The sequence below is a fragment of the Ixodes scapularis genome, unplaced genomic scaffold (genome assembly GCF_016920785.2).
Source record: "Ixodes scapularis isolate PalLabHiFi unplaced genomic scaffold, ASM1692078v2 PGA_scaffold9__187_contigs__length_104089568, whole genome shotgun sequence".
Lineage (NCBI taxonomy): Eukaryota > Metazoa > Arthropoda > Arachnida > Ixodida > Ixodidae > Ixodes > Ixodes scapularis.
In genome coordinates this window covers 86,153,719-86,217,961 of record NW_024609884.1, presented here as the reverse complement: position 1 = coordinate 86,217,961, position 64,243 = coordinate 86,153,719, and the positions used below count along the sequence as shown (strand labels likewise).

The 64,243-nt window shown below is 48.1% G+C and overlaps 3 protein-coding genes across 3 annotated transcripts in view; 2 read left to right on the top strand and 1 right to left on the bottom strand.

Annotated features, from left to right (window-relative positions):
- The first annotated feature begins 7,330 nt into the window (after positions 1–7,330).
- LOC8025422 (probable RNA-dependent RNA polymerase 1) lies at positions 7,331–31,905 on the top strand. Its single transcript, XM_029970803.2, has 9 exons — positions 7,331–7,933; positions 8,599–8,850; positions 11,291–11,474; positions 15,016–15,273; positions 22,599–22,781; positions 23,220–23,366; positions 27,735–27,859; positions 28,455–29,792; positions 31,165–31,905. The coding sequence occupies exons 1-9, from the start codon at positions 7,346–7,348 to the stop codon at positions 31,414–31,416; spliced, it is 3,327 nt and encodes a 1,108-aa protein (XP_029826663.2). The 5' UTR covers positions 7,331–7,345; the 3' UTR covers positions 31,417–31,905.
- Positions 31,906–56,457: 24,552 nt separating this feature from the next.
- On the top strand, positions 56,458–57,129 carry LOC8025419. Its single transcript, XM_002409005.5, has one exon. It carries the CDS (start codon positions 56,458–56,460, stop codon positions 57,127–57,129), a length of 672 nt encoding a protein of 223 aa, XP_002409049.3.
- Positions 57,130–64,117: 6,988 nt separating this feature from the next.
- The window catches only part of LOC115328094, a 3,585-nt gene continuing 3,459 nt past the window's right edge, over positions 64,118–64,243 (bottom strand). Inside the window, exon 2 of the mRNA XM_040207958.3 lies at positions 64,118–64,243. This exon is cut by the window's right edge and continues 1,815 nt beyond it. Within this exon, the coding sequence (XP_040063892.1) occupies positions 64,166–64,243 (78 nt within the window). The 3' untranslated portion in view covers positions 64,118–64,165.

Below are 64,243 nucleotides of genomic sequence, written 5' to 3'. Positions count from 1 at the left end.
CCTGGCCGTTTCGAACTGGATGAGTATTGTTAAACAGTGCGTTCGTGTGATCACTACTGCGTGATGCACGTTACCCCCCCCCCCCCCCCCCCGGGCTGGCGGTCACAATTACTGATCTGCACATGCCACTCTGCACTGGCAAATAATCCAGCACATCCAGGACACTCGTCGTCCCATTTAATTGCCTGACCAACTTCGCACAGTCTAAATATCACACCCGAACATTTCTAAACCTGATTTCGTGAAAACCAGTGAGGCGTGAAAACGTTTAGCGCCGTTCACACTCTTGGGACCGAGTAAGACCGAGAGAGACCGGACCGTTTTTTAAGCCTTTGGCGACTTCTTATAGGATTGGGTGCGCTGCAGCGGAGCTGGTCCTAAGAGATCGCAAGAGGGTTAAAAACCGGTCTGGTCTCTCTCGGTCTTACCAGGTCGCAAGAGTGTGAACGGGCCTTTATTTGAAACTGAAACTGTGGCGGAACATGAAAACTGGACTTCGAACTTTGTTCACTTGGACTTGAAAGAAATTCGAAACCTAAGTTGTTTTTTCGTTCTTTTTTCGAATTTAGCGCTAAAAGAAAATCGAAACCTTCGAACTTTTCGAACTTTATGTAGAAAGAAATTCGAAATCTTCGAATTGATCGAACTTTATGGCTATAAAAATTCGAAACGTTCGATTTTTCGAATTTCAGATCCAAAGAAATTCGAAACATTCGATTCTCTCGAATTTCAAGTTAGGGAAAGGTCGAAATCTTCAAATTTCTCAAATCTCAAGTAAAAACATATTCGAAATAATCGAACCCGAACTTTTAGAAACCGTGAAAGCTTCGAACTTTTCGAAATCGAAACTCCACGATTTTTGAAAGTTGCGAATTTTTCGAATTCGAATCTCCGTACGGTCGAAAATATCGAAACTTTTTTAATTCGAACATCAGTTCGGTCGAAAATATCGAAACATTTCGAAATCGAACCTCGGGTGGTTCGCGGCATCCCTACTTTCTACGCTCGTTCACTAGTTTTGTTTTGGCGCACTAAAGGATGTACGATTAGTGAAATCCCAATTTAACCCGAGCGAAAATTCATTTCATGGTCCCTTTAATTGGATTGGATTCCACGTGGTGCATGAAACGCACGACGCAGGAGTTTTCTAGTGATTCTGGGCTGTCGGTTCATCGCAGTGGTCGAAACCGACGCATCAGCGTGCATTCGAAACTGCCCAGCACCCCAACCTCGTCGTGCTTGTGAACTTGCGGTTATACTTTATCTTCGAATTTGTGTGCGGGGCAGTGCAAAGCATGCAAATAATAGAAATCAAAACGGTTTCAATAAGCAGAATTTGAAACGTGATTTCAACTGCTTCTGTTTTACCGTGATGTTTAAATTATATTTTTTTTTCTAAAAATAAAATTCCAGAAATATATATTATTATTTATCATTTATGACTAAATGCTTTTCACGCGCATTTATTTTTGTATTTGCTAAAATAATAACGAAACAAGAAAAAGATGTATCAGACTGAACACAAGCAAAATACGGAATTCTTCTGAGAAAATCAGGAAGGAGCTTTGTTTGCTCAGTTCTCTGACATCCTGTGCAAGCAAATTGATATGCGAAGGAAAGATGCAAACACAGCGTACATAGAACTAAAAGTCGTTATTTTCCTTGTATGATTCGCGCACCCTGACGCATTTTTTGGAAAATAAAAAGTGTTGTCTGGTGTTTGTTGGGAGGCCATAGCGCCACCATTATGATAATGAAGGTAATCATGATCTTCGTTGGTGGGAGAAAATGTTGGAGCGACCGACACTACATCGTGGAAGGAAGCGACTTCGTCAAAGAAATAAATTCAAACAACGGAAATGATTGGCATTTTTATTTATTATTTCATAGGAGTAATTTGAAAAGGGGTTGGAATTGAATAGTGTAGGGTGTCATCCGTAGCCTCAACACGCAGCCCTCTCGATTCGATCCGAACCACAATTCGCAGATCCCAACTATTCTATGAAAAGAGAGAAGAAAAAGAAAAGAGTAACATAAAAGCACGTAAAAAATATTGTAGGCCCCAAAGAGGAGACGTAGCGGCCAATCAGGCGAGCTTTCTGACGTGCCATGACAGGGCTTTTTTGTGTGCATGGGCGTGAGTGTCTGTGCTTGTGTTAGCGTTAATCGTGACTGGGTTTGGACGATAACGAAGCGTGGAAGTATCAGCATTATCTCGACAATCATTCCTAGGCGGCCATGACGTCTGATTGGATGAGCTCTTTAGGATTATCGTTAGGTGAATGCGAGCTCCCGATGTGCGGCTCTTTCTCGCTTAGTCGCCCTGTGTCTTCAATGAACGGCGGTCGACGGAAGGATCATCGGGCAGACAGCAGCCATGCCCGGTAAGTTTTCTGTCATACGGCGCGAGCACTCGAGCTGTTGAAGCGCTGTCCTATAAAGATATGTGACCCCACGTCGTCCGATATTATTCGAGTACGAATTTGTGCAACTTTCGCGTACAACTTTCGCGTCGAAAACGCGGAATCTTCATCGACTATTTTTTCCGCATTATGGCGGTCTTCTGTTTCACATCTGTCCGATCCGAGATCGCAGCCGGAAAACAAAAAGCTCGTGTTTTCAGATCCTCACTCGACACTTTCCTGCCTCGGCCTTCCAGCCGCGAACCGGAGGAGCTGATAATGCGTTAGACTGTTCTGTGACTTGCAGCCTTTGCACGCCTCGTGTCGTTAGCTTGGCTGGAACCGCGGCCCAAACGAGGCGCTTCCTCGACGTTTTCGTTTCCCTTAGAGGAGGCATTTGAGTTACACAGAGCGCAGCGAGGCACACTCGGTGCTCCATTTTCCTGAGAATTTTGTGGCTATAAGCTGTCACCGAGTATTGGGGGCGTGCGACACCGAAAGGGGGCCCGCCACTAGCGTTTGCGTTCCGAAGCGCCGCCCGCTTCGACCACTTGGAACGCTCCTTGGCCGCGTCTGCATGCATCTCTTCTCGGCCGCTCCGGAGTAAAGGTCTGTCCCCCTTGCCTTTGTCTGTGATGCTATTCGCACGGCGTCGTGCGAATAGCATGTGAAGCAGCCACGTTACCACAAGACTACGCCACACCTTGGGCAGTCCCGTTTTTACAATCCATTTTACATTTTTTACGCAATTTTATTTCTACGTACTGTCGTGAGCAAAGGTCTGGACAACACGGGAGCGCCGACCGAATTGCATCGCCGCGCTCCCTGACGGCGCGGTGCCTGGTGCCGAGACCCGCGCAGTGCGCACGCGCGTCCTTTCTCATCTGCTGGCCCTAGGGGTGTCGCGAACTTTTGTCGAACCAGATTTTTAGGTCGAACTTTCGGGGTTCGACTGGGTCGAACCGGTCCGACGAACCTTCGAACTTTTCACCAGAATCTAACGGTTCGACTTTGTGGACAGTGTGGCCAGACCTTGATACAAGCATGTCTAGGTTTGGAGAATTCTTTTTTAAGAAAAGGGTTATTTTATTTTATAAACAGTTGCAATTTAAAGAAACTAATTCTAATCACTGAAGAAGTTAACTTTATTGTTTTGTACTGTACTAAGTGAAATAACCAATCAGCGCTGCCCTTAATTTATTTCTTAGCCATCACCATCCAATCCGAAGCCAACTGGCCAGCCTGTCGCGCATGCGCACACGAGTCAAACCTCAATACAAGGTTCGTCGAATTTTCTACTAAAAGTTCGAAAAAGTCTAACCTGGTCGAACTCGAACCTCGGCCGGTTCGCGACACCCCTAGCTGGCCCACCTGTTCGCTCGCTTGAACGCGATGCGCTCCTGAGCGATTAAATGGGCGCTAGGTGCCGCCTCGGGAACCAAGATTCCGAGAGCCTCGCTCACAGCTCTGGACGAGCTCGCGTGCTCCGCGGCACGCGCCGTTCGCGCATATCTTTCCCGCGACTCGGCGACGCGTTAAAAACCGTCGCTTATGTTGAGGCAGCCGCAATGAATTGTACAACTTGTATTCGCGTACTCGAGGCAGCCTTGGGCTTTCTTCCGAGTGATCATGCACGCGCGGTAAAGTGGTGAATGACGAGCAAAAAGAAAATGCCAAATAAGAAAGAAATATTTATTCAACCCCCTCCCAAGAAAAAAACAAGAAACCAAACGGAAGGAAAAAGAGGCGCTGGTTCAGTTTGGGTGGCTAATACTTTGTCATGTTTCCGTTAGCCTGAATCACTTCTGCTACACGGCGTGGCATAGAATCATAAAGTGAGGCCACCAACTCTGGCTGTGCACGAAGCGCCTCCCATTCCTCTTTCACAACGTTCCAGAGCGTCTCCGACGTAGCGCTTCCAAAGTTTTGTGCTGTAAGGCGGCCTTTCATCCACCTCCACACGCTCTCGATGGGGTTCAGGTCCGGCCCGACCGGTGGCCACTGCAGCGTGCGGGCTGCACGGTCCTCCATTAGGGCGCTGACAGAACGCGCTGTGTGAGCTGGGCTTCTGTCGAGCTGCAGCTGACAGCAGCCGTCTTGACTTTTTGACCCTTTACACCGCGTGCATACTAAATTGAGCAGCAGCTGTTTGCATTGTAGCCGGGGCAAATTTAGGATGGGAAGCTTAAAAATAACGAGTGGAGGGAAGGGACAGTTTTTAACGCGTCGCCGAGTCGCGGGAAAGATATGCGCCAACGGCGCGTGCCGCGCAGCACCCGAGCTCGTCCAGAGTAGAGCACTATATAGCTCCTACGGAGCAGAGTAGCTCAATCATTTGATCCGCGTGTTTCGCCGACATGGCCGACAGAGCAGCTCGGCGCGAGTCACGTGGTAGTCAGGGTTCCAGGAGGCGGCGCCTCAACACTGCTGATTAAAAAATAAACGCAAAGTTCACACTTTTCGAAGCTAGTCTGTCGTGAAGTTGGTAAAGCAATAAACACTTTATCAAAGTTTTAATAATATTGGATGCGTCTGAAAATTTTCCGAAGGAAATTTTCAAAGCAATGGCGTTTGAAGCAGACGATTGTTTTTACGCAGCGGAGATGGACTTTATGGATTGGCCGGAGCGGGTCACGTGAACGGTGTGACGTCGCCGCGTCGTCTGCTCCATGATGCTGCTCAGGCAATTTTTAAAAAAATAAGTCATTTCATGGCGCACAACTTAGCGCAAGTTATTGTAAACTATTCCCTTATTATGTGAAACTATTTTCGTTCCATATATCCCCAAAATAATAAGGAAGCAGCGATTTTCTCCCGTTCCCCATGCATTTGTGGCCGGAGTTGGAACCCCCGGGCGTTCGCCGCTAGTCGCCGAGAGACGGCGTTCTAGATTGCGGTACTCTGCTCCGAAACTAGTATAGAGCGGTGAGCGCTGCTCACGGCTCTGGAATCTTGCAGAGCCGGAATCTTGGTTCCCGGTGCGGCACCTAGCGCCCATTTAATCGCTCAGGAGCGCATCGCGTTCAAGCGAGCGAACAAGTGGGCCAGGAGGCCCAGCACATAAGAAAGGACGTGCGTGCGCATTGCGCGGGCCTCGGCACCAGGCGCCGCGCCGTTAGGGAGCGCGGCGATGCAATTCGGTCGGCGCTCCCGCGTTGTCCAGACTTTTGCTCACGACAGTATTTAGGGAGTTTTCGTAGATCATTTCCGCCGTCCCGCCACGTTCTTCCCAACCCGCTACGAGACGCGGGACTCTGTAGGCAAGGCTAGAGTCGCGACTGCGCGGTAGGGGCGGGGCGTCTTCGTTTCGGAAAGCGTAGCAGAAGTGGGAAAGGACTTTAGACCGCGTTTTGTAAGTGCGGGTGACGCTGCGATTTCGGTAGAGCTTAAAAAAAAAGCTTGGACGAAAAGAATGTGTTTTTTTTGTATTCGAAATTTCCATTTTTTTTCTCTTTCTGAATGGAAACGGAAATGTAATAGATTACAATCATTCCCTTACGTAAAACAAGTCAGGAATTTGCTTTACAATTACCTTCTAAAGTATGTAATTATTTCCTTACAAAATTACTGATAGATGCTAGAAATTACAAATTTCGTCACTTGTAACGGATTTTGCATATTTCTGAGTGAATTATTAAAAAAAGAAGCTGTACTACCTAAAATATTGTCGCGTTGTCGACAAAAGTTACTCATCCAGCGAAAAACAAATCCTTCAATAAAAGTTGATGCTGCTTGAGTTCCCAAGCGCTATTACGAGACAGGACCGTCGGCAACAGAGCGAACGAGCAAAACGTTGACAGACTATTGAACACGTCCTTATGTCGCCGCGGTGTAATGCAGCAGTGCCTGTATACTGTACGCTCTTGCCGTTTGCGTAGTTTTGACAATCATACAACGCTTTTACCCTTTTAGCATAAATCACAACTTGCATTATTCTTTTTTTAGGTAGTCCCACGGCTTCACCAGGTTCAGCGGTCTGCTCCGAGAGCTCAATCACATTCGCCGTTCATTGGACTCAAAGGCGCGACGAACTCGGCACTCTTTATACTGGAGCGTACGAACGATTTTTCAAAAGTCTAGAATGCACACTCCATGCACGAGTGCACATTTCGGATATTTCTCAAAGACCTGGCAACGGTGCTTTCGAAGACAAGGTGTTCCAGGTAGTATGCACTGTTTCCCTTGCCAACGAGGCAACCCCTTCAAAACTGGGTGTGCTGTACGCCAAAATTGCGCGTCACTGGTGCAAGGCAGGTAGAAGTGCAACCTACAGAGGGAAGTTGCAGCTGTTGGTGCCCGATCACAAGCATGGACTGCCGCGTGATTGGATGCCGTACGAGAATAGCATCCAACTTACCTCACTGTCGTTCGGGACGTTTGCAAACCTCACGGTTTTTGCAGAGAACTTTGTGGTCCATTCGCGGTCAGAAGCCTCGGGATTCGCACTAAAGTGTGTCTTCAAGCATGACGAGAAGGTCCTGCAAGTGAGCTTAGACCTCAAGCATCACGAGATTTGCCGACGAATGCCAAATACGTACAGACTCGTGATTGCCTACGATAGCATTCATCGTGTCCTCATTGACGACTGTGAAGGTAGTGAGTCCACGACAGACATCTTCCTCTATGTCCGAACGATTCCCTTGCTTTACAAAAGGAACGAACAGCGGACGGTAGTGCTGAGCAAATCCGCGCATCCAGAGCTTCATTTCTTCGACCGGGCCCTGGAGTTTGGTTGTGGCTGCCACTCGATTTGGCATGCCAAAGATTTGGGAGGCAACGCTGTGGTAAAGCTCAGCTTCCGTAACAAACTGAAGGTCAGACAGATCATTGGGCCGCTCAGCCGGCGCTGCAATGGGGGAACCAGGTTCCAGCACTCGGCGGTGACCACTCGCAGTGTCGGCTCAAGTCTGAAAGACGTCCAGCGGCTGTTGGACTCGCAGGTCATGCCGCACCTGGGCTACTCCTGCTGCTACGCTCTCAAGGCTGTCCTCCAGCAGGGCAATGACGCGGCGGCGCAGATGGCCATGTGGCCAGATAACGAGCGGGAGGAATTCGTGCACAGCATCCTGGAATTCGCGCACGAGAACGAAGAGGCGTTGGAGCAGGCTCTCTTTATCATTCGAGACGCCATTGAGAAGAGCAATGTGGTCACCTTGCACGCTGCTTTGCCGGAACTATTTCACCAATTCCGCAAGGTCCATTCCTCCGATATAGTTCCGGCTGGTTCTTACCTGATACGACGGCTCTTTGTGACACCTTCACGCGTTTTCTTCCTGCCGCCGCTGCTCTTCCGCGAGAACAGAGTGCTTCGCCGGTTCAACCCCGAGTACGCGATGCGTGTGACCTTCCGCGATGACAACCTCCAGCAGCTGTCACGCTCGCTGATGTTTCATCGGAGGAGGGATGAAATGGTGGATGCGATCGTGGGAAAGTTCCTTCGCGAAGGAGTCGTTGTGGGGAACAGGCGGTTCAAGTTCCTGGCGACATCGTGCAGTCAACTTCGCGATCACGGAGCCTGGCTTTACGCTGAGGTAATTTTGCTTTATTTTAACAGAATCGTAACTTCTCCCCGTAGGCAGCTGGGCACGCGTCTGTCGTGTCTATCTGTTGAGGGGTATGCAAACTGGCAACGCGTGGCCGTGACTTTGCTGGAGGAAGTTCACGGCAAGACCGGGAAACTTCGCTTTTTGCCACTACACGTTCCGACAAGCTACGGCGTCCCGCCCCGTGACGTGTTCCATGACAAACCCCTGGATGCTACCAATCACATTCACGAGAGGGGTGGAGAGGTCGGCAAGTCTTGCGTGGAGTCGGGCGTCTGCAGCGAAACAAGCACCGAGCATGTGGACAGACATTTCTGTTGGTGGGGGTGGGCCTGTCACATCGCTTCCCCCTCTTCGACTCACCACGGCCTTCCACGGCTCGCTGTCTTGTTCAAACTGAAAAACGGAAAGGGAGTCCAGCTTCTTTAAGCGTTGATCCTTTTCACGGGCGGCGACGCCAGTTTGCATAACCCTTTAATCGTTCTTAAACAGAAGTTGATTCGCCATCTGACGACTGCCGTGGATCCGCATCGTATCATTGAAAGCGTACATTTGTAATGCTATCCGTCTGCATTAGAAGTCCATATTTACAGCGATCAAGTTTTGTTGCTGATTATTTTTTTGCCATTAGTCGTGTCTTTTAATTCATACAGGACTCGTTGGGAAACACAGTTGACCTCATTCGCACCTGGATGGGAGACTTTAGTGGAATTCCCAACATCGCCAAGAAGATGGCCAGGATGGGCCAGTGCTTCTCTTCAACCATGGAGACCCTCAAGGTTCCGCTCAAGGGGGATATTGTCCAAATGACTCCTGACATCGTTGGAGGACGGCACCCGGTGTCGGCCAAAGAGTTTTCCTTTTCTGACGGCATCGGAATGATCTCCGCGTCGCTCATGGAGAAGGTAAGCCCTTTCCAGGTCCTTAACACAAGGGGCCATCAACAGTTTCGAGTTTTATTAAATTCTACCGAAAAATCGCAGCCAACTTTTTTTTCTCAAAGTTCCATTTTCTGCCAAAACTAATAATTCGGCCTGGGCACTTAATCGATTAACCTACCGATTAAACAATGATTGTTTTGATTGCGATTTAATTTTTTTAACGGTTAATCGCTTAAATTTTGTTTAAAAAAGCGACAATTCAACGCGTTCACCACGCAGACGTGGAGGAGTACACCTGTAGGAAGGCAGACTTTGGGTGAAAGTTTGGCCTAAAGTGAACTGTAGGGGCAAGATTTGTAACTCCAAACAAATTGAGAAGGTCATACGTGTCCCAGCTACTTCAACACCTGCGAGTGTCCGTTTAGCGCAGAAGCGACTATTCTTAAGTTAAAGGAGTCTGCTATTGCCGGAGTACATCAAGGAACCTCTTTGCTTCTGTGGCTGAAGTAATACTTTGTGAGTGTGGTGGGTGTCTTTTTTCGACTGTTCCTAACTACACGTCAAGGTTGATTTAAACTCTTAAGTTGTACATCGCGCCGTTCATCTCATATTCAGAAAAGGAGAAAAAAAGTAACTATAAAGCCGAGTCACACTGGTTATACATTATACAAAAGTCCGCATATCGCTTCGAACGCGAGTCGCCGCGAGATTCGTGGTTCGAATGCCACGTGGCAATGAGTTCAAGGAGGAAACTTGGACACGCTCCATTCGAACCACGAATATCGCGGCGACTCGTGTTTTCTGACTGTATTTCGTGTGATGTATGAGCAGTGGAACTCCGGCTTTATGCGTGGGAATGGACCGAATCGATTGCTTAATGGATTAAAGGGTGGCGATTATTCGGGTTAAAATTTTTAATCCACGCCCACCCCTAATACACATAAAAAAATATATGTTAAAGCCAGCGGGCCACGAAAGCAAAAATGCTGAACACTATATATCATTATACAATACTCTAAGAAAAAAAAAAAACTATAAAAAAATTTGGGTTTGAACGAATAATTCATCTGCCGACCTTCATTTCCTAGAGTCCACAATGAAAAGCAGGTAGTTACTTTTAACCATAAGTAATATAAATCAGTAGGTCACTGTTTCCTCCAAGTGGGAGGAAACAGTGCGTCGTCCTGGGGGGGTAAAAGATCAGAATACGTAGATGTAACTTCGGGGGTACCTCAAGGGTCAGTGCTGGGACCACTTTTATTTTTAATCTATATTAATCATATAGCGTCTTCCATCTCTTCTAATATCAGATTATTCGCGGACGATTGTGTAATTTACAGAACAATAAGGAACGTTAATGATGTCTCTTCTTTGCAACAATGATTTAACTGGAATAGACAAGTTTAATTATCTAGAAATGCCCCACTATATATCGAGTAGGAGGGACCACGTAAAAAAAATACGCGAAATAAAATGTCGAACTAACTATATGACGTTTTCTTCTTTTCCGAGAACTATATCGGAATGGAATGAACTGCCGTCTGATATTGTATCAGCTAACAGTGACTCTTTTATTAGCCTTATTAATGCAATGTAAGTTTCTGTGTTAAGTACATCATTGGTTTTTTCGTAATATTGCTATTGTGTGCTGGTGTGAATCATGTTTATTGATGTTGTTGGAAATTGCTGATGTGTGCTGTTATGTGACTTTCCAATTTATAATGATATTATGTGAATCATGTAACCCACTCCTCTGCTGTAATGCTCCGGCGCTGCAGAGAATAAATAAAAAAAAAATGGCGTTTTTTCGCTAGAAAAAAAAAAAAAAAGAATGAGTCGTTGAGTCACCTTCGTTCCGGTTTTATCAGTGTCCAGCGCCGTAACCTATCATCCGGAATGCGTATTGTTCGATGCGGCCGAGAAAAGTAAAAACGAAGATACTGGTTCTGTATAAGCCAAGGAAAATTCTCCAAATGAATGAATTGGGTGAGAGGCTAAAAACCGTGTAAACAAACATGATCTACGTCGAAAGTAAATGGCTGAATTTCGCTATAGAATACTGGCGTTGATGTTGAAACTTCTCTCATGCAACTCTAATACTATTTTACTGATTTTAACTCAAAGAAAAAAAAATTAATTTTTTTTTGGCGTAGAGTTTTTTTTTTTTTTTTTTTTTTTTGTAAATATGAACCTGCAGTTTGTGCACGCTCTGCGAGGTAGTCTTTTCAACACGAGCATTACTTATCGCGTCAAAAAAGTGAAGCTGATTTGCCCCTCTGGTGGTATTTAAATTATGTCTGCTACTGGGCAACTTGATACGCTAACAAGAGCCTGAGAGCGGATCGGTGCCGCTCGAGTGGCGGTTGCGTCAATGTGGCCACCATTGCAAGTTATCGAGACTCGTTCCTTAAAATATATCACTTAATAGAAAAAAAAACTATTAAATGCATACCGTTTCGAACAGGTCTGCAAGAAAGTGGGCCTTTCCTACGTGCCCTGCGCCATTCAGATCCGCTACGCGGGATACAAGGGCATGCTCTGCTTGAACCCGTGTCTGCAAGGCGACAAGCTGGTGCTTCGCCCGAGCATGCGGAAGTTTGACTGCTCAAGTTCCGACAACCTGGAACTGGTCAAGGTGTCTGCACCACGTAAGATGTTGGCTGGTCTCTACACATACGCGCGCACGCCTCACCGCCCCCCTGCCCCCCCTTAAAAAAATGCAAATACAATATTTGGTTGTATTATTTCCTAATATTCTCTTATTTCCGGGGGCTTGCGAGTTTAGCTATCAAGGTGCATTTCAATTTCAAAATAGAGGTGAGTACAAAGGCCTGATTAGATCTCGTACAAGATTGAGAAATATTGACGCCCCGGGTCGGGTATCGCGCTATTTGTCCTGACCTTACCTCGCCTCGGTGGTTTATAAATAGGATTCCGTGTTTGGGCAATTCTTTTTTTCGAATTTGTTTGTTTTTGCTGCGTTTATTTTTTTTACAAGTTCAGTGTTTTTTGGGCAAATTTTGGCGAATTCACACACAAACACCGAATGTGTGAGAAAAAATACCCCTCTAAAAAAGAAAGCATACTGCGGATTTCGAAAAAAAAAAAAAAAAAAAGCACCAATAACTCGGAACCTTGTTTATGAATGGGTTACTTGTTATACCCTGCGTAAGACAATTGCGCTGTGTATTTGTTGAGGTATTTAGGAAGTAATAGCCCAACGCTCCTACCAAGGTAACATAGCCGCTTCGGTGGCTCCGAGGCAAAGCGCCGGCCTACGCTTCTTCAGGAGCTCGGTTCGAATCCCGCCGAGGTGCCCGCAATCTGACCGTTGCAGAAAACCCGGCAACAGTGTCTCGGCATAGTAACCATGGCAACAGCGAGGCGGTCAGCAGCTGCGTGACATGGTGAAGGAAAGCAGGTCGCAACCTCTCTGTGCGCCAACCGAGCTTTAGGTGCTTCATACGTTTAAAGGACACTGTACGCGTTCCAGAGTACCAGTGAAGATGCAAACACAGTGCTGTGTCCCGGTCTGCACGCAATACGGATACACTGACGTATTCGGACGGAAGGGAGTACTTATATATGCCTATTGGACAGTCCGCTGCCGCGACCGTTTGGCTAACCTCACGAATTCGCATGCATTTGCTTAATGAAGATAATATATTGGTACTGCATTATACTGGCTTTGCGCTTTCTTCATTATTGCTGTTAGCCAGGTATACGTTTAACGGGGATAACCGAGCGTCGGTTTTTTACCCGACGAATCCGTTGCCTTTCGGCCGGCCTAACTATTAATTTGTTAAGTCGGAGTAAACCTTTTCAATCATGAAATCACCCGGCTTTTGGAACATTTTTGCATTTTTCATGCATTTGCTTCATACATTACGTTGTTATTTCACCACACATTTGTTTAGTGTTGCTCGGTAGACAGATACCATTGGCGAGGCTAAATGAGCAGTCGAATTCCCGTATCAGTCCTGAGAACATTTTCTACACTTTAACAATTAACACACGAAAAACAAAACAAAAAAACTTAACCTTGCAGGCGCGTTTTTTTTTTAAATCTTTTATGTTATTGAGGCATCCACTAACACCATGTTACTTTATGCTTCCATGCAAAATCGGGACAGCACCGCATTAGGCTTAGGGTGACCACCTTACTGCTAGCGGAATGCGGGACACGCGGAATAGGGGGGGGGGGGGGGGGGGAGGGGGGGGAGGGGGGGGGGGAGCGCAAGAGGATATTTTTTGAACAGGCACACCATGAACCGAGGTGTCGAAATCGTCAGTTTAAAAATCAACTGCACTACAACAAGGCACCAAATAAAATTGAGACATCGATGATGTACAAACTAGCTAAATTACCACTTTTTCTGATAAGGAAGATTAAGAAACAACAAATATTTTTCGTTTTATTGTTTCCGGTCAACGCTTACTTTTATAGACATGGTCCTACAGACATTTTTAACATTATGTGCTTTTTCGAGCGTCGTGACTTCCGGTCAACGCTTACTTTTATCAACATGGTTCTACACACATTTTTAACATTATGTTCTTTTTCAACCATGTTGAGTTGCAGGCTCCTTGCCTTGCGTGGCTGTCTTCACTAAAGAGAACTTTCACAGCAACAGGTTCGAATTGACACAACGGTATGAAGATAATTACAATAATTTATATTTAAACTTTTGGCGAGAAATTTTCTCCATAGTAACCCTGAGATGTAGGAACCTTACAGTATTTTGCCACCAAGGAAAGTAACAACGGCGCTTGCGCTTGAAATCTCCTGCAAGAAGGACGGTCGCTTCCCGCAATGCCTAAATAGAAAATGAAGTACCCTTGCGATTCACGACATTACCAGCACCTTGCGCGCTTCCCCGTGCCCCGTTGTTCGGCAGAACCATGAGTTGCGGAGTAAAGATTACGACAGTGTGAAATGCGGGACATTTTGAAGATTTGGGAATTTCTCGCGGGACGCGGGACATGAGCCCTCAATGCGGGACAGTCCCGCGAGTCGCGGGACGGGTGGTCACCCTAATTAGGTTCCGCTTGAAGGCATCTTTTTATGCAAGTTTAGTGGGGACTTGCAGACACATCATGAATTGTCATGATTTGTCATCTCACCATCTTTGTTTTCAGGTTTCATACCTAGCAAGCTAGCTAGCAAGGTTATTTTCCCAGCCGGCAGCGGGAAACAGCCGCGTTTACTTCATTTGCCCTGCCCATTTTTCACGCAGGGTCAGCGGGCCGAAGAAAGAACATTCCTTCACCATGGACAGCGCGCACAGAGTTGTCACACTTTTGAAAGGGGTCTATTACGGAGAAGGCGCCGTGTAATCGAACGCATAATGTGGTTACGTTTCTCGTTACTTATCCTTCCCAGGACTTACAAGAATTAAAGCTAAATTATAATTTTTTTTTGTATTTTTTGACTCAAGTTATATAAAAATTGAGTTTTTTGCGTTTTTTCTTCTATTTAGGTGGAACCGTTAAAAAAACAAAAAAAAACTACTCATTTTCAGTTTCTGGATGGACATACTGTTTTTTAAGTAACGTCAAAGAGTAAGACGTTAATTCACAATGAAGTAACGCAAAAGTAACGTGCGGTACTTTTTGCGGTAACGTAACGGTAACGCGTTCATTTTATTTTGAGGTAACGTAAGTCGATGACGCGTTCCTTTAATTTGCAAGTAACGAGTAACGTATTTCGTTACTTTTCGGTAACGCCTACAACACTGCGTCATAGCCCTCGCTTGATCGCGCCCTTCTTTTCCGAAAGTGCGGCCATCCGTTTGAGATATAGATGTATGAGTGATGCTTTGGAGTTCGTAGCGTCCCGTTCAACGCTTCTGCAGCCTCATTTTGCGAAATCCAAATTTCGGTTCAGTATCACTCTAAGGGTGATCGGAGTATAGGCGGTGTTCTAGACGCTACGTGGTTCGCATGACGGGAATCGAATAAAGCGCCGGATATCCTGCCTTATCGAAGTACCACCATCGATTGATCGTGCCACGGCGCTTCCATTGGATGCCGGCTACGCGTCGCATTTTTGCCTCAAGTGCGTCCCAGCATGCACTAGCTTGGCGGTACTTTGAACCTTTATCGAATCCGTCCAGCGCTTTAGAATCGAGCGGAGTTGCAGCCAACGCAGCTGAATGCCCGCACGTCGTTGTCCTTGTCCACTGTCAGGTTTGGTGTGCCTGAACCGTCCCCTGATCACCATCCTGGAGCAGTTGGGCGTGCCGAGTCGGGTCTTCCTCTGCTTGCAGCAGAGCACGGTGCTCCAGTGCACCGACGCTCTGGTGTGCGAGACCACGGCGCTCCAAGTGCTCAGCGGCTTTGGGGGCACCTCGCTGCCCTTCGCCGAGCTGGTGCGGGGCGGCTTCTGCCTGACCAGGGACCCCTTCGTGCGCTCGCTACTGTACGCAGTCTACAAAAACACCATGGGCAAGTAGTTGCGTTTTGATGAAAGCCGCTGTCGCACTGCTCGTACACCGCCGGCCTATACGGATCCCCAGGTGGAGGGTTCAAATCTCGACCGAGGTGCCCGCAATATGACGGAGGCTTATTGCGGAGAAGGCGTCGTGTAACCAAGCTTTCGGTTGCACGTCAAAAGATCCCCAGGTGGTCGAAATTAATCCTCAGTCCTCCGCTGGGGCGTGCCAGATGAACGTCGTAGGTTTGGCACGTAAAACCCCCAAATTTGATTTGGCAATGCTCGTACAGCCTCGAAAGTGCATAGTGTTCGCCGCAGGCATGGCACCAGAGACGACTCGAGCGAACCATGATGGCTTCATTCATGCTTCGTCTGCAGACAGTATTTGTACGACCAATGTGGCGGGGTTGTCATATATACACCCCAGGCAGTGTCTGCACACTTGTCTTTTGCATGAGCAGTGCGGCTTGAGGGTACCATTCCACCTGTCCTGAAACACGCGATAGAAGGTTCTTGTCCTTTCCCTCTTCTGCTCCTAAAGGAGCAAAAGCTGGAGCAGCGAGGACGAGCAAGACCAAAATTCAGCGCCATCTTGCGGCTCAATAGCGGTTGACTTGTTGCCAAGAACGTGTACTTTTCTGTGAAGTTTTCTCAATCCCTCAGTTTGGATGGTGACAAAGATGCGACCTGTAAGGACGAAACACCGACCCGCACAAACCCCTTGATACAACTCTAGGCTATGCGGAGAGCAAGTCGTCTGCTTCTTGCACAGGTATTGCGGTGACGTCAGAACGACGCCGAGCTCTGTTGGCTTTGATTGAAAGGATAGTGGGTAGACCTCAATCCTATATGCCTTGAGGTCTACCCACTATTTTTTCAATCTGCCAATAAGAGGTCAGCGTTCTGACATCATCGCAACCCCTCGTCAAGAAGCAGACGACGTTGCGCTGCGCATAGTCGCCGAAAAAGTGGGAACCGTGGGACCCGCAGAAAGGAGCTCCACTTGTCTACAGCAAAGTGGAAGGTTGAGCCAGTTGGTTCATGTTTCTTTAAATAATTAAAAGCGCCGAAAAAGACAAGGACAAAGAAGTGGAACGACACAAGGCGCACTCGAAACTGTGGTTTATTTCGAAAAGTACATGCACTTATAGGCCCCAGAACCCTGTCAGTAATCAGCGTGTCCCTCGCAACGCTTCTTTCAAATATTCAAATTCACTCTTTGACAGGGCGAGTCACGCTTCACTTACACACTCAACGCCCTTATCCCTAATTGCATACGCCTCGTGCACCTCTCTGCTTGTTCGGTCGCGATTACGAGCCAAAGGGCAAACGAGCCAGTCAAAGGGCAAGGAATATGTCTTGGTACTGCTTGAAGCTACACGTGACTTTACACTACTCGATTCGCCGATTGTGTGTCATGCTATTTATAACAGACTTGGAAATTAACGCTTGCGCGGCTTTTTTTATTCAATCCCCGAGCCATTTCGCACTACCAGTTCGAATGTATAGTGCAGGCCTCGTATTATCGCTTTGGCGCTTCTTCAACTCATTTTTTCAGTCACCAGAAGAATAGCACGGCACACATGCCGTTCCTCGCGCAGCACCCAAAAACACTGGGTTATGCCCACATCTGTTTTGATCTACAGGTGTATGAAGGGGTGGCCAGGCTCTTTAAATCGACCGCAAAATTCGATTTGTTAACCTATCGCGCTACGATTTTGTGCAGCGTTGCCCACAGATGGTGCATTTTGTAAAATTTGCAAAGAGCGAACCTACCCGAGGAAAAAGTTAAGAAAAAGGCTTAGCTCCCATGGAAACTCGAAGAAGCGGTCTTCAAACAATAGGGAGTTTTAGTAGACCGTGCTTCCCCCTCCACTAACCCTCCGCTACGACAAAAAAACGCGCCTGCGTGCCGATCCGGGTAGCGGAGGGGCTTAGCGGAGAGGGGTCTACTAAAACTACCTAATACGGCGCCGTTTCGCACGGGAGAAAAAAGATAGTGCAAGCGGTCGCGACGCCAACTGCCGCCAACGACCGAGCATACGGCGCCGAGTGCCGGCGTATTTAGCAGACTATCTTTTCGACTCATAAGCGGCGCGAGCTTTTTTGATATCGGTTGCCAATACATTATTTTAGCATCCTTACTAATAAAACTCATTAAATGGGCACAAATTGGTTAAAACAATGGTTTATCGGGTTATTTTTACTTTTCTTTTTTTTTTCGTGGTACTTGTGTTGTCTGCTTTGCAGTTCTTTGTTACCGCGCCTGTTTTTGTTTCTGAGACTCTTGCCGCCTGCGGAACGCGCGCCGCTTTCGAGTCGAGAAGATCGTCTGCTAATGACGCCGGCTCTCGGCGCCGTATGCTCGTTCGTTGGCGGCAGTTGGCGTCGCGACCGCTTGCGCCATCTGTCTCCCGTGCAAAACGGCGCCGTATTGTTTGAAGACTGGTGGCTTCGCTGCACTTCCACAGGAGCCAAGCCTTTCTCTTTCTTTACTTTTCCCTCAGGTAAATTCGCTTTTTTAAATTTTACAAAAAAACAATTGCACAGTATGTGGGCAACGCCGCACAAAATCGTTGCGCGATATGTTAAAAAACCGAATTTTGCGGTCGATTTAAAGAGCCTGACCTCTATTTGGGACACCTGGTAAAACCCCATCGTACCGGCGTGCGGTCGTGTATCCCTCTGCGTGATCCACTTTAAAGGGGTACTACAACGAAATTTCGGCGCTCATTTTTTGGTCTATATGTGTTCAAAAGAGCAGTATCACATGGAACATACCAATATCTTGTTAAAAAAGTCTCCAAAGTGAATTTTAAAACGAATGAAACGATTAGCAAAGAGCACCTGGTGGATGTCGCTAACGCCTCGTTTGTAATGCTCGTCTAGGAACCTTGACAGCTAGTGACGGAGGTTGTCTCGTCTCCGGCCACGACGAGAGAAGGGGGGAAGGAGGAACTCCCTTCTTCCTGAGAATTCCTTCTGTGTGTCGCAGAAGTCGCTATTGTCCCCATAGAAGATTATAGAAGATTAACCCGTCACTCAAAATTCGTACAAAAGCAGCCGCTTCGGTGGCTGGAACGACAAGGCCATCCTCTCGACGTCAGCCTCGCTGTAGCTTTGCTCGTCTTGAGACGACCTTCGTCACGATTGCGTTGGATGTCACGTGCTCTAAGCTGGGCCTTCTCCGAGCGCTTGCCAGAGTGAGCCGTTTATAACGAAAAATACAGCCACCAGGATCAAAATACAAACGTGCAATTGTCATTTACGGGTATTGTGGATCATATTCAACCTATTTTTGAACACGACGGGAATATTTCAAATTTCGTTGAAGTATCCCTTTAAGAGCCCCAGGCTACACTGGCTGCACTGGCATCTCTGGGACACTAACCTCATGCTGGCTAAACATTGAAGGACAAAATTTACTTGCCTTTTGTGATCTGCGAGGCGTATATTTATTTTATTTATTTATACCTCAAATGCTCCATTTTTTACATGGGGTATTGCATGAGGATAGCTCTTCAGTGGATTACGTACTCAACGGCGGTCTTGAAATTAGTGAGGATGGAGTGGTGCACGGCGTCGGCGGGCAGATTATTCAAATCCCTTGCTGTCTGAACAAAAAAAAAAAAAACGACCAGAGGTGGGCAGATGTTCGAGCACATGGAGGATAAACTGTTTTATCTTGACTAATGCGGTCTGAAACTCGGTGAGCTGGCATGATAACAGAATTGTCGACTGATGTGAAATATAATTTATGACAGGAACACAGCTTGGCAGCTTTGCGTCGTGACTCGAGGCTTGGGAGACCAGCATGAGATTTGAGTTCGGTGACACTGTTGTGCTAAGAGTAATCGTGAAAGGTAAATTTAGCTGCGCGATTTTGTACGGACTCGAGTGACTAAGGTTAGATTGACAAGGGTCCCAGACAGCGCTTGCATGCTCTAATTTTGGTCGGACGAGTGTCGGGTAAGCTAGTAATTTTACAGATGGAGGGGCTAGTCGCAAGTCTCGCCGCAAGTAACCAAGCACTCGGTTAGCTTCAATTGTCACGTTCGTTATGTGAGAAGACCAGGCAAGGTTATGTGTTAAGTTTATGCCTAGATATTTGCAAGAAGATGTAGAGACTACCGAACCACAGATGGTGTAGTTCGGGGTCGGGTAGAATTTTCTCCTGTGGAAAGAGATTACGATGTTTTTGTAACATTAAGTTAAAATAACCATTTGTTGCACCATTCGTCGACTTGGTGAAGGTCACGCTGGAGGGTATGAGTACCAGTAACGTTATGATGGGACGGTAAATGACTCAATCGTCGGCGAACAAGCGAATGTTAAAGGATATTTTTGTCGACAGGTCATTTATATAAATTTAAAAAAAAAGCAGATGGGGCCGAGGACAGTGTCCTGAGGCACACCTGAAACAACTGGGCATGGGTGAGAAGAGTGATCGTTAGCGTAAACAAAGTGATGCTTGTTGGTTAAGGAGCTGCATATCCAGTAATTCCAGTTGTATACAAGGCTGTCAAGGTTTGACGCTGTGTGTCGCGAAAGCCTCAAGAAGGGTTGGTTCTGAGAAATTTTATCAAAAGCTTTTTCGAAGTCTTAAAAAGAGCATCTACTGGGCAGCACTTGAACTCGGATCGTTAATGAACAGTGCTAATTGGGTATCCAAGAAAGCCTTTCAGAAAACCGTGCTGATTTGGGTGAAAAAAGTGAACAGTTACTAAGAAGCTTATGATTTGGGAGTAAATTACATGCTCTATTAATTTGGATGAAACGCAGGTGATAGATTGGTTCGATAGCTGTTTGTTACACGAAGACGAGGGACCTTTCGTCGGCACTGGAATGATCATGTCCACCCTCCAGTCCTGTGGCACCACTCCAGATGATAGGGATTCCTGAAAAATGTTAGACAGAATGATACTTGTATTATATTGTTTTTTTTAATACCTTTGAGTTGATGCCGTCGACGCCGGTAGATGTTAACTTTAGCGATTCAATTGCTTTGGAGATGCCATTAGGATCGAAAGTAATACTTGGCATAACTGGATGATCAAAGAAAGGGAAGTCAAGAATATCACTGTCCGATTCACTAGTGATTGAAGAAGAGAACATAGTTCATTGTTTGTGCAACTTTATGACTAGGAATGGAAGAATTGAGTTGATCGCGTAATGATATGGGTTTGGAAGGTTTGGGGTTAAATGACTTCCCAAAATTGTTTAGGATTGTTGCGCAGCATATCGGGTGAAGTAAAAGAGAAAAAAAAAAAAAAAAGAAAAAGAAAAAACACGAGCGTTTAGCTGCAGAAACAAGACTCGAATAGTTTTTCTGTGGCATAATATCCCGTGCGTCTGCGTTCGAACGTTTTGCTGAACGGAATTGTCGCTTCTTTTTGTTGAGACGTTTTAACACTGTATTGAACCATGGGGATGCTGGAGGAAGCGTCGGAATCTGCGGGACGATAGCAAAAATGATAACTGGTGGGTAGGAAACATTACAGTAGATGAATTAAATTTATATAGGAGACGGAACATTAATGGGAAAACATTGCAGGTTGTGGTGAGCTGCAATAAAAACACCACCGCCACGTTGGTTCACACATTTACGCCTAAAGCTATCGAAACCAGGAAAATAAGATAGTATCTCGGAATCGCAAATAAATGGGTTCAGTCATGTTTCGGTTAGGACAACGAAGTTGCATTCGGTGATATCAATCAGATTACGGCGTGAATCCCGTTTAAGAAAGATACTTCTAATATTGGTGTATAGAAATGACAAGAAGTTGTGCCTTGAGCAAAAACGTTGGTAGATATATCTAAGATGAGCGCGGGACAACATTTTGCTTGGAGCGGTCGTACGTTGCGTTCAATTATTAGTTCATCGCGACGAAGCTTGCAGGGTTTACGTTGGGCCCTTCCAAATTCAAGCACGTGTTAGCGGGCAAAGCGTGTATGGGGCACTTCTACATTTGGGAAAAAACGCTTGAATTGCGTTCATTTGGCCTTTAGAATGACAGATATCAAAATTATATTTCAATGCGACGCGCCGGAGAGTCATACGAGCAATTTCAAAATAGGGCTGAAGCCCCGCCTCCCTAGCCTTGGCCAGCCAAAAGATCCGTCGATGACGTCACGTACAGCGACAGTCTTTTGCGTTTTTCTCGCGTTTAACAATACTTGCGCAGAAAATGGTCGGGTATTCGGGTTCACGGGGTAAAAATACACTAGAAGTCACTTCTCATTTTGTTTTTTTTCAAGAAGCTCCGTAGCTTCTCTTTAAGAAATGCTATAGTTCGTACCCTTAAGTATTTTCGCATTTGAAAGACTCGCTCTCTATCCTTATGTTAAAACTTTACAATGATGGGTTTGTTTTTGATTGCTTGGAAAGTTCAGGGTCTGTGTGTGCTCGCTCGATATCTCGCATTTGGAGTGTGACACCAAAACTCGTGCTGCAATGCCCAACTATCAGCTCCTTGGACTGGGCCCAGGTCTCGCTTCATTATTTGTGTCTAAAAAACAAGGTTGCACCGGCGAACTGTCTTCGGTGTCATCGAATCGGACTGAGCGTTGAAACATTTGCGCAGCGCTTTCCTCGGTAATAGCCTGGACGCTTTTGACCTGAGCTTCGATAGCAACTGCAGAAGAGCACTCTTCAATTTTAGTAAGCCTTTTCATAATATCGTCAAACGTTTTGTCGTTCTGAGACAGCTTAGTACGAATAGATTTCATCTCGCTTAAAGGGATGCTGAACCGAAATCTGGATTCCCCAAAACACGCGGCAAAAGCGGGCAACGGGATGCTACAAACAGCAAAACATCACTCATACAGCGATATCTCGAACGGATAACCGTATTTAAAAAAAAAAAAAAAAAAAAAAGAGGCGCATTTGGCAGGAATGTTGACGTCATGTTTCTCCGAGAAGGAGAGGGAACGGCCTCGCGTCTTCCCCGCCTTGCGGCCTTGAGAGAGCGAAGCGAAGAGAGGAGGAAACTAGGTATCTTGACGTCACGCGCCTCGTCGGCCTGGTTCAATCTCGACTTTTTCCAAAAATACAACCGTCCATTTGAGATATCGCCTTACTAGCAGTGTTGTAAGGATTGTAGCGTCCTGCCTACATCTCCAGCATTGTTTTTTTGAAATCCAAATTACGGTTCACCATCCCTTTAAGAGACGCCTGTCCTGCTTTAATTTAATGAAGAGCTGTAATTTCTCCTCGGTGCACTTGAAACTTCAGCGCCTTCTGTAGAACCTTTATAGCCTCAGTCTCAGCCGGACTAGTAACACTGTTTTTAACGTGGCAGGAAAGAAGACTGATCTATTCTTTGTTTTTTATCAGATGGACTGCGGTCGAAGAGTCGCATCGCTGTACCACCGAACACCGGACGTAACATGCTCGGAGTGCTCGACGAAACCCAGAGCCTTGAGTACGGAGAAGTCTTCGTTCAGTTCACGGAACATCAACTGGACGATGGGAGTTGTGAGGATGACCCAAAAGTTCCTACTACAAAAATTCTTGTCGGTGAGTTTAAAGGCTCTAGGCTTATTTTCTGTATTTTTATTTCAATTTGTTGCACCACTGCAACAAAGAATGCCGATCGAGAAAACCAGTTTCACGCAAAAATAAAAATTGCCCTAAACGACAGCCATTGGAAAGAGTAAACGGAGCGCGGTTTGTTAAATCCTTCTAGGGGTCCGTCAACGTGTTTTCATGTGCTTACATACAGCTGGAGAAAACTTGTATTGACAGTTCATCTCACCAAAAATTGTTCCCCTCTCTTCGCTGTTCCTATCATGGTGACGTGCAGTGAAAATGATGGATATATTTCAAGACCACCGCAAGATCTCGAAAAACGCCAGCCCCCTACAAATAGCCCACTTCTTTTTTTTCATCAATTTCTTTTTGGCGGGTCGGCGATCATTCGGCGTTTGAAGGTAACCTGCTTCTGGCCACACCCAGGTGCTGTTTTGGTAACAAAGTGCCCCTGCCTACATCCGGGCGACGTGCGAAAGTTCGCCGCTGTGGACATCCCTGGTCTGCATCACGTCAAGGACTGCATCGTGTTCCCTGCCAAGGGTCCCAGGCCTCATCCCAACGAGATGGCTGGTGAGCGGCACCTTGTCACTCTCTGGCGTCTCTCTCACCAAGTTAGAAGTAGGCAAGACATCATTTGACTGCGATAGCCGTTATTAGTGAGCTTTCGCGGCATATCCAGTGTTTGTATCGTGCAAGTTGCGGCCAGCTATGTTTAGCGGGACGCAACTTAAAGTCCGGCGCTGCTTGAAGTCTCGTCATCTTACGAAGGTAAAAGACGGGACCTTTCGGAGGCCGGTGACCTCTTCTTCGGCTTTCTTCTTCCCAAGAGAGCTGAGGAAGATGCCACCGGCCGCGAAACGTCCCGTCTTTTTTTCTTCGTTAGAGGTCGCGACTTAAAGCAGCGGCGGCCCGAGTTCAAGAGGTTCCATTTTGAATTACGGCTTTTATAGTGAGAACATACAGGCACGGAATGGTATGTTTGAAATAAGTTTTATTATGAGTATCGCTGGCAGACGCACCTGAAGTGGAAAATGCAATTTTTTTTGTTACCACCCATAAAGCCGGGGCACAGCCGGGGTCACACAGTGCTTATACATCATGCAAAAAAGCCTGCGAACAGATTCGAATACGAGCCACTGCGAGATCCCTGCTTCGAATGCCGCATGGCAGTGAGTTCAAGCAGGAAACTTGGCACACGACATTCGAAGCACGGATATTGCGGTGACTGATATCTGCAGACTGCCTTTTGTATAATGTATAAGCAGTGTGACCCCGGCTTAGAGCGGCCATGAAACGATTTTTGCACTTTCGCTAAATACTGCTTAGTATCACTCTCTAACGTCAATAACCGAATAACCTTGCCTCAGTTTTTTTTTTTTTCATCAGTGGCAATCGCCCGAAAGATTTGAGAAATATGAGCATCGTTCACGCCCTCGCCTCGGAGCCAAAATAAGCGGTCACGCGGCCTGGTGCCTATCCTATGCTGCCAACGTTAATCATAGCCACGCGCTGGCGGTTGGCAAAGTAGAAAACGCGTGCTGAGCTCCAGGCATTGTTAGTTTGGCTATTCTCATCACCGCAGTGGCTGAAGACGAGCCACTAGCCAAGTTTCAGCCGAGGCATTCATTGTTACGAGCCGGAGTCGAGTGCTCACGAGCTTTTCGTGTCCAATCTATAAGCCGCGCTCGATTTTCGTCAGGCCGGTGAGTTCGATCCCACAATTGCGTCATGAAGCTTTGCGAAGGCAAGACTGAAAGAAATAGTCCCTCTTTCATCCTCTCAATTTAACCGCATCAAAGAAGCTTCTGAATCGGGGACGGTGTGTACGAGTATACTTGGGCCAGACTAGACCAATAGCCTCTGAAACGTCACGAACATTCCAACCCAATATCGCTTCACGGCCCCTTATCTGCACCACAAACTCACCGAGGCACTGTGGCAACATACGGGGAGGCTGTGCTGTACGATGCGACGTTGCAAAACAAAACAAAGAAGATTGTCGCTGTTACAGCAGTAGCTAGTTTTCTCCCCATTCTATGATGGCCGTCATTGTGGTGAAAGTTTACGCTTCAATATAACGCAAAGGTCGAGGCAAACAACCCTCTGGCAAAGCAGATTCTGGCAAATCTGCGTTGGGAATAGAAGCAATATTATCAAGTAACTGCGGCAATTTTTTTCTAAAATTGCTGACAATGCTGCAGCACAGCAAAGTAGGCAAATCATTTCAAGGAATTTAAAACTCTCCACCACGCTGAGAACGTCTGTGATCTTGCAGTAAGTACAGGGCAATCATCAGAAACATCTGAGTTCGAACTTTGATCTCAATGTCAACCTGAAACTTGCAGCAGTGTGCATGGTAAACTATTGCACTCGCAAAGAGCCAAATTTACCGATTGCTACTGCAGCCATGTGTATGAAAACAGTTCTAAAGCATGTCATAAATTACATTTGGGAGATCCTGCAAGCAAAGCCATTAAGGTTAGTAGTAACAATCAACCAAACACAGGCTTTCAGCCATCTGCAATGTGGCACACAACGAAACTGTAGTAGATTAAAAAAAAAACTATATGCACTATCACGGTGAAAAGAAGGCCCAAAAAATTCCGAGCTGTATGTCACAATTAAGGTAATAAAAATGCAAGGCGAGCCCAGTTAAAAATGTAAAACATACCAGCTTGCTGTAAGTTCAAATGCTTCTCCAGGACTGTTGCATGTATCTGAACTTTCAGGCATCTGAACTTTTAGAGTGCATTTTCAGCGTAGATTTTCTTCAGAGGACGTGAACAATTTAGTCTCTGGAAATCAAAACTTGTTAGTGTTGCGGCCCCATGCATGACTACTGCACATGAGCACGCTACAGGGTAGCTTCATACGTGTCTAGAAAAAAGCCAAATAAGTTACTAAAAAATTCAGTGCTGCAACTCAGACGACAGGCGTGCTGATAAACTGTCAATCTCGGTACAAAATGCCATCTTTTCGCCTATCAACCTCGCCTGGCTTTCTTCATTGAAGTTGACAACCTCTTCGAGTGATGGAAGTGCCGAAGCAGTAAGTGCCGAAACACTTCCATTACTCAACCTAAAATGAGGTAGGACAATGTGACCGTGAAGTCTCCAAGTAAAAGAGAATCGTGCTTTCCTCTAGCCATGGCTGCTTTGTCAGTTTTGGCCAGCACGCGTTACTCTACAAACGTGAATGAAAACAAGATAACGCCATCGAAGACATACCGTTTTCAGAAATAAGTCAAAGTTTAAGAGAAGCAAATAAATACACTGAGAAGCACCGTCAATTTCTTGCAAAATGTGGAAGCACCAGATCGCAGAAATTAGTCCGTGGTTCTTTCAGTTCAGTTTGCAGTCCACCTTCAGCTTTTACCATATCGTTTTTTCCATATCGTTTACTTCATGATGATGATGGTGGCACAGTGGTGGCGATTGGAAGCTATGCTTGAATTATAACATTATCGTACTAAAATGCATAAGAACGAAATTATAAAAATAAAATCGGTCCTTTTAAAAGTTTCTAATGATGTCAAACCACCGCAATCTCACGTCCAAACGTTGACCAATCCCGATGACGCTAGCGATGACGATGGCTGTGGAATGGTCAGCCTCGGGACTCTGCGGCAAACGCCAGTCAGGCCTACACTAGCAGAGTACACCACCACACTGCGGCTACATTGTACTACGACGGCGCGACCAAGGCCGCGTAACTTGTCCGCCACACTGAATAATTAAGCGGCTGTCACAACGAATATGAATATCGAATGCATATGCAGTGAGAGCGCGTGAACTGATGCACTTGTAAATCCTTCAAAACCCCCCAAAATAAACTTTTTTAATGCGCGATTGTGGATTTGTGCACGTATATTCCATGTCCCTATCACAGCCACTCTGGGACGTTTTTGATAGTCTTTCCTGAAACGTCTATGAAATGTCTGTCTGACGTCTGCTTCGGGGCGTGGGACGTTCGCGCAATTTTTAGATATCCCAGGGATGTTTGGTGTTGTCTGGGTACAAACGCGTTTGATCCATCTTCTTAAAGAAACCATAAAATGCATTTTTGGGAGGAATAAATAATTTTACTTTTTTTTATTAATCGCATATCGTTTATTGAGCTTAAATAAAACAAGTGGACGAGGATAGAAAGTCAAAAGGCAAATTGTTTGGTGGAAAAATTTGAAAATGTAACGGACTATTTCTTGCCTAATTTCCTTCGAAAGCTCTCCGCCTTTGCACTGTGGTGCATCGCGGTGCCCAAGCACGTAGCCGAACCCAGCTCACGCAATGAGTAGGAGCACTCAGTCACTCGGGCGTATGCGCTCAGGGCCGTGACGGAACTTATAACTTGCGAATGACAAGTTCCATGGTGTTCTTATAGAGCACGGTGGAAGCTTGGAGTTATCGCATCCGGTGCCCGATCACGTCACGACCAGGTGATTCTAGTTGAGGAGGAAAGCTCGGGAGGAGAGCTCGGGAGGAGAGCTCGGGAGGAGAGCTCGGGAGGAGAGCTCGGGAGGAGGGCTCGGGAGGAGGGCTCGGGAGGAGGGCTCGGGAGGAGGGCTCGGGAGGAGGGCTCGGGAGGAGGGCTCGGGAGGAGGGCTCGGGAGGAGGGCTCGGGAGGAGGGCTCGGGAGGAGGGCTCGGGAGGAGGGCTCGGGAGGAGGGCTCGGGAGGAGGGCTCGGGAGGAGGGCTCGGGAGGAGGGCTCGGGAGGAAGTTGAGAAATCATTTCATGGTCCTTTCAAGCCATCTGCGACTGAAGCAGTCTGTCATTCTCCCATCGTAACCATCGTAGATCCGACAGGGTTGATGGGGGACGTAGGACTGCAGCTGAGCGAAACCCGATATAAACTTATTCTACGATCTGTGTTTACTTTGCACAAGTGAAGGGGACATAATTAAGTCCCTTGCTCATATTAAACGTCGATCTTTGTGCAGGCTCGGATTTGGATGGAGACGAGTACATTGTCATATGGGAAAAGGACCTCTTGTTTCCCGGGAACAACCAACCTGCCATGGTATTCTGCGACCACTCCTCGGTTGTTCCTTCGGACGACTCACTGGTGCGCTTTGCCCCTTTCAAGACCCGTTGTCTTGTAGCTCTCAGCCATTCTGCGAACTACCACTGGCTAAGATTAGGTACCTTTGAGACTGGCGTGCTCGGGTCGCGCAAGAAGTATAAAACTTTGTATTTTTACGCACTCGTCAGTTTTTGGCCCAACAAGCACATTACCTAGTGAAATGTGTACACGATAGAGATACCTGTGGCCAGCGATATAGACTTTCCATTTTCCCAGGGGGAAATGGAAAGTGTAGGTCTTCGCTGAGTAATCGCCAGTCACATCTTGTGGATAAACTCCGAAGCAAAAGCCGTCAGCTTGAAATGTAATTGAGCACAAATTAGCTGCCAACACGGGCTTTTTTGCAAAATGGTCAAGAAGCCATATTATACAGGTTTTAACTAGTCTGCAGAATATATAATTACACGATGGGGTTGGGGATTGTATTGGCGCGCAGCTTTTAAGTGTTTCTCAAACTTTGTCGTATACATTCATTCACTGCTGATTTGAGTGATTGCACCGCGTCTGCGCCCTAAAAGCAAAAGTCCAGATAAAAATTTTCATTTTGTAAATTAAAAGCTTATAAATACCGCAGGAGGACGGCATGGTCAAGTTCATCTGCAACTACATCAAGAACGACAATGTGGGCATTCTTTCCAATGCACACCTGGCATGGGCGGACAAGCTCCCCGACGGCATCTTCTCCAAACGTTGCCTCAACATTGCTGCGAAGATCTCGACGTGCATCGACTTCGCAAAAACAGGGACCACGTCCCACTTGACCAGGGAGGAAAAGCCCAGTGTTTACCCAGACTTCATGGAAAAAGCGGGCTCCAAAGATACGTATCGCTCGACCCGCATTCTAGGGCACTTGTACCGTCTTCACAGATACTTGGACTCTGTCCTCAGCACCAACTTTCAGAGCCGCCTTGCCGAAGACGTGAACGGTGTGTTGTTCGAGCTTCCAGGTTGGCAGTGCTACCAGAAGACCGCTGAGGAGTCCTTGACGCTGTACTCGTCCCAGATGGAGCGAATTCTCTGCCAGTACGGAATCAAGAGTGAGGGAGAGGTGGTAGCTGGTCTCATCACCACGGTGTCCGATTATAACAGGAGTACTCTGGACAGGAACAACGTGGAGGTGGTTGTCGTTAAGCAGTATCGCGCTCTCGTCGAAAGTACACGGGTAAACTTTTTCAAGGAAGTGGACGACGCTTGCCGCGTTGGAGGCGTTAGCACGGAGGTGGGAAGAAAAGTAATCTTGTTGCAAATGGCATCTGCTTGGTACAAGGTGACGTATGCGGACACCTGGAAGGAGAGGAACTGCCGGAGCTTCCCATGGGCAATAGTGGATGTCCTCCTCCTCGTTATGAAAGAGAAGGCATTGGAATGTCATTCTTTGAGACGAGTACCACGTAACCTGCTTGTTTCAAAACTGGACGAGGAACTCTGTGAACCATCCGAAAAGACTGCGGAGGACCGTGCCCTTGATGTGATCTTCTTGTGGGCAGCCAAAGAAGAGTTGATTCAAACCACAAGGAGGATGGCTCCATATATCTGCAAGCGCTGCCTAGCACTCCTCTTTCGAAGCTTCCTTGCACAGGAACAGAGGTACTCTGAACATGGCTCTGAACAAAGCTCTGAACAACTCGCGGTTGATGGCGCAGAAATGCCTCATTCCATCGAGGGAAAGCCTGCAACTGTCGGAGGCTATGTTCTGGCCTTCCTCCGACACTTGAGCAGTGCCGAGGTGGCATTTCCATCTTGTGACTTCTGCACGTGGTCTTCGTCGCAAGCGCACGCCGTGACCTTGACTGCCCTCAGGACATACAGCCTGCTTGCGATATTCGGGGATCTGTGTTATTTGGGACTCACGTGTGATCCAGACCTTCACGAACCGATCCAGGTGGTTCAGGAAGGAAACCCTGTCCGGATCCAGGTAAGTCTACAAGGATCTCAATACTACGCATATTTCTGCCCGTTTATTTTAACATCTTCGCGTGCCGCGGGAAACGTAGCTTCGTTTCGGGCTATGTTCTAGACCCGACTAAGCGCACATTTCTCGGGAAGTTCTCAGTCGTTCTGGGATTATCCGGTGGTGTACAGTGGCGTACCATATTAAACGATTGCACAACTGTTTTAATTATTAAGATAAGACATGTTATCTAACCCGGCACGTCGTCTCAAACTAAAGTTTGTGCATGGAACGTATGCCTAGCTGCACCGGAACTGTTTTGGGTATTTAAAAGCAATGATAGTATTTGACTTTGCGCTACGCTATAGGTATCCAATCATTAGCGCATTGTTTGTTCAGATTGTTTGCATATTGCAGTATGATGCTTGCTTCACGTATCAACCTCAGATGATTGAAGTGCATAGAAATATCGTGATAAGATAAAGTGTACGCGTATATACCATATTCATGACGTCTGGTTAGGAAAAACGAGGTGTGTATTGTAGTTTTATATTCTAATTGATAGTTATTCAACCCCTTCGCAATGTATGCAAAAGGGTCTATCCTAATAGTAGCTAGGGAAGTTGCTGATATAGCTAGAAAACTGTAGTTTACTTTCAATTAATTGTATATCCTGACACCTTCAGACATTCGCGTAAATCCACCACGATTTTGACACTTCCTAAAATTGGTGGATTGCCGCTGGTTTTTTTAAAGTGCATTGCTATAACTGAACTAGCCATCTGAAACAGCTGTTGAAGATAATAACAAGAAAGCATTTAGTCGGCTTTCATTGTCAATTGCTGATCTTGATCGCTGTGCTGAAATAAGGTGTGTACTCTCACTCGGCGTGCAACTGACGTGTCAGAGTGAGCGCTGTGCAAGCTAGGGGTAACATTGTAACTCCCTCTGAAAGTAGAAAAAATTCCGTTCCCTCAAGAACAAATGGAACGCCCCGTTCAGCTGCAATCCCGGCCACATGCTTAGCGGATGACATACAATATGAATGATAAACTAACCTTCCGAACCCCGTGAATCGGTTCAATCACCACCCTCCCGTTTCGACCTGGATGAACATCGTACCGGCGTGCGGTTGTGTATTACTACTGCGTGTTGCACGTTAAAGACCACAGGCTAGCAGTAGAACTGCACTGGCCGCATTTTTCGTCAACATCGGAGACACCAGACGTCGAGTTTTTTCCCGCTGTCTAAACGAGCACAATGTGTCAGCTAACCACTGTCCTGCACTACTCGGTAAAAATGCTTTCACTTGTAAATTCTCAAGACAGGCGCTTTTTTTTTTAATAAACCTTATTAATTGCCCGTTTGTGACACACCGATGGCTTCTCTGCTCCAGGTGATCAGCCCCAGGTTTCGGGAAATGCTGAACCACAGCGAGGACGAGGTGTCCAGCCTGCTGGCCAGCTGGTCTGGCGTTCAACAAGTGCACATCAAGAAGCACTTCGACCGTTCGGGCCAGATAAACTGCATCCTGGTCTTGGCAGTCGGCCGGGACTGGCAACGTTGGTTTCTGGAAGAGCTCCTGCTTCAGCCCTGGCTCGCCAAGGCCATTGAGAAGCGGGACCTAGAGCCGTTCTTCAAAGATTAGAAGCCCCCCCCCCCCCCTATTCTAATACATTCATCGCGCATAGTGTTATGGTTTTATATTTATTGTTACACCGGATTTAAATGCATAGCAGTCGTCAGAAATCATTTTTAACGACTACTATTGCAATACGTGTGTAACAAACAGCTTGTTTCCTGTTTTTAATATTTAGATTTTAGTTTTGGGAGTATGAATATCCACGTACCTCAGTTCGACTCAAGTGTGTAGCTGGTATCGAATACCTTTACGTGCAAACTCGTTTCCACGATAACATGTTCGAACATATTCTGCCAGTGCATTTTTACAAGGCCTCGCCATATTTGTTTTTGGTAATGTAAATTCTTGTGCACTGCTTTATTTTTGCTTCTGTAATTTCTATTCCTCGGCGTGAAAGGGTTGCGCTATAACGATGTCCTAATTTGTTTAGATTCCGTAGCAAGTTGTCTTTAATATACTGAACTGGAATTAAAGTATTGCAAGTGTTTATTCTAATTTTGGCATCTGCGGTTATGCTTCTGTCTTGTTCCTTTTTAAGCCACTGAATGTTTCCAGAATATTGAGTTCCATAGCTCGGCACTCGAGGATACATGTCGTGGATTGACCGCTTGTGTTCACGGAGTCAAGTTCTCAAGTGCGTGCTGACGGGATGTTCTTTCACTTGAAAGATGGCATGCTATACTATACTTGGCAGGATGCTTTTTGTCCCGACAGACAATGGGTTATACTTACTTTAGCAGCATTTTCTTTAGCCTGTAAGACGGCAGGTTATACTCTATTTAGCAGGATGTATTTTGGACTTGGATAGCGGGTTATGATTTATTTGGCAGGATGTTCTCTTGTCTAAAAGATAACTTTAGAAAACTCCCAAAGATGCCTTATGCTGGATACAATGCCCGCCAGATTCCTACGCAACCCGCTAATTAACCGTGCCTCATTTCATGGGAGCGCTATCCTGGCGGTAGCCAAAAAACTGCTCAATGACGTCGCGTTTAATGGAACAGCCTGAGCAGGGGATGCCTCTCGCTCAAGACGGAAATCTCAGCCGAGCCGTGTACGACGCATCAATTTGAAATGCGGGAAGAAATGAGCTTTTAGCCATCCCCTCGCGCTGCGAGGCACATGCTCCGTTTTAAGCTGAGACAGCAGCCAAAGCTACAAGCGCGAGCTAGCCCACGCTCCTGGCTTTGAAACGTGCATTTCTAGCGCGAGTGCTCGTTCTGCGGAAGAGCTGCATCAGAGCAGCGACCTCGAGCTCTCGTGCTTCTGGCATTTGCTGCAGTCTCGGCGTAAGTGTGAACGGAGTATACAGTTTGAGCGAGCCAGCCTCCCTTTCTCCGGCTGTTCCATGGAGCGCTACGTGATGGAGCAGTGTTTAGAAAATTTTATTTACAACAGTGGTGTTATGCCCAGAACAAAGCCAAAACCCGAAAACGCGCGTAAAGGCCGGTTCTCACATGCAGCGAAGCGCTGATGTAGCGCTGCTCACGTGTCGTCAGCTGGTTATCGGCTGCCCTGAGAAACCGTTTCGACGGTGCGATACAAAGCTGGCTAACCCTGCAGTCAGCACGCGCTTAGCGCTAGGTCAGCGCTATGCTTGTAGCGCGAACAGGCCTTAATTTGGCTGCCGCCAGAATAGCGCTTCCAGGCTTAAAAAATACAGGGCGTGGCTGAAGTTATGCTCGCGATTCGTGATTTCATGTTTGGCGTTCTTGTCGGCTAATGTCGTATACACGAACTCAACTCTCCTACGTCACGCCGCGGTGGTGGCGCGCCGGACGCACTTCCAGTCTGGGGCGGTGGGCAGAAGTCGCCGTGCCAGACATGCATTCCTGTGTTCCTTTGGAAGAAACGAGACAAAAAACCTGCCTTTTTGTAAAAATGCTGCGATGGGGGCTGTACCAAGAGAGTCTGGAAAGGTTTGAAGATCAGTTTTCATGTGTTTTTGCCCCCTCCGTTCGTCCGAGAACGTGGATAGTAGCCGTAAATAGGGCAAACCAGACACTGTCGAACTACGATTGCTTGTGCGGGCAATACTTTGTGGTCGCCAGATGTATTTGCTTTGTTCGAACATGAGCGAGAGAAAACCTCCTAGTTGTCCGGACCACCCACGGGTTCAGTGCGTCTTCAAATTCACACGGCCGGCTGATCGTTCGAACTTTCGTCTGCTCTTTCAAACTTGTCTGCTTCTTGTCGTCTGCTCGTTCAAACAAAAGCGGCCCGTAGACCAAACTTTGACCCAGTGATTGCAATAAGAAGTAATTGCAGGCCTCAAAAGACTTTAAGTAGGCTCCGTGTAAACAGTAGATACAAGATGTTGATCATTGGTACCGGTGGCCATCACCGACTTGTTACGGTTGCTCTGTTCCCGCTTCCGATTTTCAGTATCGACGTCGATCATCGCCGCTGCCTTCTACACTTTTGCAGCACTAGCGACGTCGCGACCGAAAATAGCTAGAAGAATCTCATCATGGTTTTGGCGTCCATTCTGTGGCGTTCATGCGAATGAATCGCCGCACGTAAAATTATTTATGGAAAGTTTAGCGGCGTAACGAGCCTTGATAATTTCGCTCAGGCGATTAAAGTGGTAAGACATTGCGATGAGGACGTAGAATCGACAATTACAAAGCGAAAAAGAGTATGCAGACTCACACAGACGCCGACAACGTGACATTCGAAGGGTTTGTTGACGCGGGACGCGGTGCTTCTTGCCCGTACTCTATTGCGCATCCGTTCGAACTGTCGTCTGCTCTTTCAAATTTAGCTGCTTTTTGTCGTCAGCTCGTTCAAACGACAGCGGCCCGTAACCAAACGTTGACCCGGTAATTGCGATAAGAACTAAGTGCAGGCCTCAAAACACTTTTGAAGGTTGGTTGGGGTAAGTAGGCTAAGTGTAAACAGATACAAGAAGATGTTGATCATTGTTACCAGTGGCCATCACCGACTTGTAATGCCCGATTCTACTTGGGTTTTTCAGTATCGACGTCCACCATCTCAGCTACGGTCCACGCTTTTGCAGTCCGAGCGACGTCGCGACTGAAAATAGCGTGCAGAATCTCACCGTGGGAGTCAGGGTTTAGCGCCCATTCTGCGGCGTCCACGTGAAATGAATCGCCGCACGTCACATTATTCACACAAAGTTTTGCCTCGTTAGTTTTGTTGAAGCCGCTCAAGTAGTCTGATATTGTTACGAGGACGTAGAATCAACAATTTCAACGCGGAAAAGAGCACGGGGGCTCCCACCGACGCCGACAACAACGCAATTCAATGGTTTGTTTATGGGCGACGGCGGGCTTCTTGCCCACCATCCACCGCGCATGCGCGGCGCCGGTGGCGTCCGCTAGGGGCGCTCCGGTTTGTTTGTAAACATGAGTTGGTGTATAATCATTGGCTGGTTTCAGCGGAAGCCCACCTCTTTTCACTTCAGGAGCCTTCCCAGGGTCCGCTCTGCTGAAGTGGAAAGAGGTGGGAAGAGCTTCCCCTGACCTCTTAACCAGTCACTGACTACTGACGAGACGCGGTTCGCGTGTTGCATGTTAGGTAGGTTTGCAGTGTACGTTCTGCGACCGTCCCTGCCTTTCCTATACTTTCCTCCTCACCAAGCGGTGCGTGCGCACTCGGTGTGGGAGGCGTCCGCACTTAAATTGAAAAAAACGCTCCCCGTGGTTTGAACTAGGCACTCTACAATATAGGTTCTTTGGTGTACAGCCGCAACGGAAAAAGATTAGCGCAAGTGACCGATGACCGGAGCGGCAATAGTTTTATTAGACTGTGTTTCCCTTCGCTGAGCCCCTCCGCTACCCGAAACTATAGAGCCAAGGCCATCGGCACGCAGGAGCAGTGGCGGTTTCTTCATAGCGGAGGGTCAGCGGAGATGGAAACACGGTCTACTAAAACTCTCTAAACGGTCTGCTAAAACTAAAACGGTCTGCTAAAACTCCCTAATAGGGAGTCTATTAGGCCCGCTTCAGACGGGGCAACTTTTCCAGCAATTCCGGGGTTGCTGGCGGGTTGTTCCCTAGCTTTCCCTAGATCGACACGAATTGCTGAGATCGGGTCCGACTCGAACGAGCGAGCAACTCGCAGCAATTCGAAGACGTTTGAAACGGCTGCAGCCAATCAGGGACGCGATATTTTCACGTGACACCCCTGTGGTGGTGATGACAGCTATAAACTTCGTTCTGGTTTGAAATGGATTGTTTTTGAAAATAAACCTTTTCAGAAAGATGAGTTAGTATTCTCAACACCATTCAAAGATATAAAAACACCTTGTTGGCGCGTAGCTGTGCGTCTAAATAGTGTAAGAAAAATCAAATGTCATGATGATGATAGCAAGTCGGAGCAATTCGGTTGCTGCGTGTGAACGCGGGCGGCCCGTGTTGCTGGAGTTGCTACATCAAGTTGCTGGGCGAAATTGCCCAGTCTGAAGCGGGCCTTAGGGAGTTTTAGCAGACTGTTTTCGTGCAGCCGCTTTGCAGAGCGGAGCGCGGAATCTCTACTGCGCCTGCGCGCCCATGGGCTTGGCTGTAGAGTTTCGGGTAGCAGAGGGGCTTAGCGGAGGGGGAAACACTGCCTGCTAAAACTCGCTAATATCGCGACATGCGGCGCTACTGTTCCCGAGCGCCCCGATAGCGAGAGTGCCAGTCACGTTCCGTGTCTAACGCGAGGTTGGCAGGAAGAAAATTAAGGGATAAGAAAACTTTCGGAATGCGGGCTCTAGGATGGGCTGCTTTCTGTCGGCCACCACCGCGTCGAGATAGGGAACATGAGAGGCACTCTCGCTATCGGCGCGCTCGAGACCGCGTGTCGCTGTTTTGCCACTCCGGTCGTCGGTCACTTGGGATCTTCTTTTTCCGCTGCTGCTGTACGTCCACCTGTATGCGAGGCGTAGGTCAATCTCCATTTGCCTGTCTCGCTGGCTTTCTTCACTCGTGGTGATTTGTGTGACTTTGGTGCTCGCTAATAAAATTCTCTTTGAAGCAAAGGCTCAAACCGAAAAATACAATGGTTCGATTACGGTTACTGTTTCCTGTTATCGGGCTCATTTCGTTTTTTACGGTTTTAATTTTTACGGTGTCGGTTACCGGTTACTTTACTGAAAACCGGTTTATTTCGGTTTCTCCAGGGATTTGTATTATTGAAATGCCAGATAGCTGTTTTATATATAAACTGTTTAAAGTAGTTGAAGATATTTAATAACGGACATTCACAATAACAAAAAATCGAAAGCGTCTTAGTACTTCTAATTGGTCAAAGGTTGCACACGTTGCTACCTCCATACATCTGTTTGCATCATAGTTTGATAAACAAGCATACTTGTCACCCCCGCTACTCGGGAGTCCTCGCATTCCATATAATAAAAAAAATTAAGATACACATCGCTACTTACTTGATTCGCAGCGTTTGTACACAACCCTCCAAGTTTCCACTCGGTGCTGGAAGAGCCATTCGCCCCTGCTCGTCGCTATAGTTTGTTGCAACCTAAGATGTGCAGAAGAGGCTTCGCCCGCACTGCAGGAAGGAACAGAACTATAGCCCTCCACTAGTAAAATACTAAGTGGAATGAAATAAAATTGAGAGCTGGGCTAGTTGGTGAAAGTCGGTGTAAATGCAATAGCGCAATACAAGGATGACTAAGGAGTGGAGCGAACAACACTGAAAGCTGTAAAATATGTAGTGTTATTGATTTTTTTTTCCATAGCCGCCGGTGTGTGTGTGTGTGTGTGTGTGTGTGTGTGTGTGTGTGTGTGTGTGTGTGTGTGTGTGTGTGTGTGTGTGTGTGTGTGTGTGTGTGTGTGTGTGTGTGTGTGTGTGTGTGTGTGTGTGTGTGTGTGTGTGTGTGTGTGTGTGTGTGTGTGTGTGTGTGTGTGTGTGTGTGTGTGTGTGTGTGTGTGTGTGTGTGTGTGTGTGTGTGTGTGTGTGTGTGTGTGTGTGTGTGTGTGTGTGTGTGTGTGTGTGTGTGTGTGTGTGTGTGTGTGTGTGTGTGTGTGTGTGTGTGTGTGTGTGTGTGTGTGTGTGTCCAGTCCCCCAAGTCCCCCAAGTTCCCCCAGTTCCCCAGTTCCCCAAGTCCCCAGTTCCCCAGTTTCCCAGTTCCCCAGTTCCCCAAGTCCCCAGTTCCCCAGTTCCCCAAGTCCCCAGTTCCCCAAGTCCCCAGTTCCCCAAGTCCCCAGTTCCCCAGTTCCCCAGTTCCCCAGTTCCCCAAGTCCCCAGTTCCCCAAGTCCCCAGTTCCCCAGTTTCCCAGTTCCCCAGTTCCCCAGTTCCCCAAGTCCCCAGTTCCCCAGTTCCCCAGTTCCCCAAGTCCCCAGTTCCCCAGTTCCCCAAGTCCCCAGTTCCCCAGTTCCCCAGTTCCCCAAGTCCCCAGTTCCCCAGTTCCCCAAGTCCCCAGTTCCCCAAGTCCCCAGTTCCCCAGTTCCCCAGTTCCCCAAGTCCCCAGTTCCCCAGTTCTCCAGTTCCCCAAGTCCCCAGTTCCCCAAGTCCCCAGTTCCCCAGTTCCCCAGGTCCCCAGTTCCCCAGTTCCCCAGTTCCCCAAGTCCCCAGTTCCCCAAGTCCCCAGTTCCCCAGTTCCCCCAATTACCCAGTTCCCCAGTTCCCCAGTTCCCCAAGTCCCCAGTTCCCCAAGTCCCCAGTTCCCCAGTTCCCCAAGTCCCCAGTTCCCCAGTTCCCCAGTTCCCCAGTTCCCCAAGTCCCCAGTTCTTCAGTTCCCCAGTTCCCCAAGTCCCCAGTTCCCCAGTTCCCCAAGTCCCCAAGTCCCCAGTTCCCCAGTTCCCCAAGTCCCCAGTTCCCCAAGTCCCCAGTTCCCCAAGTCCCCAGTTCCCCAGTTCCCCAGTTCCCCAGTTCCCCAAGTCCCCAAGTCCCCAAGTCCCCAGTTCCCCAGTTCCCCAGTTCCCCAGTTCCCCAAGTCCCCAAGTCCCCAGTTCCCCAGTTCCCCAAGTCCCCAGTTCCCCAAGTTCCCAGTTCCCCAAGTCCCCAAGTCCCCAGTTCCCCAGTTCCCCAGTTCCCCAAGTCCCCAAGTCCCCAGTTCCCCAGTTCCCCAAGTCCCCAGTTCCCCAAGTTCCCAGTTCCCCAAGTCCCCAAGTCCCCAGTTCCCCAGTTCCCCAGTTCCCCAGTTCCCCAAGTCCCCAGTTCCCCAGTTCCCCAGTTCCCCAGTTCCCCAAGTTTCCAGTTCCCCAGTTCCCCAAGTCCCCAGTTCCCCAGTTCCCCAGTTCCCCAAGTCCCCAGTTCCCCAGTTCCCCAAGTCCCCCAAGTTCCCCAGTTCCCCAAGTCCCCCAAGTCCCCCAGGTCCCCCAAGTCCCCCAGTTCCCCAGGTCCCCCAGGTCCCCCAAGTCCCCCAGTTCCCCAAGTCCCCCAAGTCCCCCAAGTCCCCAAGTCCCCCAAGTCCCCAAGTCCCCCAAGTCCCCAAGTCCCCCAAGTCCCCAAGTCCCCCAAGTCCCCAAGTCCCCCAGTTCCCAAGTCCCCCAGTTCCCAAGTCCCCCAGTTCCCCCAGTCCCCAAGTCCCCAAGTCCCCCAGTTCCCCCAGTCCCCAAGTCCCCAGTTCCCCCAGTCCCCAAGTCCCCAAGTCCCCAGTTCCCCCAGTCCCCAAGTCCCCAAGTCCCCAGTTCCCCCAGTTCCCCCAGTTCCCCCAGTCCCCCCAGTCCCCCAGTTCCCCCAGTTCCCCCAGTCCCCCCAGTCCCCCAGTTCCCCAGTTCCCCCAGTCCCCCAGTCCCCAAGTCCCCCAGTTCCCCCAGTTCCCCCAGTCCCCAAGTCCCCCAGTTCCCCCAGTCCCCAAGTCCCCAAGTCCCCCAGTTCCCCCAGTTCCCCAAGTCCCCCAGTTCCCCCAGTTCCCCCAGTTCCCCAAGTTCCCCAAGTTCCCCAGTTCCCCAAGTTCGCCCAGTTCCCCAAGTTCCCCAGTTCCCCAAGTTCGCCCAGTTCCCCAAGTCCCCCAGTTCCCCAAGTTCGCCCAGTTCGCCCAGTTCCCCAAGTCCCCCAGTTTCCCAGTTCCCCAGTTCCCCAGTTCCCCAGTTCCCCAGTTCCCCAAGTCCCCAGTTCCCCAGTTCCCCAAGTCCCCAGTTCCCCAGTTCCCCAAGTCCCCAGTTCCCCAGTTCCCCAGTTCCCCAAGTCCCCAGTTCCCCAGTTCCCCAGTTCCCCAAGTCCCCAGTTCCCCAGTTCCCCAAGTCCCCAGTTCCCCAGTTCCCCAGTTCCCCAGTTCCCCAGTTCCCCAAGTCCCCAGTTCCCCAAGTCCCCAGTTCCCCAGTTCTCCAGTTCCCCAAGTCCCCAGTTCCCCAGTTCCCCAGTTCCCCAAGTCCCCAGTTCCCCAGTTCCCCAGTTCCCCAGTTCCCCAGTTCCCCAAGTCCCCAGTTCCCCAAGTCCCCAGTTCCCCAGTTCCCCAAGTACCCAGTTCCCCAGTTCCCCAGTTCCCCAAGTCCCCAGTTCCCCAAGTCCCCAGTTCCCCAGTTCCCCAAGTCCCCAGTTCCCCAGTTCCCCAGTTCCCCAAGTCCCCAGTTCTTCAGTTCCCCAGTTCCCCAAGTCCCCAGTTCCCCAGTTCCCCAGTTCCCCAAGTCCCCAGTTCCCCAGTTCCCCAAGTCCCCAGTTCCCCAAGTCCCCAGTTCCCCAAGTCCCCAAGTCCCCAGTTCCCCAGTTCCCCAGTTCCCCAGTTCCCCAAGTCCCCAAGTCCCCAGTTCCCCAGTTACCCAAGTCCCCAGTTCCCCAGTTCCCCAGTTCCCCAAGTCCCCAGTTCCCCAGTTCCCCAAGTCCCCAGTTCCCCAAGTCCCCAATTCCCCAAGTCCCCAGTTCCCCAGTTCCCCAGTTCCCCAGTTCCCCAGTTCCCCAGTTCCCCAAGTTTCCAGTTCCCCAGTTCTCCAAGTCCCCAGTTCCCCAGTTCCCCAGTTCCCCAAGTCCCCAGTTCCCCAGTTCCCCAAGTCCCCCAAGTTCCCCAGTTCCCCAGTTCCCCAAGTCCCCCAAGTCCCCCAGGTCCCCCAAGTCCCCCAGTTCCCCAGGTCCCCCAGGTCCCCCAAGTCCCCCAGTTCCCCAAGTCCCCCAAGTCCCCCAAGTCCCCAAGTCCCCCAAGTCCCCAAGTCCCCCAAGTCCCCAAGTCCCCCAAGTCCCCAAGTCCCCCAAGTCCCCAAGTCCCCCAGTTCCCAAGTCCCCCAGTTCCCAAGTCCCCCAGTTCCCCCAGTCCCCAAGTCCCTAAGTCCCCCAGTTCCCCCAGTCCCCAAGTCCCCAGTTCCCCCAGTCCCCAAGTCCCCAAGTCCCCAGTTCCCCCAGTCCCCAAGTCCCCAAGTCCCCAGTTCCCCCAGTTCCCCCAGTTCCCCCAGTCCCCCCAGTCCCCCAGTTCCCCCAGTCCCCCCAGTCCCCCAGTTCCCCAGTTCCCCCAGTCCCCCAGTCCCCAAGTCCCCCAGTTCCCCCAGTTCCCCCAGTTCCCCCAGTCCCCAAGTCCCCCAGTTCCCCCAGTCCCCAAGTCCCCAAGTCCCCCAGTTCCCCCAGTTCCCCAAGTCCCCCAGTTCCCCCAGTTCCCCCAGTTCCCCAAGTTCCCCAAGTTCCCCAGTTCCCCAAGTTCGCCCAGTTCCCCAAGTCCCCCAGTTCCCCAAGTTCCCCAGTTCCCCAAGTCCCCCAGTTCCCCAAGTCCCCCAGTTCCCCAAGTCCCCCAGTTCCCCAGGTCCCCCAGTTCCCCAAGTCCCCCAGTTCCCCAAGTCCCCCAGTTCCCCAAGTCCCCCAGTTCCCCAAGTTCCCCAGTGTCCCCAAGTTCCCCAGTGTCCCCAAGTTCCCCAGTGTCCCCAAGTTCCCCAGTGTCCCCAAGTTCCCCAGTTCCCCAAGTCCCCCAGTGTCCCCAGTTTCCCCAGTTTCCCCAGTCCCCAGTTTCCCCAGTCCCCAGTTTCCCCAGTTTCCCCAAGTCCCCCGAGTCCCCCAGTTTCCCCAAGTCCCCCAGTTTCCCCAAGTCCCCCAGTTCCCCAAGTCCCCAAGTCATTTGCTTGTTGCCCGTTTCGCGTCCAGCGTAGCAAAAAAAAAAAGTTTTTTCTTTTGCATTTTTACAGTTTCGTAATTATTTCCCGTCCGATGTGTACTTTTCATAGTTGTTCAAGTAAAAAGTGGAACGGTGTTCACAACAATCGCGATCGTGACCGTGGCCACGTCTTTCGACCAATCGCTGTCTCTTGTGATGCTTCTCGGCCCCGCAACGTCACGCGAACTCCGCTTCTCCTGGCACCTCCCGCAACACTCGGGGCGTCGCTGCAATCGATCCCAGTACAATTGTTACCGCTACTGTTTAATTGGTTTGCGCGGCACACAAGCGCCGGATTCGGCTGAAATTTGAGCAACGTAGCGTGGGATGTGCCTGGAACCCAGTTCAATCGCCAAAAAAAATATCCGAAATGGCCTTCATTGTCCCTTTAAAGGGATACGTCTACGAAATTTGAAATATATACCCGTCGTGTTGAGAAGTAGGCTGAAATGATCTACGATATCCGTAAATGACAATCGCACGTCTGTATCTTGAGCCTGGTGGCGGTATGTATTTTCCGTTATAAACGCCCACCCTGGCAAGCGCTCGGAGAGCAGCCAGCGGAGAGCACGTCATATCCGGCACAATCGTGACGTTGTTTGTCTCGGGATGAGTAAAGCTGTGGCGAGACTGCCGTAATCAGGATGCCCTGGCCGTTCCAGCCACCGAAGCGGTCGAAGCACGCCAGCGATCGGGCCACCGCAACGAACTGCAAAGCTGCTTTTCTGTGAATTTTGAGTGACTGGTTAATCTTCTATAATCTTGTAGAGGGAGAATCGCGACGTCTGAGACACACACAATAGAGTCCCGTCGGGTGGGGAGTTCCTCCCTCTTCTCTCGTGCTGGTGGTAGAGCTGTCGGGAAGGAGGTCGTTTTTGTCGTTCAGCACGCAGACCACCATAAAGTTCTTGCACTGTAAAGTAAAATCATGGTACACATGAAAGCATAACGATTTTTGGAGGGTAGCAAGCGGACGAAGCAAGCGGGCAAAAAATGTTGAGTCACTGAGCTGTGGACGCATGCGCAGCGTCCGCTATACCGCACAGCAGATCAACAGCGAATGCTTAGAAGGCGTTCCACAGCCCAGCAGACAAAGATGGCAGCGCGCGGAAGGCGATTTCTGCAAAAGGTCTATTCAGTGCGTAGGAATATGACACGGCAGGAGCATAAAACTAATTACTGGAAACGATATTTGTTTCTATTATGGTGACTGGAACGAGTCTCCGACTGGTGCGTTTACCACGTCCAAAAAAGTGGTCCCTCGATTCCAGCCTAATGATGTCATAGAAATGTCATGCTGTCGCCGGTCGCGATCCTGGCGGCGTTTCTACGGCTGTGGTGTATGCTGCAGATGCCTGTTCTGCTGCAGGTCGCTCTCCATATGGCAGCCCACGGAAGTATCAGCAGTCAGAAGTTGGGACGTAGTGACGACAGCGACACTCGCGTTCGGTTGTGCTACTAGCAGACTTCTTGTTAGCATTTCCCACCGCTAGGATCGCGACATGCAACAGCATGACACTTCAGTTTGTGTGAGGTCATTTGTTGCCACTTCGGGACCACTTTTGATATATGGACAGCATGGGACGCTAAACACACCAGTCGAAGACGCGCTCTATGCGCCATAGTTTCTATGCTGCCTACGAGAACCAAGCAGTGATAGCAGAAGGCAGAGTCGAAACGACCTCCTCTCCTGAGCTTCTCGGCGTTGCCGCTACGTGGCGTCGATTTCGCGGGAGTCGCCAATAGTTCTAGGCGAGACAGTTATCGTCACTACCTGTCAATGGTTCCTAAACGGGCATTACAAACGAGGTTTTAGCGACATTCACCATGCAGGTGCTCGTCGCTAATCGTTTAATTTGTTTTAAATTTCCTTTTTATGTCTTTTTTTAACAATATATTGGTATAACTGCTCTGATACTGCTTCTTTGAACACGTATAGACCAATAAATGAGCGCCGAAATTTCGTTCTAGTATCCCTTTAAGATTGACTGCGGTACGAGCCAGCGGGGCGATGCGCGGAGCGAGATGTCCCGTGACTAGCATCGGCTGCGGTCCATCCGCAGTAGTGATTACACGAACGCACTCCGATGCTGGTTCCCCGTGGTGCCAGTCGGTAATATGCTGCGGAAAGACATGTTGACCCTCTGTATTACTGACAAACATTACGCTGTCTAAGTCATTTACCCTCCCTGCCAGTTGAGCTCATGCTGCGTATACGCGCCTCTTAAACAAGCCACAGACTAACTGGTCGTCTAAACTCAAGAAACAACCTGCGTCCCCGCGTCCGTACAGCGCGCACAACTCTCGGGAAATTCCCCCGGTATTCATATAACGCACGAAAAGATGGCGTTGGTCACCAGCCGATTGAAATGAAAAACGCACAACGCCGTGACACAGCCGGCCATTTAGGATCCCAAAACCTATCGTACCCGAGGCCACTGTATCGTCTTCTCTCATCTCCCTTCTTTCTTGTTGCTTTGTTTTTATTTGCGGGATCCCACCCCGTTGCACTGCAGTGACCGCTCCCCCTTGCCACCCGAAAGTCGTCATTCATCGCTGTTTTGCTTTCTTTGTTCCTTTTCCTCCTCTTGTTCCGACTTTCTCCGAAGCCCCAGTCAACTTCCCTTTGCCGGGCCTGGACCTGGTGGTATGGGGGTGGGCGTGTCCTGGTCCGGATGGTGACGACTGATGACGGTGCTCGCCCGATGACAGCCCCCGGGAAGTTGATAATAAAAAAAAAAAATACTAAAAGTTGTTCGATCCCGCTGAACATATTGCGACGTTGGTTGACTTTACGGTGGCCAGTGTGGCCACGTTTATTATGAAACAAAACAAATCAACAGTGAGTTAAAATCCCAAAATTAAACCCCGTACTTCTGTTCCCAGTCTCCCAAAATCGAATCGAAGCCAATCCTCCAGAATCCCCTCGGGGATCCTTTTGTAGACTCGTAGGGGCCTCCTTTGCCCTCAGGGACCGACCAATCCCTTCAAATTTCACCCCTCCCACGTGGTACACTGTTCTCCAATGGTCGGCGAGCTCTCAGCCTGGTGCCCCAACCGCCAAATCCAAATTCTTTCTAGAGTCAACCCCTGCATTTTACGCAGACTGGCTGGCGCCAGCAGCTAAATTATTACATCGGGTAAAAAGAGACAATTTTACACTAAGCGGCAAAACCCTCTATATACAGGCACATTCGGCTAAAAGCTACACGCTTCTCCAGGCGCGGGCTCTTCCGGTCCCGGTCCGAGTGGACTCCCGAAAGGAACCGCTCCCGCATTGCGGCCGCTCTGGCCCCGCCGACACAAACATAGAAAGTTAAAAAACAAAACAATGCCGACGCAACTCTGGAAAGATAAACTTTCCTAACAAAAATCACTTTAACTAATAAGCAGGATTTCTACAAACTTAACACCTCCCCACCAAGAATGTTGCAAGTACTATCGGGGAAAAATGAAATGCGAACAGAGGAGCGCGTGGCTCGCGGTACAGGCTGCGCCGCCTGGAAGTGAACCTAGGGGCGAGGGTGCGTGGCCTACTCCGACGCGTTCACGCCCCTCCCTCTGTGCTCCCCAAGCTTCAGCAGTGCGCCTCTTAGTGCGCTGAAAGCTATCACTGCTATCTTTGCTGGCTCAGCGCGTGCGGTGCAAAGAAGCTCGCCGCACTCGCCGAGCAGGCAAAGATAGCGGTGACAGCTTTCAGCGCACTGAGAGGCGCACTGCCGAAGCTGGGGGAGCGCCAATCGAGGGGCGTGAACACATCGAAGTAGGCCACGCACCCTCGCCCCTAGGTTCACTTCCAGGCGGCGCAGCCTGTACCGCGAGCCACGCGCTCCTCTGTTCGCATTTCATTTTTCCCCGATAGTACACTTGTTGTTCGCGCAACATCAGTCCCACTGTTCGTCACTTCGGAGACGCACAGCGCAGAGCAAGACCCAGAGTCGTACATTCCAGATTCCACAATGTCCATATAGGTATATTTAAACACGTAAATCTCAAAGCTCTACAGTATGGGTGCAGACATCACTAGGCACTCTAGTTCTAATAAAGTTCGTACTAGTAAAAGTAAACATTCAAACCGTTGGACCTTTTGACCCGTTGGACCTTTTGATGCGTTGGATATTCTGACTCAGATAGATGTTTTGACTCGTTGGACGTTTTGACTCGTTGGATGTTCTGACTCGGACGGATGTTCCGACCCGTTGAACGTTTTGACACTATCTATGTTCCGATTCAGAAAAATAAAGTTTGCTTGTGAGGTGTTGCATCTATTTTACGTGAAAGGGTTGTTCTTTTGTGTAATCGACTTTTAAAAATATAGTAAGCGAATCCCATATGTTTCTCGATAAACCTATATAAATGACGAAAAGACGAACAATGTTTTCACATTTTCGGGAAATAGAAGCCAAGCGCAGGAGAATGAGTGGAATATTTCTACTTTCTGTTTTGTCATTTTTTAGTGTACAATACACCCAGCTGCTGTCGTATCTTATCATAGCTCGTGAAGGCCGCTTCTACAGGTTTTCCCGCTCATTTTAATCCAGGCGACGGCCAATTTAATCCAAGTGCCACCCAATTTAATGCAACCGCCACATAATTCAATCTTTGCGCTACCCACTTTAATCCCGGGGTCAGTCAATTTAATCCACAATATGTATATGCACTTATTGTCTTCTGGAACGACCTCAAGGATGACGCCTGGAGGACGACATCTAGGACGACGTCAAGGGTGACGTCTAGGACGACCTTAGGGACAACCTCGAGGACGATGTTTAGGACGATTTCAAAAACGACGTCTAGGACGACCTTAAGAACAACCTTGAGAACGACGTTTAGGACAACCTCAGGAACGACGTCTAGGACGACCTCAAGAACAACCTCGAGGACGATGTCTAGGACGACGTCTAAGACGACGTCTAGGACAATTTTAAGGACGATCTGAAAGACGACGTCTAGGACAACTTCAGGCAAGACATCTAGATCGATCTCAAGGGCAACGTGTAGGAGGACCTCTAGAGCGACGTCTAGGACGATCTTAAACACGACCTTGAAGACAACGCCTAAGAAGACCTCAGGGACGATGTCTAGGACGACCTCAAGAACGTCTAGGACAACTTCTATAACAACCTTGAGGACAACACCTGGATGACGTCGTCCTCTAGGTGTCGTCCTCGAGGTTGTTTTAGAAGTTGCCCTGGAGGTCGTCCCAGACGTCGTCCTTGAGGTCGTCCTTGAGGTCTTCCTATATGTCGTTCTTGAGGTCGTCCGAGAGGTTGTCCTCGAGGTCGTCCTAAACGCAGCTTTGAGGTCTTCTCACACGCCGTCCTCAAGGTCGTCCTAGAAGTTGTCCTTGAGGTCGTCCCAGCCATTCTCCATGAGGTCGTCCTAGACGTCGTCCCTGAGGTCGTCCTAAAAGTCATCCTCTAGACGTCGTCTTCGAGGTCTTCCTTGAAGTCGTCCTTCAGGTAGTCCTAGACGTCGTCCTCTAGGCGTCATCCTTGAGTTCGTTCCAGAAGACAATAAGTGCATATATACATATTGTGGATTAAATTGACTGACCCCGGGATTAAAATGGGTAGCGCAAGGATTAAATAATATGGCGCTTGGATTAAATTGGGTGGCACTTAGATTAAATTTTCCGTCGCTTGGATTAAAATGAGCGGAAAAACCTGTAGCGCTCCGCTCTGTATTCAACCCAGGAGGAACATGCATGCGCAGCGGGGACGGCACCATTGTGCGGTGAGCGGATTGTATGCTTGAAAACGATGAAATGAAGCTTACTGCGTATCAAATATTCTTTAGCAGTCAGGGGCCCTAAACTCGTCAAACACAAAGTCTGAGCCGAAAGTTCGCGGAGTACGCCGATTGGACGCTGGCGACAAAAGCGCGAAGTCATCGTCGTGGTTGTCCAATCGGTGCGTTCCTTCAACTTCGGCCCCAACTTTGTGTTTGACGAGTTTAGAGCCCCTGGTGTGCCAATGGTATGTTCCAAGAAGGTTTAAAAATAACATAGGGTTTTGCAAATATGGAGAAGGAATTTCATCAATTTATTTGAACTGAACGCCCCATTAAGAATAAACAAAAATGAAATTACCAAAATAGTTTCTGGAGGGGGGAATAAGGGGGACAAAGGACAAACTCAAATCTGAGTTGAGTTGAGAAAACGTATTTATTTAATGCCATGCATGCATGGCTGCTCTTGCTTTAAAACGTCCGCAGCGAAACATGCAAAGCGCACGCGGACACGCACACGCGTACGCACGCACACACACACAGCCGCGCTTGAGAGCGACCCACGGCCGTTTCACAAAGCAACGCTGCCAAACGTCGTGAAACGCTCCAAACCGCGACGTTGCGTTGGGACTTTTAGGAGGAGTTTGCAGTCACCGACGGGCCATCGGGGCAAGAGCCCCGCTGCAGAGCTGGTTCCACAGGAACCGCACTGTAGGCGGCGGCTTGTCCTGTGGGATCACCCAGTACCACTTCAGGTGAGGACAGCGCGCTCCTCACGATGTGCCCGATAAAGTTCGCTCTTCACTCTCTCTCACTATGGTTTCAAGCGGCGCCGGCAGATGACTCGTCGACCCGTGGGCACGAACAAGACGGCTCGTGCCGCCTCATGTACCACACACGCAGAGCTCCAACGAGGTTGTCGCACGTGCAGAACGGTGTACCGGGGTGTCATGGCAACGAGATAATTTTTTTCGCTCTCACAGAGTTTCGCCGTTTGGCCGCCGGCGACGCTGTCAGCCGCAGGAACGGTGGCAGCGGAATGATGCAGCCTTTCGGATTCCCGTCGAACGAATACTATCTGATTCCTCGCGCCGCACGTTCAGCCCCGCCGTGTCCTCCCCTAAAGAGTGTATCTTACACCGTGACCAGTACTCAAAGGTGTTAGGTTCGTCTGATACCAGGATGTCAGCCAAGGCCTCGAAGCGAGCCGCAGAGTGCTCGGGGCACTCCCAGATATCGTGTTGCGTTGTCGCAAGGGTATTCAATCCAATCTTGTCTAGCTCACTTGCACCTTTGCATTAAATGCCCATTATCATTTCTCATCAAAAATAAAATCTGCATACTTTTTAACGAGGTAGAGGGGCTTAGAGCGATAGACCGGTATCCCGTTCACCAGGCAAAAGTGACCCCCACTTGGCTGCCGTCATCTTGTAAATTTCTTACCACTACACTTTATAAGAAAAAAAATATGGTGTCAAAGGACTAACGGCACCGTTTGGTCCTCTGAACTCCCATTTGCTTCCCGAAGAGGTCATCTGGTTCGAGCCCGTCCGCGAGTGCAGAGGACTAACTGCACTCGATCGGGACCACCGGGACCACCGGGACCGGGACTAAATGAGAGGCGCGCGGGAGCAAAATACGCGTGAAGATGGCGGCGTCTGCTGCATGGAACGCAGGGGAGGCATCCACAGACAATCTTAGCATAAAAAATTGCACAAGGGGTAATGTTTAAGGGTTGGAGCTGACTTTATAACGATAGGAGCCTCTGTGCCAGCACGTCGTAGAAGCCAGTGCTGACTCGAGCGCCGCCATTGTTGATGCACTGGCCATGCGGCTTTTGACCGTTGTCCTGGCGTCCTTCCCCTTCGCATTTTTTTTTTTTTTGGAACGCTCTTCGAAAGCGTTTATATTTTCTTTTTCGTTTAACTGAGATGAAAATAGCCACGTGTCACGCAGTAAGAACGTTTCCAAAAACAAAAAAGGGCATTCTGTTTTATTTTTGTATTCTTTAAAATCTATGCGTATTTTTTTTTTTTGCTTTTTTGCGCAAGAGACGATGCGGTTGCCACGGAGATGCGCATGCGCAAAGTGGGGCAGTCTATGCGGGGAAGCGAGAACATGGCTGCTGTGAGCCTTGTTTTAATAGACTGTCAGAAAGAATTACTGTGTGTACCGTTACTTCTTAGTAAAAGACACGCTCCTAGCAACAACATTGGCGAAGAATATTGGTGCGAAAGCAGCACTATTTTTGTAACATCGTTCATGGTTGAGATGGTCACTGACCAAACGACTCCTTTCATATGATCAATATAGACGCTTTCAGCGCGCACCAGATTAAGCCGCCATAGCCGACCTTCTCTCGTCTTACCGAGATGCCGAGCTAGTGAAGCGGGCGTTCACGAGCCTCCACAAGGACTGCTGGGGAGAAGACACAGTAACACTTAAAATGGCAATAACCTGTCCTGCTGTGGTAATGATGAAGTGGAGCGAACGGAATAAGAGGGAACAAAAACTAAAGGTCGGTTATGGCGGCGCCCTTGCACAGCTGCCTGAAAGCGTCTATAAAAGGCGCATGGGTAGCCTTTGTAGGTGGCGACTGAATTAGTGTGCCGTCGCGTGTGTGTCGTCTGTGCTCCAATTCCTTGTCTATGTTAAAATGTGTAATACATGTGCCATTGTGAAATAAACGTTGTTCATATGTGAATGTAATAAGCATTGATCTCAATGACTATTGCTGGATCGCGCATCCCCGCTTGTTCTCTGCAGCGCGAGTGCGGCCACCGGACGGCCATCTTGCATGCAGAATTGTTTTTGTTTTGCTAGCGCTGCAGACGCCGGCGGCAGCGTGATAAAGACACGTTTTCTACTCATTTGTCGTCATTCGCCAAAAAAAGTTTTTTTTTTTCTTTTTTTTATTTAAACCCTGTGTTAGCTGTGAGACTTGCCGTTGAGAACACGTGGAAATTTTTTCGAAAGCGCAGTGGCGCAGGAAAAACGTACAAATCGTCGAAAGCAAGTTATGCTGGTCTCGCGGCGTGTTCAAAGCTTCATTGGAACGTCGAAATGCTGTGCGTCTGTGGCTTCGCACGCTTGGATACCGATTAAGAATCGACGCCGTTTGGATGTGTTTTGCGAGGGACTAACTGTAGGGGAGAAAACGTTGCTCCCGTTACCGTTGCTCCCCTGGGGGGCTAATGGTTGTGGAAGCGTATTTGCTCCCTTGAGGGAGAAAGTCACGCTCGCATTTTTCTAAGAGTGTAGACACGTGACCGTACCAAATCCTGAGGCTTTTATGCAAAACTGAGCCGAGATTTGTATTGCGATCACTATAAAAAAACACAATAAACTATTTTTCTCTATACTGTTGGCCCCAGAGATCAGTGTCTAGCTCTTATAAAAACCCAAAATACAGCACCGCGGCTGACGGCATCTAGTGGAAGCATTGCGAAGCTGCCCTAGTTTTTGTCGTAAAAGCACATTTTGGACTTATAACAAACGAAACATAACTTATCTTGTCGTATGCTTTTATTAAAGATCAATAAGCAATTATTTGTGCGCGATATTTCGTTAAAATCTAGACGTAAAATTATAAGGTCACGTGTCTAGTGGTCAAAAATGTGCAACATGGCGGTGGTCAACTGGGGCTCACTTTCAGCTGCCAGTTTATTGCTCTAAGGTCCTCTACCTTGTTGATATTTTCCTTCACCGGTTCGAACATAGTACATGTCATATGCGGAGGACCAGCAAAGCAGGCGATGGGCTCTGAGTAGTGTCCGTGATAGCACGAGATAAGACGCCATAAGCGGAGCAAACATGGGGAACGGTGAAAATCATCAAGCTCAGGAGTGGGCTCCACGTGCCATTAATAATGTCGCAGCTAAAGCCAAGCAACTGGTCAGAAAACGTGCAGCACTAGCGTGAGCTCGGGAAGCCAAAGTAATAATGGCTCAACGAGAGGCAGACGCGGGAGAAGCATGCGAACGGAAGGCCGAATACATTTTATGCTCCATGGCCATATTTGGGGACCGATGAAGGGCTGCTATTACATGTTTTGGTGCATATATCGCGGTTCATCATACTGCACTCTCTTCGCCCCGAGGCTGACAGTGTAGAATAAACTGCACGCTCATTGGACCTGTCGGCGTCACACCACGTGATCGCCCCTATCTCCGTATATGCACTCTAAGAAAAAAGGGAGCGCGACTTAGTCCCCGAAGGGAGCAAGTGCGTTGCCACAACCATTAGTCCCCTCGGGGACTAACGGTAAGGGGAGTAACAGTTGCGCCCCCCTTATTAGTCTTTCGCACTAGCACCGTTAGGACTAACTGTTACACCGTTTCAATTGTACCTCGAAGACCAACTGTTAGGCCCTTGCACTAGGTCTCCTGGGACCAATTGTTACACCGTTTTAATTGAACCCCGAGGACGAACTGTTAGGCCCTTGCACTTCGACCCCAAGGACTAACTGTTACACCGTTTCAAATGAACCCCGAGGACCAACCGTTAGGCCCTTGCACTTGAACCCCTGGGTCTAAACGTTGCGCCGTTGGATTTAGACCCCTGGGACTAAAGGTTCAACCTTTGCATTTGGTCCCCAGCCACAAATCACCAAAACGAAATCGTCCAGTTCAGGTTAAACGTAGCTTTATTGCCTCGTAAATACACATCGCATTCAAGGATGACTAAAGTCAAAATTCCTGAGCGGTAGACTCCACGATAAGGCCAGATTCCGAAGAGTGCACTTGCGTCGACGATGGCTTGAACACTGGGACGGCTGTTCAAACCGGTCGTGGTCCAAGCACCGTTTATTGGGGCACCTGCAGCTTCTTGCCTGTTTGCGAGGAATTTGGATTATTAGCAACAGGGGCAGCATGAAATACCCGATCGCTCAGCAAAAGTATGAGATATAACACACACATATTAAAATAACAAATAGGCTACAAAAGTGCTACAATGGTTCACATCTAACATGCGATCTGTTGACAGCAGACCAGCGCAATATTATATTTTTAGTAGACCGTTCGCTGCGAATTACAGACCCAGCGTGTGCGTGCCCAAACTATGCTTCAAAGTGACGGAACGAGCTCCCGCCATCAACGGGAAGTCTGTACAACCGAATGAATGTCTCCATTAAGGCCGGTTCTCACACGCAGCGAAGCGCTGAAGTAGAGCTGCTCACGTGTCGTGAGCTGCTTTTCGTCTGCCATGAGCAACAGTTTTGACGGTGTGATACACAGCTGGTGAAAGCTCCCGTCAGCACGCGTTTAGCGCTAGGTCAGCGCTATGCTTGTAGCTCTCAGCTGCATATGTAAAGAGGCCTTTATGGTAAAACGATCCTGCCAGGGTCTGCAAAACACAAAAAATAAGCGATCGGTAGAACTGGAGTTTTGCTCGATACGATTGAATATCAGGTCTCTGTGCTGCGTAACAAAATAAGCAACCATAGTGCCAAAAAGAATAGAGCATGGCGCGTGCTTTGGAAGCTAGAGACCGCGCTCAAACTAAAACACTTTCTGACGCCGCAGTTAGTGAATATACCATAAACAGAAGTACTTTGACATACCTTAATCGAGTTCCCTTGTCTTGGGACTTCAGAACAGATCAAGTGCAGCGTTGCAGCACCGCGATTCCAAACCGGATTTCACAATGATCGGAGACGACCAGCTTCTAAGTCCTGACGAAGGCTATACTAAAACAGGTTCTTTTCAAACAAAGACCCCTTCCCATTTGCCCGACGGACCCTCTCTGGCCCATCTGCCCTGCCCCCTGCGGGAGCGAGGAATGCGGGGGAGGGGGTTGATGGGAAGGGGAAGGGAAATCTCTTTTCCCCGAAAATCTCTCTTCCCCCTTTCACTACACACGACACACATGACACGACACCAATGCCCGAAGGACGGGAGAAGGTCGAAGGTTCGCCTTCTCCAGGGATTATGTTCGCCATTTTCAACACGCCGGTCAAGTGACGTACAAGCAAGCACGCTTTTCTTTTTTTTTGTTTTCTCTCCCTCTCTCTCTCTCTTCAATTTTCTCGGGGGCCTTTTTTTTCGCATTTGTTTTGTATTAGCAGGGTGTTGTCATGAATGACGTCCGGGCGCGGTTCGTTCTCCGTTGTTCATCTGGAATGTTATGTGAAACATCGACGACGATGGCATGAAGGCGTCTGGATACTGCCCCTGAATGTGCTGTTTAAGTGGAACGTGCCGTGCATCAAGTGTGTCAGTGCGGATTTTGAGTTCAACATTGGACTACCAAGAAAGGTTAGTTACGGAGAGACGCAGAGACGAGGCCCGACCTGTTCTTAGTAACTCAGTTTTAGCGAGTGAAGTGACCATTTATTCTGACTGCGAGACTCTGGTGTTGAAAGCGCGTCTTCTACGAACTCTTAAGTTTCATTTAAGAAAAAAAAAAAGTGCTAGTATTCGGAGGTGTTGCGTTTGGATTAATGCTCATTTTTTTTTGCGCGAAGGCAAGTTAAGTGAATGGGACTTGTGAAATGTCAAGAGATTATTTTTGACGAGATGGTTGGGTGAAGTAGAGTCAACACTTTCGTTAACTCGCATTCGAACTACGCGCGAAGCTCTACCATGTAATGTCTGAACGTTCGTGGCACATTAAACAAATTCGCTAGTTTCGTCCGAGTTTTGTCATCACTTTCAGCCGTGCTGGGCAGAGTCTCGCCGATCCCCAAGACGAGCGAAATATGATCCGTCCTCCTGGCGAACATTCCGTTTGCCTTCGGGGACTAAATCCTACAGATGCACCCTGTCTGAGGGGGACTAATGGATGCTTTTGCTCGCGCAGGCCTATCGGTTAGTTCCAGTCGAGCGCTGTTAGTCCCCAGCTTTTGCGCGCGGTACCTAGCTTGAACCAGATGGTCCTTACGGGGAGCAACTGGAAGTTCAGAGGACCAAATGCTGCCGTTAGTCCCTTGAGGCCAACTTTTTTCTTAGAGTGATGCTCACGCGCAGAGAACAGTGTCAAGCTAGAAGAAGCATGCCATTGGTTGCACTTGAGAAGAGATGGCTTCCACAGCGCTTGCGCCGCACTCTAGGCCAAGGTGTTAACGGAGTATACTTTGTGCCCCGACTTTCACTCCGAGATGCGACGCTATGATATTTTGTGAAAGGTCGTTGAGTAAAACGCCAGTATTGGCCGAGGCATTTAAAACTGTTTATTGTGGGCACAAGCATATACATCAATAAAACTTACTCATTTTCAGGCAAGCCGGCTCACGTACTAGTCGGTTCGTTCTATGGAAGAACTCCAATCTTTGAAATCCTGTCGAAGTAGTTGAGCACGTCTTCAAAGGTCGGAACTGCAGTCGCCAATGTGGCACGATGACATAGCCATCTCATCCTGCAGCCGCTTTTTACGTTTGGTCACTTGAACCGCCGGTGCAGACGCCGCCGCGAGGGGATCCAAGAGCTGTGCCTGGATCCTATTTTGCGAGGAATGCTGGATAACTTGCAGGAACTGTATGAATTCAGTGAAGTCTGGTTGACGACTCGTCAGCCGGTTGTGCAGTCCGTTATGCAACCCTTCCACCATGTTGGTGGTGCGTTGTCCGTCGTTCTCAAACTAGCCCCAGATGTCTTTGACGAATGTTTTCAATTTCAGAGGTTGTTAAGATGCTGGGCAGATTACTCAAAGTACGAGCATTATCTTATCATTTATTTATTTAATTATTTATTTAGTTCTTTGTGCCTCAAAACGACCGAAGTCTTTGTATTAGGCCACTTAAGTACAAAACAAAAATCATGCGCACAATTCATTACATTATGCATACATCCACGCATACAGACTTAAAAAGGAAGGTTAAAAACGATATGATAGCCATCTATACAATTAGTGACTCAACTCAACAAAAATAGTATATATATCTTCCAAATATTCAAAATCCCCGTCTCTCAAGCCTCCGGATGGATGTTCTGACTCGATAGAAGTTTTGACTCTATAGATGTTTCGACTCCGATTCATGTCTTGACGCGTTGGATGTTTTGACTCTTGTGTCACGTGACCTAATGAATGTTTTGACTCGTTCGACGTTATGACCTGTTGGATGTTTTGACCATAAGCGCCCCCCCCCCCCCCCTTTTCCGGTGATCGGACAGGGAGTCAAGAGGTCCATCTAGTCAAAAGATTCAATAATGAGTCTCTGTTGGACCTCCTGACTCGTCAAACACAAGTCAAGATATCCAATGTGGGTCAAGAGGTCCAACAAGTCAAAAGATCCAACGTTTCAAAAGATCCATGGCGAGTCAAGAGGTCCAACACGTCAAGTGGTCCAACGGGTCAGGAGGTCCAATAATGAATCTTTTGACGCATTGGATATTTTGACTCGTTGGACCTCCTGACTTGGAATCTTCCTTCATGTTCTCCGTTTTCCAACCCCAGTCTGAAGTTTACCATCATGTTCAACTTACATCAGATCGTCTGCACTCTGACTATTTTTTCATTAATCGTATTTAGTCCCCGTAAATCGATATCAATCATTTACTTTGGTTCGAGTTTTGGCCGGAGTTGTCCTTTAGAAGCCCGTATTTGCACACAAATAGCCTCGTCTAGTGCAAATGAGCAGGTTTTACAAAATACCAAGCTAATTTATTATATTACTAAAATAAGTTCGTGGAATTTTCTTACTGAATACTCGTCCGAATAGACCATTTTACTGTTTACAAGAAGTCCCGGCTCTGTGTGCGAAGATGGTATAGTCAAGCATCGCTAGGTTACGTCCTTGTATGTCAAAAAGAGGAACCACGCAAAAAAGAAAAAAAAAAAACAAATCACACCAACATTTAAATAGGCATTGCCATGAGCGGCGAGCCCTTTAGTGGAATGAGGTATAGACACTGCTGGGTTATGCAAGCCTGGGAGCGGCAACACTTCCGCTTTCAATGCGCATAAAAGATATATATAAAAAATACATTGCTTGCACTTGTGAACTATCAAGGGACTGTTCTTGCGACACGATTGTTTCTATTGACCTGTCACTACTAACACGTGTCGTAGAGCCGCGGCTATCCAGTCGAAGCAACTTACGTGACGGCTGCCCAAAACGAACAATAGTGGTTGCGTTCCCCGCGCAAATGTCGGGTGGCAACTTCGAAGACACGACTCTCAAGAGTCGCTCGCAGGCCCAGGGTGCTCTCCCGGTGCTCGAAGGTGGCACATAGAGCGCTCCTCGTTGGCCGCAGAGTTGCTGGCATCGCGGTCACGGCTCGTCAGCGGGCGAAAACTGGAGCACGACATGCAGCGAGGTCGCTGAGCGAAGAAGCCCGTTCGGGCAGGCACGACACCGCCGCCGCGACGTCGATCGTCAGTCGCGCGTCGTCCTGCCGCCATGCTCGCCGGGTTAAGGTTGGTGCTCGCGGCCTTCGGTTGCTCCCTGCTTCTCGCCGGCGTGGCCCTGATCGCGGTGGGCAGCTGCGTGCACGTGCAGCTGCTCCCCTACTCGGCCTTCTACGCGGGAAGAGTGGGCACGCCGGTCATCCTCATTGTCATGGGCGTGCTGTCCTTCCCGCTGACCGGACTGCTCGCCGTGGCGCTCCTCCGCGATGGCCCCCGTCCCCTGGGACTCTTCTGCGTCCTCCTGGGCTCCCTGGTGGCTTGCGAAGTGGGCGCCGCCATCGCGTCCTTTGAGTACCGCCATGTGATCGGCCCGCACCTGAGGGCCGCCGTGCTGCGTGACCTGGACGCCTGCCAGGGCACGGGGCTAGACGGCGTGCAGCGCTCCCTGCAATGCTGCGGGGGCCCCCACGGCCAGCACGACTATCGGGCCCGCGGCCTCCCCGTGCCCGAGTCGTGCTGCCCGTCATACGGGTGCCACGGGCGCGGTGTCCATAGGGCCTCGTGCGACGGTCGCCTCGAAGTCCACTTCCGAGACAGCATGGTGACCGTCGGAGCCACGGCCATTGTGCTACTTTGCCTTCACTTCATGGGCTTCCTGCTTGCCTGCTGGCACGCGTACAGGCTGTGCACGGACAACGCGCTCATCTACACCGTCAACCAGTAGCCGCAGGATGCTGCAGTGGGGCGGCCAGAAACGCTGGAAATGCGGTGTAACTGGCTGCGCCGCTCGGGCTGCGAAAGCTGAGGGCGCTACCGCTCGCAGATACCAGAAGGTAGAGGCGAGCAGCGCTTGGAAGGCGCATCTTCCTGGAAGGCCGACTGGAGGACGGAGATGCAGCTGACATAGTAGGTTAACAACGCCGTCATGCGTAGCCAACATTCGAGTTTTTCTGTGTATGTGGCTTTATTGTATTTGGTCCGCCCTTTTGCTCTGCTTACTGGCAATTATACCCTCACAAACGGCAAAGTTTTTAACTGTGATTGCACGAGACCTCCATGGATGAGGAGGAACAGACATCGGCCATTTCATGTTATTCAGAACAGAACAATGGTTCTTCCGCGTTTTCAGTTGGAGCAGCCACATATTTACCTCCCAGATAGTGTTTGGCGCGAGACGGACACTTAGAACCTGAAAAGATCATTTATTACAAGTACCACACAATAGTCCGTTGTCTGTTAAGAAAAAGAAAAGTCTCCCTTAACTAGTCTCCTCACCACCTCCAGCGTTTCAACAATTCTCCTAACTGCTGCTCGCGCTGAAGTCTCTCCAAAGACGCTAAAAGTGGTGATGGCACTTTATGGGATGAACTGCTCCTGAGCTGTAACGAACATAGCTCGCGCTCGTCAACTACAGTGTGTCTGCCCTGTAATACCATGGATGTCAGAGTGCGAACAGCTAACAAATCTTAAAAAATAATCATTCCCAGTCTCAAGTGCTTTCCTGTGCAATCCATTAAATAGCATCTAAGCTTAATTACTTGCTTAAGTAATTGAAGTAGGTCAAATATTTTACTTGTAGTTGTCAGTGAAAAATTGTATGGAAACGAAACAAATGGACTTTCGCCAGCACCTCAAAAGTCCGTGTTTTATTTCCATTCATTTTTTCAGTGTGTTCAAGTCGCTTTGTTTATTTCGTTCTAATGTGTGTAACTCGCAAATGTCTTTCTTGAATATAGTTTTCATAATATGCACGTGGTCAGTAATTCTTGTTTCTGTTGCCTTTATTTAATTATTTAATTACTTTTCATTGTAACTGATGTGTCTGTGAGCCCCATCCTACTCAAATGTACAAAGTGTTTCTCTGGAAAGTGAAGATCATTTTAAATAGATTTATACTTTAAATAAATAAATGATTCCTTCGAGATGACGTTAGCCACCAGACGTAAGAGAACGAGCGTGATGTGATGATTATCTAATTACCTCAATTAACTGAAATCAGTTAAAGATTCCTCATCACGTCCATGTGTGGAGAAATCTCTAACTGATTTTGATCGTTATGTATAACATCGAGGTATTTTTTTTATTAAACCTGGGTGCCGAAACACTTAAAGAACACGCTTGATAATATTTATAATTGATTTGTCTTGTTTTTTTGTTTTTTTTTTTTTGTTTTTTTGAACGCTATGTGGAACGCGTGTCCGAACATCTGGCTGTCATCTTTCGCTCGCTTTCGGATCCTTTCTGACGATGGGCTAGATGCATAAGTCATTGTTGTCCGGCAAACTGGCAGCAAGTTGTAGGGTCGTGCTCCTGCCATCCGACGCAGTGTAAGCAGTCTGCCATATCGAATCGTTCCGTCCGACAATCGGTTCGCGACAGAAAAAGCGGACCAGAAGGGAGCCCAGCGGCCTGACCTTTAGGTCGTCCCGGGTTGCTTGGAAAAGTCGAAGAAACGCCGCACGACGCATCGTGGCGCGTGGTGGGTCTTGCCGTGGCACCCCTGGACGGCTCCAGCGGTGCGCGCTCGCGAACTAACGTTGGAGCATGCGTTGGAGACTAAACCGTTCGCTTCCTTACCTGCGCAGGTTGCGAAATGTTGGAACATGTTCTGTCCAAACGTCTCTTCAATCATGTTGCGTACTACCGCGGACAATATGGTTTCACAATGTCATACCTGTCAATATTCGGGGAAGCTTTGGCTCTGACTAGGGCTGAAACACCAAGTTTAGGTCACGTTCTTTGAACTCTTTGACAAATCGAGATGTAATTTCAGCTTATTTAGACCCAGACTTGTACACGTTACAGAAAAAAAGTAACCGATTACAATAGACCTTATTCATTATTAGTGCCATCTCTCGGCGGCCACGCGTACTATCAGAGGTTCGGTGCCATCTTTGAGGCTTCGCCTCCCCGCCGCCCGCCACAGTCGAACCCCTCTCTTCGCGTTGCGTTCATGCATGTTCCTGCGCTGTTACTTTTTTTTTTTTTTTTTTTTTTTTTGTATATTGATGGTGTTGGTTGCTCGAGAATACCTTGCGAATACTAAGCTCAAGTTTGTTTTCAGTGGTTTCACTAAGAATCTCTTTTTTATAAAAATGAGCTTCATTCCAGCACCAGAGCAGGCCGACTCACGCACTTGTTTTAGGATCGTGCGTTAAGTTGCCTGATCCGCCAATTATGCCTGTTCGCACAAGGACGATTTATATGATATATTTAGCAGAGCCGTCAGCTACTGTGTGACAGTTTGTTTTTATATGGCATTTGCGGCTGCGGGTCTAAATAATGCGAGGCGTTCTTCACCCAGTGCGCATTGGCCCAGTGTGTGCAGACCCGAATTGCAAAATTCTATGATTGCGGCCTTGAACATTAAATTTTTGTTCCCGTTGTCTTAACCTTAGGAACATTGAAGATACGATTCCACACGCACACGCTCACGCACACGCACACGCACACGCACGCACATGCACACACACGCACGCACACGCACGCACACGCACACGCACACGTACACACACAAAAAAAAGGCATGAAAACAAATATATTACATCGATTTTTATTTAGTTTTTTGGGGAGATCATCGAATGGTAGCTCAAAACATCATTATAAGGAGAACGTGTCATATATCACGAATTTACGATAGTAATATTTTTTATCCCAGGAAAAAAAGAAAACGCTGAAGATCTACACTAGCATGCTGACCAAAGCGTATGCGAAGCACAAAAGCGTAAAAGGAAATGACAGGCGTGTCGCGGCAATGCAAGTATGCGGAATATAACGTATGAAAAAAAAAAGAAGCGATTTCACGGAAAGTTGGAACATTTTTTCTTTTATAATCATAATAACAGTACCAACAAATAAATTCAGTACAAGCGCATATATACTCCTTGGCCCCTTGAGAGAAAATGCATTAATAAATGTCAGCGACATTTTAATGTGCTCCTCCTGGTAGCGCGGTTACATAGAGTAAAATTTCATGTTTACTAGCAATAGAATATGACCAGTGCTCATAAAAGTGGCTGCTTGCAGTATTGGCTCCAAAGAGAAAAGCTCCTCCCGCAGCGCGAGCCCGATTTGTTGGGAAGCGAGCAAGCGCGACTGTTGAACTCGCCAACAGGTCCAGGTTAGCAGTCAAGAAGAGCCCGCTCGTACGCTTTCGTCTACATCTCGGAAATGTTTCTCGAAATGTAAGAGTCGCGTGATAATAATGATACAGCGTAAAGTAAGCGGGCGTTCACCTTTGCTTTTCAGCATCGTTGTCTTTATCATTCATGTGTTAAACGAAGTTGTAACCTTGCCAAGCTCTTCTGCACTTTGCATCAGCCTTCAATTGGATGTAAGACTTACTTGAGCGAGAATAAGAAAAAAAAAACAATCTCGAACCAGTGTATCTGAGTGATGTTGACTGGACCTCGCCGTTCCTCTGCGCGAACGAAGCTACGATGCTAGCCAACATCGAGCTCCCAAAAAATCACATCAAATAAGAGATACCCGCTGTTGTTACATGCCAATATCATGAGCCCTTCATGCCATTGTGAAAAGTGTCATATATTAAAAGCGGTTTAAAAGCCTCGTAAAAGCACACAACACTAACGCGCGGGTGGCTTACTATAGGAGCATGAATAGTGCAGGAAAGCGCTACGGCTATTAAAACGTTGGCTATAATACCTTTAACTTGAAAAGAATACAATAGGATTTGAATCTTTATATTGGTTGTTTTTCATTTTATTTCCTTGATGAATACGATAGAGGAACAGGGCAGTCGTGTGGTCGCTGAGCGTCGCTTTCACGCGCCGCGAACGGCCACAACGCTTTGCCAGTTGCCTCAAAGATGGCGTCGGAAGGAAGGTTGGCGCCACGTCCGATAGATGGCGCGCGAATCTGAATAAGGCCTATTACAATTACTTCACTTAAAAAAGTAACCGATTACAATTACAATTACAGCCTCAAAAAAGTAATCGAAAAATTACTCTAAAGTAATCGACTACTTCCCACGTTACTTTTCAATCAACTTTTTTCATTACGGTAACATAATTCTCGGGGTCTCGCGCGCTCACTTGTTCCGGAAAAAAAAAGGAAAGCCTTGACCGTTTTTGCTTAGAGCCGAGTGAGTGACGTGCGCCAACACACCCAATCCCTTTCGTGAAATTAAATAAAATAAAAGGAGCGCTGTTGAAATACGTTAGTCACAAGAGGCTGGATAAGGTCATTTTTCATACCCAAACGTAATCTCTGGTATACCAAAAAAAAAAAAAAAGAATGTGCCCAGGAAACGAAACAAGCAGTTTCGCAAAACAAGATAAAAAAAATGGACCCTTGCTCAGAGCTGAGTGACTCCACCATATCTAACCCCTCCCCCCCCCCCCCCCCAAAAAAAAAAAAAAAAAAATAAATAAATAAATAAATAAATAAACTGAGAACAGCAAAAAAGTAACTCAATTACAAGGGTCGTTACTCCTTAAAGGAAGTAATTGAAGCATTACAAAATTACAATAAAATGTAATCGATTACAAGTAATCCATTACTCGTAACGCTTTACGTAAATTAGACCTCAAAGACAGAGAAAGTTGAGACCTTGTAGCTCATATTGTTCACGGGGGTACACCGAGCGCTAGCCGAGTATAGAAATGGCTCGTATCGTCTGGTCACACCCGAAATACCCGCTTCGTCGGGTGGGACATTGGCAGACACCACCGGACCTTTTGCTACACAAACCTGAGTTTCAGGAATGTCTCAGAGTATTGTTTATTTTTGAGGTTCATTATGGGGAACGTGTAATGAAAGTCGTACGACCCTTGGATTTTCTCCTGAGAGCGCTGGGGATTTTAATAAAATACTAGAAATATGACAATTTTGACTGTTTTGAGGCAATTTTGAAATTAAATTTACTTAAATCATAAAAGTGACAAAGCGAATGGTATGACGTACTAGAGGTGTCTTAAGACCCTGACGGGAAGCCTAACCGCCGAATTCAGAAACCTCACTCAAACCACACTCAAACTGAAGGGCCCCTCCACTTCCTCGAGGAAGGCGCAAAGGCCGGCGCTGGCCAATCGCGACGGCGGATCCGTCCTCGCGATTGGCCAGCGCCGGCCCTCGCGCCTTCCTCGAGGAAGTGGAGGGGCCCTTCAGTTTGAGTGTGGTTTGAGTGAGGTTTCTGAATTCGGCGGTAAATGTCTTGGTATTGGCGTACTTGTGTAAATAAATTTGGCAGGGCAGTTATCGCTGGTTTTATTTTCAATGGGTTCAACGAGATGGCGACACCAGCACCAAATGCCCAGCCAGAGCACTTGTTGTCACTGTTTCCACGAGCTTGTACCGAAGGCAACTCGAGGCGCGAGTCCTTGGCTTGACACCGCGCCGAGATCGGTTTTGCCGTTTTGCCACAAAATGGTCTGTGTGAGATTTCTGTCTGCTGCTCCGCACAAAAAATAGGATCAATGAGAGGCGAAAACTTTTATAATTTTGGTTCGGGTTCGGGTTCACGGCTTTCGGTTCAATTCCGGCTTAGTTCCGGGGAGCAAAAATAACGGTTCAAACCGGTTTGAACCTGTTCGAACCGGCTTGAACCGCTAACTTGAGAAGGTATTTTCCGCGTTGTTCTCACAATAGGCACTATTTACGTCGTGCAACGATTAACTATAGTTTTCTTTCTATTGTCCGTACAACCACGTTTATTCTCAGGTACTAAAGATATAAAATTCCGTTATTTAATTCTGACGCAACAGAAAAAAATTTACATTAATATGCAAAATGTCGTGTTTATACGACTCGACATCCCTTTGTTTACCCGAGTCACACATATTTTACCTGATTCAAAATGTTTAAATTACAGTAATATGTTGAGCTTGTTGGTAGTACATACTTGTAAATAAGCTTCTACTTTAGAACTATATATATCCTGTACTTTCTTACTTCCTGTTTAAGTATAGTTGTAAAGTTCAAGCTGATCTATTTACGCGAAGTGTGGTAGGTCGCATAAAATACCCGTGATTGGTACCACTTTGCGTAGCAGTGATAAAAATTAAATCGTTGTTGTGCCCTGTAACTATGAAATTACAGTGCATAAAATCATAAAATGGGCAATTCGTCGCCATATATATCAAGAACTATGGTTTACGAAATACATTTCACAATACATATATGATAACACAACTCAGCTAAAAGCAATACAATTTTCAAAATGTCACGAATGTTTTAGGACAAGCCTTTTCAGTCTATCTTTTTATAGAAACACTGAGCGGCAATCACAATGCTTGTTTTTCTAACCAAACATTGTTTCCACCCAGCACCGTGATGCAGGCGTGATGCACTTTCCCCCGCTTCCTTCTCTTCCCCTTCTACCCTGTCCACCGTTGCCTGTTTCCTCTTCCCCCTCGGTGAAGAGGATCTTCTGCCTTGTAGAACCTCTAGTCTGGTCGTCGGCCTTTAAGCTCGGAGTGAGTAATCGGTTATGTATACAGCAAATTTTGAATGAAAGAAGCTGACAAGTGACAAGTAGGAGTAAACTGTCATTGTCATTGTACGTGCTCAGGCTGGTGGCTGGGAAAGCGGCTAGCTTGTGCTTGCGCCTTCTACAAATCTGTTTCGATTAAAACATATCGCCCTGTGAAGAGCTTGATCACATCCATATATGTGAGAGAGAGAGAGAGAGAACATGTTTATTATATATGATAGAATTCCCGTCTATGAGTGGTGTGCTCTGAGACGAGGGGGTGGGGATGGAGGGTTATAAGGAGGGGATGTGGATGACTATGGTGCTATTAAATGAATTGATGAACCCCAGATTCCCTGATGAATTCAACCAGGGAGTCTAGGATCGCCTTTCGGTGCTGCTCCTG

What these genes read in the sequence shown, in the direction of transcription:
- LOC8025422 (XM_029970803.2), top strand. Translation starts at nt 7,346, where the DNA reads ATGCCGCACCTGGGCTACTCCTGCTGCTACGCTCTCAAGGCTGTCCTC. An exon ending in CCGCGTCGCTCATGGAGAAG is followed by an intron (nt 8,851 to 11,290) that starts GTAAGCCCTTTC and finishes CGTTTCGAACAG; the next exon opens with GTCTGCAAGAAAGTGGGCCT. An exon ending in TCATCCCAACGAGATGGCTG is followed by an intron (nt 23,367 to 27,734) that starts GTGAGCGGCACC and finishes ATCTTTGTGCAG; the next exon opens with GCTCGGATTTGGATGGAGAC.
- LOC8025419 (XM_002409005.5), top strand. Translation starts at nt 56,458, where the DNA reads ATGCTCGCCGGGTTAAGGTTGGTGCTCGCGGCCTTCGGTTGCTCCCTG.